This window comes from Triticum urartu, chromosome 2 (assembly GCF_003073215.2).
Source record: "Triticum urartu cultivar G1812 chromosome 2, Tu2.1, whole genome shotgun sequence".
Classification (NCBI taxonomy): Eukaryota; Viridiplantae; Streptophyta; class Magnoliopsida; order Poales; family Poaceae; genus Triticum; species Triticum urartu.
In genome coordinates, this window is record NC_053023.1 from 724947592 (window position 1) to 725008539 (window position 60948).

The following is a 60948-nucleotide window of genomic DNA, read 5'->3' on the forward strand; positions in this document are numbered from 1 at the left end:
CCCCTTTCCTAGTCCTACTAGGAGAAGAAGGAAAGAGGGGGGAAGAGAAGGAAGGAGGGGGCGCCGCCCCTCCCCCTAGTCCAATTCGGACTAGGCCCAGGGGGCGCGCCAGCCCTTGGCAGCCCCTCTCTCTCCCCTAGGCCCAATAAGGCCCATTACTTCTCCAGTGGTTCCGATAACCCTTCCGGCACTCCGATATATACCCAGTGACCCCCGAAACTCATCCGGTGTCCGAATATAGTCATCCAATATATCAATATTTATGTCTCAGACATTTCAAGACTCCTCATCATGTCCATGATCACATCCGGGACTCCAAACAACCTTAGGTACATCAAAACACATAAACTCATAATATCGATCATCATCGAACGTTAAGCGTGCGGACCCTACGGGTTCGAGAACTATGTAGACATGACTGAGACTCATCTCCGGTCAATAAACAACAGCGGAACCTGGATGCTCATATTGGCTCCCGCATATTCTACGAAGATCTTTATCGGTCAAACCGCATAACAACATACGTTGTTCCCTTTGTCCTCGGTATGTTACTTGCCCGAGATTCGATCGTCGGTATCTCAATACCTAGTTCAATCTCGTTACCGGCAAGTCTCTTTACTCGTTCCATAATGCATCATCCCGCAATAACTCATTAGTCACATTGCTTGCCAGGCTTATTGTGATGTGCATTACCGAGAGGGCCCAGAGATACCTCTCCGATACACGGAGTGACAAATCCTAATCTTGATCTATGCCAAATCAATAAACACCATCGGAGACACCTGTAGAGCATCTTTATAGTCACCCAGTTACGTTGTGATGTTTGATAGCACACTAAGTGTTCCTCCGGTATTCGGGAGTTGCATAATCTCATAGTCATAGGAACAGTAATAAGTTATGGAGAAAGCAATAGCAATAAACTAAACGATCATAGTGCTAAGTTAACGGATGGGTCAAGTCAATCACATCATTCTCTAATGATGTGATCCCGTTCATCAAATGACAACTCATGTCTATGGTTAGGAAACTTAACCATCTTTGATTAACGAGCTAGTCAAGTAGAGGCATACTAGTGACACTCTGTTGGTCTATGTATTCACACATGTACTAAGTTTCTGGTTAATACAATTCTAGCATGAATAATAAACATTTATCATGATATAAGAAAATATAAATAACAACTTTATTATTGCCTCTAGGGCATATTTACTTCAAGGGTTGCATGAGCTACTAGACATTGAGATCAGCAATGATGGGGAGTTATTCGGTAAAGATAATATTTGTGCATGTAGTGCAAAGGAATTAGTAGGTCTTAGAGTTAGTTGAGCATGCAACGTTACCTAGATGTGCATATCATTGTGAGAAACAACAAGAGATGTTAAAGATTCTAAAAGGAAGAAAGCAGTCATGCGATTAAGCTGCAACAAGTAGTCGTTGATTAGGAGCATGCAACATTTTCTACTTATTCATTGATGCTTGTTTCTCAGGACCAGAGTCATTGGTTAGGATTTCTCTGGTCAAGAATGACGTGGTGTTGGAACTTAGTTTGTTAGAATGTCTCCCGAACAGGTGCGGTTCTTCCTCCTTTCACTTGTTGATCCTTGCACCTGTTTAACTGCATGTGCATGTGCATTGTGCTCTACATCTTTAGTTTTTATTCCAGTCAGGTTTCCCTTATTCTGTTGTCAGTCGTGCTCTATTTTTTAGTTTTCATAGTCATGTGTGCAATAGGAATACCCCACTAAGCAAAACATTCCCGATTACATGATCATGGAGCAACAAAATGTATTTTATTTCTAGCAGTTTTCAGAATAGATGGATCTGTCTGATTCATAGCAACAGAAATACAGAATAACACTTTCAGAATAACACTTACATAAAGTTAAGGCTATATGTCATCGCATAACTTCATTATTGTTGTGTGTGATTCTTTTCATGACTGGAACACAGATGTGAACCCAACACGTATGAGTTTCTAGATCTCAGAAGCAAGAAAGTAAAAAAAAATGCTTGTGTATGTTGACGTGAAACATTTTTTCTATGTTAACTGGAAAGAAAAGGCCCCATGTTGCTCCCAATGCAAGAGCAATTTCTTAGAAAAGAAGATATGATTATGTGACATGCCACCTCCAAATAGAACAATCACCAGCAAGAATAGATGCTCGGAACATGGGGAAAATAAATTAAATTTGACTTGATGTTTGGAGCACACAGATTCTCCAAACTGACAGATCCCTAAATGGAAATTAAAACTACAATGGACATACCTCGGATGCTCTGAAGCTACAATACCTCCTGATACGTCTCCAACGTATCTATAATTTTTGATTGCTCCATGCTATATTATCTACTGTTTTGGACATTATTGGGCTTTATTATCCACTTTTATATTATTTTTGGGACTAACCTATTAACCGGAGGCCCTGCCCAGAATTGCTGTTTTTTGCCTGTTTTAGGGTTTTGAAGAAAAGGAATATCAAACGGAGTCCAAACGGAATGAAACCTTCGGGAACGTGATTTTTAGGATGATTATGATCCGGGAGACTTGGACCCTACGTCAAGAAAAGAAACAAGAGGCCACGAGGTAGGGGGGCGCGCCCACCCCCACCAGGCGCGCCCTCCACCCTCGTGGGCCCCCTGTTGCTCCACCGACATACTCCTTCCTCCTATATATATCCACGTACCCCCAAACGATCAGATACAGAGACAAAAACCTAATTCCACCGCCGCAACTTTCTGTATCCACGAGATCCCATCTTGGGGCCTGTTCCGGAGCTCCGCCGGAGGGGGCATCGATCACGGAGGGCTTCTACATCAACACCATAGCCTCTTCGATGAAGTGTGAGTAGTTTACTTCAGACCTACGGGTCCATAGTTAGTAGCTAGATGGCTTCTTCTCTCTTTTTGGATCTCAATACAATGTTCTCCCCCTCTCTTGTGGAGAACTATTCGATGTAATCTTCTTTTTTCGGTGTGTTTGTTGAGACCGATGAATTGTGGGTTTATGATCAAGTCTATCTATGAATAATATTTGAATCTTCTCTGAATTCTTTTATGTATGATTGGTTATCTTTGCAAGTCTCTTCGAATTGTCAATTTGGTTTGGCCTACTAGATTGATCTTTCTTGCAATAGGAGAAGTGCTTAGCTTTGGGTTCAATCTTGCGGTGTCCTTTCTCGGTGACAGTAAGGGCAGCAAGGCACGTATTGTATTGTTTCCATCGAGGATAACAAGATGGGGTTTTCTTCATATTGCATGAGTCTATCCCTCTACATCATGTCATCTTGCTTAAGGCGTTGCTCTGTGTTTAACTTAATACTCTAGATGCATGCTGGATAGCGGTCGATGAGTGGAGTAATAGTAGTAGATGCACGCAGGAGTCGGTCTACTTGTCTCGGACGTGATGCCTATATACATGATCATACCTAGATATTCTCATAACTATGCTCAATTATGTCAATTGCTCAACAGTAATGTGTTCACCCACCGTAGAATACTTATGCTCTCGAGAGAAGCCACTAGTGAAACCTATGGCCCCCGAGTCTATCTTTATCATATTGATCTCCTACTGTTTAGTTATTTCCTTTGCTATTTACTTTGCCTTTATTTTACTTTGCATCTTTTATCATAAAAATACCAAAAATATTATCTTATCATATCTATCAGATCTCACTCTCGTAAGTGGCCCTATAGGGATTGACAACCCCTATTTGCGTTGGTTGCGAGGATTTATTTGTTTTGTACAGGTGCGAGGGACTCGCACGTAGCCTCCTACTGGATTGATACCTTGGTTCTCAAAAACTGAGGGAAATACTTATGCTACTTTGTTGCATCATCCCTTCCTCTTCGGGGAAAACCAACGCAGTGCTCAAGAGGTAGCAAGAAGGATTTCTGGCGCCGTTGTCGGGGAGGTCTATGCAAAAGTCAACATACCAAGTACCCATCACATACCCTTATCTCCCGCATTACATTATTTGCCATTTTCCTCTCGTTTTCCTCTCCCCCCCCCCACTTCACCCTTGCCGTTTTATTCGCCCTCTCTCTCTCTATCATCCCTCTCTATTTGCCTCTTTTTGCACGCTTGCTTTTTGTTTGCTTGTGTGTTAGTTTGCTTGCTTGTCACGATGGCTCAAGATAATACTAAATTGTGTGACTTCACCAATACCAACAATAATGATTTTATTAGCACTCCAATTGCTCCTCTTACCAATGCTGAATCTTGTGAAATTAATACTGCTTTGCTGAATCTTGTTATGAAAGATCCGTTTTCCGGCCTTCCTAATAAAGATGCCGCTACCCATATAAATAGCTTCGTTGATTTGTGTGACATGCAAAAGAAGAAAGATGTGGATAATGATATTGTTAAATTGAAGCTATTTCCTTTTTCACTTAGAGATCTTGCTAAAGCTTGGTTTTCGTCTTTGCCTAAAAATAGTATTGATTCATGGAACAAGTGCAAAGATGCTTTTATCTCTAAGTATTTTCCTCCCGCTAAGATCATCTCTCTTAGAAACGATATTATGAATTTTAAGCAACTTGATCATGAACATGTTGCACAAGCTTGGGAGAGAATGAAATTAATGATACATAATTTCCCTACTCATGGTTTAAATTTGTGGATGATTATACAAAAATTTTATGCCGGATTGAATTTTGCTTCTAGAAATCTTTTAGATTCGGCCGCGGTAGGCACTTTTATGGAAATCACTTTAGGAGAAGCTACTAAACTCCTAGATAATATTATGGTTAATTATTCTCAATGGCATACTCAAAGATCTACTAATAAAAAGGTGCATGCGATAGAAGAAATTAATGTTTTGAGTGGAAAGATGGATGAACTTATGAAATTATTTGCTAATAAGAGTGTTTCTTATGATCCTAATGATATGCCCTTGTCTACTTTGATTGAGAATAATAATGAATCTATGGATGTGAATTTTGTTGGTAGGAACAATTTTGGTAACAACGCGTATAGAGGAAATTTCAACTCTAGGCCTTATCCTAGTAATTCTTCTAATAATTATGGTAATTCCTACAAAAATTCTTATGGAAATTATAATAATATGCCCTCTTATTTTGAATCTAATATTAAAGAATTTATTACTTCACAAAAGAATTTTAATGCTATGATTGAAGAAAAATTGCTTAAGATTGATGATTTGGCTAGGAACGTTGATAGAATTGCTCTTGATGTTGATTCTTTGAAACTTAGATCTATTCCACCTAAGCATGATATAATGAGTCTCTCAAATCCATGAGAATTTCCATTTATGAGTGCAAAGAACGAACCGCTAGGATGCGTGCTAAGCAAGATGCCTTTATAAGAGCGTGTTCTTCTAGTTCCTATGAAAATAAAGATGAAGATCTAAAAGTTATTGATGTGTCCCCTATTAAATCTTTGTTTTGCAATATGAATCTTGATAATGATGGGACTGAATATGATCCACCTTTACCTAGAAGGTGTTCCAAGAATTCGGAATTTGTTGATCTTGATGCTAAATTTAATAAAAGTGGGATTGAAGAAATTAAAACCCTAGATGTTGCTAAATCCACTATTATGGATTTAAAGGAATTTAACTATGAAAATTGCTCTTTGATTGATTTTATTTCCTTGTTACAATCCGTGCTAAATTCTCCTCATGCTTATAGTCAAAATAAAGCGTTTACTAAACATATCGTTGATGCCTTGATGCAATCTTATGAAGAAAAACTTGAATTGGAAGTTTCTAGACCTAGAAAACTTTATGATGAGTGGGAACCAACTATTAAAATTTAAATTAAAGATCATGAATGCTATGCTTTATGTGATTTGGGTGCTAGTGTTTCCACGATTCCAAAGACTTTGTGTGATTTGTTAGGTTTCCGTGATTTTGATGATTGCTCTCGAAACTTGCACCTTCCGGATTCCACTATTAAGAAACCTATGGGAAGAATTAATGATGTTCTTATTGTTGCAAATAGGAATTATGTGCCCGTAGATTTTATTGTTCTTGACATAGATTGCAATCCTTCATGTCCTATTATTCTTGGTAGACCTTTCCTTAGAACGATTGGTGCAATTATTGATATGAAGGAAGGAAATATTAGATTCCAATTTCCATTAAGGAAAGGCATGGAACACTTTCCTAGAAAGAAAATTAAATTACCTTATGAATCTATTATGAGAGCCACTTATGGATTGCCTACCAAAGATGGCAATACCTAGATCTATTCTTGCTTGTTATGCCTAGCTAGGGGCGTTAAACGATAGCACTTGTTGGGAGGCAACCCAATTTTATTTTTATTCCTTGATTTTTGCTCCTGTTTAGTAATAAATAATTTATCTAGCCTCTGTTTTGGTTGTGTTTTTTGTATTTAATTAGTGTGTGTGCCAAGTAGAACCGTTGGGAAGACTTGGGGAAAGTCTTGTTGAACTTGCTGTAAAAACATAAACTTTAGCGCTCACGAGAACTTCTGTCATTTTTATTTGGAAAGTGATATTTAGTTAATTATTTTTGCATATTATTAATAGATAAATTCCTCACGTCCAGAAATTTATTTTAGAATTTTTGGGGTTCCAGATCTTGCGCTAGCTATAGATTAATACAGACTGTTCTGTTTTTGACAGATTCTGTTTTTCGTGTGTTGTTTGCTTATTTTGATGAATCTATGGCTAGTAAAATAGTTTATAAACCATAGAGAAGTTGGAATACAGTAGGTATAACACCAATATAAATAAATAATGAGTTCATTACAGTACCTTGAAGTGGTCTTTTATTTTCTTTCGCTAACGGAGCTCACGAGATTTTCTACTTTAAGTTTTGTGTTGTGAAGTTTTCAAGTTTTGGGTAAAGATTTGATGGATTATGGAACAAGGAGTGGCAAGAGCCTAAGCTTGGGGATGCCCATGGCACCCCCAAGATAATCTAAGGACACCTAAAAGCCAAAGCTTGGGGATGCCCCAGAAGGCATCCCCTCTTTCGTCTACTTCAATCGGTAACTTTACTTGGAGCTATATTTTTATTTGCCACATGGTATGTGTTTTGCTTGGAGCGTCTTGTATGATTTGATTCTTTGCTTGTTAGTTTACCACAATCATCCTTGCTGTACACACCTTTTGAGAGAGTCATACATGATTTAGAATTTGTTAGAATACTCTATGTGCTTCGCTTATGTCTTTTGAGTTATATAATTTTGCTCTAGTACTTCACTTATATCTTTTAGAGCACGGTGGTGGATTTGTTTTATAGAAACTATTGATCTCTCGTGCTTCACTTAGATTATTTTGAGAGTCTTAATAGCATGGTAATTTTCTTAAAATCCTAATATGCTAGGTATTCAAGAATAAAAAAATTCTCTTATGAGTGTGTTGAATACTATGATAAGTTTGATACTTGATAATTGTTTTGAGATATAAAGATGGTGATATTAAAGTTGTGCTAGTTGAGTAGTTGTGAATTTGAGAAATACTTGTGTTGAAGTTTGTGATTCCCGTAGCATGCACGTATGGTGAACCGTTTTGTGATGAAGTCGGTGCATGATTTATTTTTTGATTGCCTTCCTTATGAGTGGCGGTCGGGGACGAGTGATGGTCTTTTCCTACCAATCTATGCCCCTAGGAGCATGCGCGTAATAATTTGCTTTGATAACTTGTAGATTTTTGCAATAAGTATATGAGTTCTTTATGACTAATGTTGAGTCCATGGATTATACGCACTCTCACCCTTCCACATTTGCTAGCCTCTCTAATACTGCGCACCTTTCGCCGGTATCATACACCCACCATATACCTTCCTCAAAACATCCACCATACCTACCTATTATGGCATTTCCATAGCCATTCCGAGATATATTGCCATGCAACTTTCCACCGTTCCGCTTATTATGACACACTCCATCATTGTCATATTGCTTAGCATGATCATGTAGTTAACATCGTATTTGTGGCAAAGCCACCATTCATAATTCTTTCATACATGTCACTCATGCATCATTGCATATCCCGGTACACTGTCGGAGTCATTCACATAGAGTCATAATTTGTTCTAAGTATCGAGTTGTAATTGTTGAGTTGTAAGAAAATTAATAGTGTGATGATCATCATTATTAGAGCATTGTCCCAGTGAGGAAAGGATGATGGAGACTATGATTCCCCCAGAAGTCGGGGTGAGACTCCAGAAAAAAAAGAAAAAAAGGAAAGAAAAGAGGCCATAAAAAAAGAGAAAAGGCCCAAATAAAAAAAGAGAAAAAATGAAAGAAAAAAGAGAGAAGGGATAATGTTACTATCCTTTTACCACACTTGTGTTTCAAAGTAGCACCATGATATTCATAGTAGAGAGTCTCTCATGTTATCACTTTCATATACTAGTGGGAATCTTTCATTATAGAAATTGCCTTGTATATTCCAATGATGGGCTTCCTCAAAATGCCCTAGGTCTTCATGAGCAAGCAAGTTGGATGCACACCCACTTAGTTTCCTTTTTGAGCTTTCATATACTTATAGCTCTAGTACATCCGTTGCATGGCAATCCCTACTCACTCACATTGATATCTATTGATGGGCATCTCCATAGTCCGTTGATACGCCTAGTTGATGTGAGACTATCTTCTCCCTTTTTTCTTCTCCACAACCACCACTCTATTCCGCCTATAGTGCTATATCCATGGCTCACGCTCATGTATTGCGTGAAGATTGAAAAAGTTTTGAGAATGTCAAAAGTATGAAACAATTGCTTGGCTTGTCATCGGGGTTGTGCATGATTTAAATATTTTGTGTGATGAAGATAGAGCATAGCCAGACTATATGATTTTGTAGGGATAACTTTCTTTAGCCATGTTATTTTGAGAAGACATAATTGCTTTTTTAGTATGCTTGAAGTATTATTATTTTTATGTCAATATGAACTTTTGTCTAGAATCTTTCGGATCTGAATATTCATACCACAATTGAGAAGAATTACATTAAAATTATGCTAAGTAGCACTCGGCATCAAAAAATCTGTTTTTATCATTTACCTACTCGAGGACAAGCAGGAATTAAGCTTGGGGATGCTTGATACGTCTCCAACGTATCTATAATTTTTGATTGCTCCATGCTATATTATCTACTGTTTTGGACATTATTGGGCTTTATTATCCATATTTATATTATTTTTAGTACTAACCTATTAACCGGAGGCCCAGCCCAGAATTGCTGCTTTTTGCCTGTTTTAGGGTTTCGACAAAAAGGAATATCAAACGGAGTCCAAACGGAATGAAACCTTCGGGAACGTGATTTTTAGGAAGATTATGATCAGGGAGACTTGGACCCTACGTCAAGAAAAGAAACAGGAGGCCACGAGGAAGGGGGGCGCACCCACCCCCACCAGGCGCGCCCTCCACCCTCGTGGCCCCCTGTTGCTCCACCGACGTACTCCTTCCTCCTATATATATTCACGTATCCCCAAACAATCATATAAGGAGCCAAAAACCTAATTCCACCGCCGCAACTTTCTGTATCCACGAGATCCCATCTTGGGCCCTGTTTCGGAGCTCCTCCGGAGGGGGCATCGATCACGGAGGGCTTCTACATCAACACCATAGCCTCTCCGATGAAGTGTGAGTAGTTTACTTCAGACCTACGGGTCCATAGTTAGTAGCTAGATGGCTTCTTCTCTCTTTTTGGATCTCAATACAACGTTATCCCCCTCTCTTGTGGAGAACTATTCGATGTAATCTTCTTTTTGCGGTGTGTTTGTTGAGACCGATGAATTGTGGGTTTATGATCAAGTCTATCTATGAATAATATTTGAATCTTCTCTGAATTCCTTTATGTATGATTGGTTATCTTTGCAAGTCTCTTTGAATTATCAGTTTGGTTTGGCCTACTAGATTGATCTTTCTTGCAATGGGAGAAGTGCTTAGCTTTGGGTTCAATCTTGCGGTGTCCTTTCTCGGTGACAGTAAGGGCAGCAAGGCACGTATTGTATTGTTGCCATCGAGGATAACAAGATGGGGTTTTCTTCATATTGCATGAGTCTATCCCTCTACATCATGTCATCTTGCTTAAGGTGTTACTCTATTTTTAACTTAATACTCTAGATGCATGCTGGATAGCGGTCGATGAGTGGAGTAAAAGTAGTAGATGCAGAATCGTTTCGATCTACTTGTCACGGACGTGAAGCCTATATACATGATCATACCTAGATATTCTAATAACTATGCTCAATTCTGTCAATTGCTCAATAGTAATTTGTTCACCCACCATAGAATACTAATGCTCTCGAGAGAAGCCACTAGTGAAACCTATGGCCCCCGGGTCTATCTTTATCATATGGATCTCCTACTACTTAGTTATTTCCTTTGCTATTTACTTTGCCTTTATTTTACTTTGCATCTTTTATCATAAAAATACCAAAAATATTATCTTATCGTAAGTGGCCCTATAGGGATTGACAACCCCTATTTGCGTTGGTTGCGAGGATTTATTTGTTTTGTGCAGGTGCAAGGGACTCACGCGTAGCCTCCTACTGGATTGATACCTTGGTTCTCAAAAACTGAGGGAAATACTTACGCTACTTTGCTGCATCATCCCTTCCTCTTCGGGGAAAACCAACGCAGTGCTCAAGAGGTAGCACCTCCTAATGGGACTTCTCACGCTCTGGTAGAGCAGGGATGGTGTAGCCCCAACGTGATCACTACACGCTCGACGACTGCGTCGAACCACTGATTCCGTAATTCAAAGCATTCAAGATTTTCACACTAAATGTATGCATTGATACGTCCATTTTGCATCATGCTTTTATATCATATTTATTGCATTATGGGATGTTATTACACATTATGTCACAATACTTATGCCTATTCTCTCTTATTTTACAAGGTTTACATAAAGAGGGAGAATGCCGGCAGCTGGGATTCTGGCTGGAAAAGGAGCAAATATTAGAGACCTATTCTGCACAGCTCCAAAAGTCCTGAAACTTCACGGAAGATGTTTTCCAAATATATAAAAAATACTGAGAGCAAGAACTTCACCAGGGGGGCCACACCCTGCCCACGAGGGTGGGGGGATGCGCCCTACCCCCCAGGGCGCGCCCCCTACCTCGTGGGTCCCCTGGTGGCCCTCCGGTGGCCATCTTCTGCTATATGGAATCTTTCGATGGGAAAAAATCATAAGCCATCTTCTCGGATGAAACTTCGCCGCCACGAGGCGGAACCTTGGCGGAACCAATCTAGGGTTCTGGCGGGGCTATTCTGCCGGGGAAACTTCCCTCTCGGAGGGGGGAAATCATCGCCATCGTCATCACCAACGCTCCTCTCATCGGGAGAGGGCAATCTCCATCAACAACTTCATCAGCATCATCTCATCTCAAAACCCTAGTTCATCTCTTGTATCCAATTCTTGTCTCCAAGTCCGGGATTGGTGCTAGTAGGTTGCTAGTAGTGTTAATTACTCCTTGTAGTTGATGCTAGTTGGTTTAATTGGTGGAAGATCATATGTTCAGATCCTATATGCACATTAATACCCCTCTGATTATGAACATGTTTATGCTTTGTGAGTAGTTACTTTTGTTCCTGAGGACATGGGAGAAGTCTTGCTATTAGTAGTCATGTGAATTTGGTATTCGTTCGATATTTTTGATGAGATGTATGTTGTCTCTCCTCTAGTGGTGTTATCTGAACGTCGACTACATGAAACTTCACCATTGTTTGGGCCTAGAGGAAGGCATTGGGAAGTAATAAGTAGAAGATGGGTTTCTAGAGTGACAGAAGCTTAAACCCTAGTTTATGCGTTGCTTCGTAAGGGGCTGATTTGGATCCATATGTTTCATGCTATGGTTAGGTTTACCTTAATACTTTTGTTGTATTTGCGGATGCTTGTAATAGAGGTTAATCATAAGTGGGATGCTTGTCCAAGTAAGGGCAGCACCCAAGCACCGGTCCACCCACATACCAAATTATCAAAGTACCGAACGCGAATCATATAAACGTGATGAAAACTAGCTTGACAATATTCCCATGTGTCCTCGGGAGCGCTTTACATCATATAAGAGTTTTTCCAGGCTTGTCCTTTGCTACAAAAAGGATTGGGCCACCTTGCTGCACCTTATTTACTTTTGTTACTTGTTGCTCGTTACAAATTATCTTATCACAAAACTATCTGTTACCACTTATTTCAGTACTTGCAGAGAATACCTTGCTGGAAACCGCTTATCATTTCCTTCTGCTCCTCGTTGGGGTCGACACTCTTACTTATTGAAAGGAATACGATAGATCCCCTATACTTGTGGGTCATCAAGACTCTTTTCTGGCACCGTTGCCGGGGAGTGAAGTGCCTTTGGTAGGTGGAATTTGGTAAGGAAAAATTTATATAGTGTGCTGAAATTTACTGTCATTTGTTACTATGGAAAGTAATCCTCTGAGGGGCTTGTTCGGGGTATCTTCAGCCCGACCAGTAGAGCAAAGAGTTGCTCCTCAACCTACTGAACCTACTGAAAATGAAAATGCTTGCTTTGAAATTCCTTTGGGTATGGTAGAAAAACTGCTAGCTAATCCTTTTTTAGGAGATGGAACAAAACATCCTGATGGGCATCTAATATATGTGGATGAAGTTTGTGGATTATTTAAGCTTGCAGGTATACCCGGAGATGTTTTTAAGAAGAAGATCTTCCCTTTATCTTTGAGGGGAGATGCATCGACATGGTATAGGCTATGTGATGATATGGAGTCTTGGAACTACAAACGATTGAAATTGGAATTTCATCAAAAGTTTTATCCTATGCATCTTGTTCATCGTGATCGCAATTACATATATAATTTTTGGCCTCGCGAAGGAGAAAGCATCGCTCAAGCTTGGGGGAGGCTTAAATCAATGTTATATTCATGCCCCAATCATGAGCTCTCAAGAGAAATGATTATTCAAAAAAATTATGCTCGGCTTTCTGGTAACAATCGCACCATGCTTGATACTTCTTGTGCTGGCTCTTTTATGATGAATACTATTGAATTCAAATGGGATTTATTGGAAAGAATTAAACGCAACTCCGAAGATTGGGACCTCGACAATGGTAATAAGTCAGGTATGACACCTAGTTTTGGTTGTGTTAAATCTTTTATGGATACCGATATTTTTCATAAATTTAGCACTAAATATGGACTTGACTCTGAGATAGTAGCTTCTTTCTATGAATCTTTTGCTGCTTATGTTGATCTCCCCAAGGAGAAGTGGTTTAAATATCATCCTCCCATAGAAGTAAAAGTAGCTGCACCTATTAAAGTTGAAGAAAAGGCTATTACTTATAATGATCCTATTGTTCCTACTTCTTATGTTAAGAAACCACCTTTCCCTGTTAGGATAAAGGATCATGCTAAAGCTTCAACTGTGGTTCGTAAAAGCAATACTAAAACATATACACCTCCTGAGCAAGTTAAAGTTGAACCTAATATTGCTATTGTTAAAGATCTCTTGTCTGATAATATAGATGGGCATGTTATTTATTTCTGTAATGAAACTGCTAGAATTGATAAACCCCGTGATACAGATAAACCTAGACCTGTGATAGGCATGCCTCTTATTTCTGTTAAAATAGGAGATCATTGTTATCATGGCTTGTGTGATATGGGTGCTAGTGCTAGTGCAATACCTTATTCTTTATACCAAGAAGTTATGCATGATATTGCACCTGCTGAGATGGAAGATATTGATGTTACAATTAAACTTTCTAATAGAGATACTATTTCACCGATGGGAATTGTTAGACATGTTGAAGTCTTGTGTGGGAAAACTAAATATCCTGCTGATTTTCTTGTTCTTGGTTCCCCACAAGATAGTTTTTGTCCCATTATATTTGGTAGACCCTTCTTAAATACGGTTAATGCTACCATATATTGCAAAAGGGATGTTGTTACTGTCGGTTTAGATGATATGACTCATGAATTTAATTTTTCTAAATTTAGTAGACAACACTGTGAAGAAGAATTACCTAGTAAGGATGAAATTATTGGTATTTCTTCTATTGCCGTACCTCCTAGTGATCCGTTAGAACAATATTTGCTAGACCATGAAAATGACATGTTTATGAATGAAAGAAGGGAATTAGATGAAGTATTCTTTAAACAGGAACCTATTCTGAAAAACAATTTACCTGTTGAAATCCTAGGGGATCCTCCTCCACCCAAGGGTGATTCCGTGTTTGAGCTTAAACCATTACCTGATACTCTTAAATATGCTTATTTTGATGAGAAAAAGATATACCCTGTTATTATTAGTGCTAACCTTTCAGAACATGAAGAAGAGAGATTATTAAAACTCTGAAGAAGCATCGTGCTGCTATTGGGTATACTCTTGATGATCTTAAGGGCATTAGTCCCACTCTATGTCAACATAAAATTAATTTGGAAGAAGATGCTAAACCAGTTCATGATCATCAACGCCGTCTGAATCCTAAAATGAAAGAAGTGGTAAGAAAGGAGATACTAAAGCTCCTTGAGGCAGGTATAATTTATCCCGTTGCTGATAGTAAGTGGGTAAGTCCTGTCCATTGTGTCCCTAAGACGGGAGGTATTACTGTTGTTCCTAATGGTAAAGATGAATTGATTCCTCAAAGAATTATTACTAGTTATAGGATGGTAATTGATTTCCACAAATTAAATAAGGCTACTAAAAAAGATCATTACCCCTTACCTTTTATCGATCAAATGCTAGAAAGATTATCCAAACATACACATTTTTTCTTTCTAGATGGTTATTCTGGTTTCTCTCAAATACCTGTGTCAGCCAAAGATCAATCAAAGACTACTTTTACATGCCCTTTTGGTACTTTTGCTTATAGACGTATGCCTTTTGGTTTATGTAATGCACCTGCTACCTTTCAAAGATGCATGATGGCTATATTCTCTGACTTTTGTGAAAAGATCTGTGAGGTTTTCATGGACGACTTTTCCGTCTATGGATCTTCTTTTGATGATTGCTTGAATTGGGAAAAGTGCCACTTTATGGTTAATGAAGGTATTGTCCTGGGGCATAAAGTTTCTGAAAGAGGTATTGAAGTTGATAAAGCCAAGGTTGATGCTATTAAAAAGATGCCATGTCCCAAGGACATCAAAGGTATAAGAAGTTTCCTTGGTCATGCCGGTTTTTATAGGAGGTTCATCAAGGACTTCTCAAAAATCTCTCGGCCTCTGACTAATTTATTACAAAAAGATATACCATTTGTCTTTGATAATGATTGTGTAGAAGCATTTGAAATACTTAAGAAAGCATTGATCTCTGCACCTATTGTTCAGCCACCTGATTGGAATTTACCCTTTGAAATTATGTGCGATGCTGGCAATTATGTTGTAGGTGCTGTTCTAGGACAAAGAGTTGATAAGAAACTAAATGTTATTCAATATGCTAGTAAAACTCTAGACAATGCTCAAAGAAATTATGCTGCTACTGAAAATGAATTCTTAGCAGTGGTATTTGCTTGTGATAAGTTTAGACCTTATATTGTTGATTCTAAGGTAACTATTCACACTGATCATGCTGCTATTAAATATCTTATGGAAAAGAAAGATGCTAAACCTAGACTTATTAGATGGGTTCTCTTGCTACAAGAATTCGATTTACATATTGTTGATAGAAAGGGAGCTGAGAACCCCGTTGCAGACAACTTGTCTAGGTTAGAAAATGTGCTTGATGACCCACTACCTATTGATGATAGCTTCCCTGATGAGCAATTAAATGTCATAAATACTTCTCATACTGCTCCATGGTATGCTGACTATGCTAATTACATTGTTGCTAAGTTTATACCACCTAGTTTCACATACCAGCAAAAGAAAAAGTTCTTCTATGATTTGAGGCATTACTTTTGGGATGACCCACATCTTTATAAAGAAGGAGTAGATGGTGTTATTAGACGTTGTGTACCTGAGCATGAACATGAACAGATCCTACGCAAGTGTCACTCCGAAGCTTATGGAGGACACCATGCTGGAGATAGAACTGCACATAAGGTACTGCAATCTGGTTTTTATTGGCCTACTCTCTTTAAGGATGCCCGTAAGTTTGTCTTATCTTGTGATGAATGTCAAAGAATTGGTAATATTAGTAGACGTCAAGAAATGCCTATGAATTATTCACTTGTTATTGAACCATTTGACGTTTGGGGATTTGACTATATGGGACCTTTTCCTTCCTCTAATGGTTGTACACATATTTTAGTTGTTGTTGATTACGTTAGTAAGTGGGTAGAAGATATTCCAACTAGTAGTGTTGATCATAACACTTCTATTAAAATGCTTAAATAAGTTATTTTTACAAGGTTTGGAGTCCCTAGATATTTAATGACTGATGGTGGTTCACATTTTATTCATCGTGCTTTCCGTAAAATGCTTGCTAAATATGATGTTAATCATAGAATTGCATCTCCTTATCACCCTCAGTCTAGTGGTCAAGTAGAATTGAGTAATAGAGAACTCAAATTAATTTTGCAAAAGACTGTTAATAGGTCCAGAAAGAATTGGTCCAAGAAACTTGATGATGCATTATGGGCCTATAGAACTGCATATAAAAATCCTATGGGTATGTCTTCGTATAAAATGGTCTATGGAAAAGCATGTCACTTACCTCTCGAACTAGAACACAAGGCTTATTGGGATATTAAAGAACTTACTTATGATTTTAAACTTGCCGGTGAGAAGAGGTTATTTGATATTAGCTCACTTGATGAATGGAGAACCCAGGCCTACGAAAATGCCAAGTTGTTTAAAGAAAAGGTTAAAAGATGGCATGACAAAAGGATACAAAAGCGTGAGTTTAACGTAGGTGATTATGTATAGCTATACAACTCTCGTTTAAGATTTTTTGCAGGAAAACTTCTCTCTAAATGGGAGGGTCCTTACGTTATCGAGGAGGCCTACCGTTCCGGTGCCATAAAAATCAACAACTTTGAAGGCACAAATCCGAAGGTGGTGAACGGTCAAAGAATCAAACACTATATCTCAGGTAATCCCGTAGATGTTGAAACCAATGTTATTGGAACCGTAACCTCGGAGGAATACATAAAGGACACTTTCTGGAACGTTTCAGACTCCGAAAAGGAATAGGTATGTGGTACGGTAAGTAAACCGACTCCAAAACAGTTTTTAAGGCAATATTTCTCCGTTTTGGAATATTTAGAAAAATAGAAAAATAAGCAGCAGTCCGGAAAGGACACGAGGGCTCCACGACGGTGGAGGGCGCGCCCTACCCCCCTGGGCGCGCCCCCTACCTCGTGGGCACCTCGTGTGCTCTCCGGACTCAGTTTTCGTACACGACACGTATTTTGGTCAGTAAAAATTCATTATATAACCTCCCGGGGGTTTTGACTCCCGTATCACGCAAAAATCTCCTGTCTTTGTTTCGAGCTGTTTTTCTGACAGATCTAGATTATCATGACGTCTCCAAGTGCTCCCAAGGACAAGTTCTTTGAGAAGGTCATCAACCCTTACCTCACGGAGGTGCAGTGACACCCTCAAACCATTAAGGTGCGTGATGGGTGGCTGCACATCCGTGATGCTAAGGGACCGAAGGGGAACGGAAGCGTGGAGACGAGGCTCGAAGCAATGGAGCAACAAGTTTTCAAGTGTCAGGGGATGGTGGAGCGTGGACTCAACTCCAACTACATGATGATTGGAGAGTTCACCAACAAACACAAGCTGGATGCCAACAACATCGGGGAGACCATCTTCAAGCTTCATGAGAAAATCGAGCACCTTCAAGCTCAGATCTATGACCTGCAAAACCAAAACTGTGAGTATGAATATAGATTCGAAAGGATGAGTTTGGCTACAGATTTGAGGATCCTGGAAACTCGGTCATCCTTCTATGACGGTGAGCCTATGCCTTGGAAGAAGGACGACAAGCCTACGCCATCAACAAAATCACCATCGTATCCACCAACAAAGAAGACATAATCACCTGGGTATGGGCACTCCACTTGGCAACTACCAAGTGATACGTCTCCAACGTATCTATAATTTTTGATTGCTCCATGCTATATTATCTACTTTTTGGACTATATTGGGCTTTATTTTCCACTTTTATATTATTTTTGGGACTAACCTATTAACCGAAGGCCCAGCCCAGAATTGTTGTTTTTTGCCTATTTCAGTGTTTCGAAGAAACGGAATATCAAACGGAGTCCAAATGGAATAAAATCTTCGGGAACGTGATTTTCTCACCGAACGTGATCCAGCAGACTTGGATCCTGCTCCAAGGAACAAAAGAGGCGGTCACGAGGGTGGGGGGCGCCCCCCCTAGGACGTGCCCCCAGCCTCGTGGGCCCCTCATTGCTCCTCCGGCGTACTTCTTCCTCCTATATATATACATGTACCCCCAAACGATCAGAACAGGAGCCAAAAACCTAATTCCATCGCCGCAACTTTCTGTATCCACAAGATCTCATCTTGGGGCCTATTCCGGAGCTCCGCCGGAAGAGGGCCGTCATCACGGAGGGCTTCTACATCATCCTAGCCCCTCCGATGAAGTGTGAGTAGTTTACCCCAGACCTTCGGGTCCATAGTTAGTAGCTAGATGGCCTCTTCTCTCTCTTTGAATCTCAATACAAAGTTCTCCCCCTCTCTTGTGGAGATCTATTCGATGTAATCTTCTTTTTGCGGTGTGCTTGTTGAGACCGATGAATTGTGGGTTTATGATCAAGTCTATCTATGAATAATATTTGAATCTTCTCTGAATTCTTTTATGTATGATTGGTTATCTTTGCAAGTCTCTTCGAATTATCCGTTTGGTTTGGCCAACTAGATTGGTAGTTCTTGCCATGGGAGAAGTGCTTAGCTTTGGGTTCAATCTTGCGGTGTCCTTACCCAGTGACAGAAGGGGCAGCAAGGCACGTATTGTATCGTTGCCATCGAGGATAACAAGATGGGGTTTATTTCATATTGCATGAATTTATCTCTCTACATCATGTCATCTTACTTAAGGCTTTACTCTGTTTTTAACTTAATACTCTAGATGCATGCTGGATAGCGGTCGATGAGTGAAGTAATAGTAGTAGATGCAGAATCGTTTCAATCTACTTGTCACGGACGTGATGCCTATATACATGATCATGCCTAGATATTCTCATAACTATGCTCAATTCTATCAATTGCTCAACAGTAATTTGTTCACTCACCGTAGAATACTTATGCTTTTGAGAGAAGCCACTAGTGAAACGTATGGCCCCCGGGTCTATTCTCATCATATTAATCTCCATCACTTTAATCTTGTTTTGCTTTTTTATTTTTATTTTACATTTTACTTTGCATCTTCATACCAAAAATACCAAAAATATTATATCTATCAGATCTCACTCTCGTAAGTGACTGTGAAGGGATTGACAACCCCTAATCACGTTGGTTGCGAGTAGCTATTGCTTTGTGCAGGTACGAGGTACTTGAGCGTGGTCTCCTACTGGATTGATACCTTGGTTCTCAAAAACTGAGGGAAATACTTACGCTACTCTGCTGCATCATCCCTTCCTCTTCGGGGAAAACCAACGCAAGCTCAAGACGTAGCACCAAGCTTGGGGGAGTGCCCCGGTATCGTATCACCATCACTTTTATCTTTACCGTTTTTCTTAGTTCGATCCTTTTGGTAATATCTTGATCTAGTAGAATAAAAGTTCTTAATTAGTATGATCTAGTTGTGAGTTTTGCTTTATTATCCTTCTATGTAATCGAGTCCATGAGCTATATATAAAGATTAGTGTTGAGTCAAGGGCTTGATTATTTTGCCATGATCCTAAGGAATAAAAGGAAAGAGAAAGAAATAAAAAGAAACAAAGAGATCATGTGACTCTTATGGAGAGTAATGAGCTCACATAGAAAGAGTATGTTGAATAAAAGTTATTGAGGGTTGACAAACATAGTTTTGGTCATCGTTGCAATTAATAGGAAGTAATAAAGAAAGAGAGGTCTTCACATATAAATATACTATCTTGGACATCTTTTATGATTGTGAGCACTCATTAAAATATGACATGCTAAAAGAGTTGACATCACCCTTGAGGTAAAACGTTGGGAGGCAAAAACTATAAGCCCCTATCTTTCTCTGTGTCCAATTAAAACTCCATACCCATAAGTATTGCGTGAGTGTTAGCAATTGTGAAAGATTATATGATAGTTGAGTATGTGGACTTGCTGAAAATCTCTTATACATTAACTCTTTCCTATGTTATGATAAATTGCAATTGCTTCAATGACTGAGATTATAGTTTGTTAGTTCTCAATGAAGTTTACGATTCATACTTGATATTGTGATTGAATTATTACTCTAGCATAAGAAATCATATGACAAGAATTATATAAGTTGTTGTTCTAAGAATGATCATGATGCCCTTGTGTCCGTATTTTATTTTTATCGACACCTTCATCTCTAAACATGTGGACATATTTTTCGATTTTGGCTTTTCGCTTGAGGACAAGCGAGGTCTAAGCTGGGGGGACTTGATACGTCCATTTTGCATCATGCTTTTATATCAATATTTATTGCATTATGGGCTGTTATTACACATTATGTCACAATACTTATGCCTATTCTCTCTTATTTTACAAGGTTTACATAAAGAGGGAGAATGCCGACAGCTGGGATTCTGGCTGGAAAAGGAGAAAATATTAGAGACCTATTCTGCACAGCTCCAAAAGTCCTGAAACTTCACGGATGATGTTTTCCAAATATATGAAAAACATTGAGCGCAAGAACTTCACCAGGGGGGCCACACCCTGCCCACGAGGGTGGGGGCGCGCCCTACCCCCCTGGGCGCACCCCCTACCTCATGGGCCCCCTGGTGGCCCTCCGGTGACCATCTTCTGCTATATGGACTCTTTCGGTGGGAAAAAATCATAAGCCATCTTCTCAGACGAAACTCCGCCGCCACGAGGCAGAACCTTAGCGGAACCAATCTAGGGCTCTTGTGTGCTGTGTATTCTTCCAAACGAGCGTGTTGTGTATTCTTCCAGCGTGCAGAATGCAGTATAGGAGGTCCTTACTACATGGGCCGGCCCAGGCGGGGGATTCCCCTGTGAAAAATGTTTTTTATCACTTATAGGTGGCAATGGTGGGTAATATTTTGCAACTTTAGAGGCAATTTTCGTGATGTATCACCAGAATCAATAGCCCCTTTATTATTAGATTGGATATAGGTATAGATATATATTATAAAAATTATAGTGGAGCATTACCATACTGTTTTCCTTCAAAAAATACTCCATATTTATAATGGTTTTTCCATGCGATCCTTGGAAAGGATATGGCACCATAATGAAATGATAAAACAACAAAACACTAGGGGCAATCAGCATTCATATTGAAAATTTTAACCAATTTTCATCACATTTTGTAACAACGATTTTGATTTGTATTAGATAAAATTTTGGTATCCACAATTTTTTTGGTGATGTACCATGATGGCATGACAATATATAATTGTCCTTAGATGCATCTTTCACTTTTCTACTTCCTAGCTCGCACCAGTCAATTGTAACCAATACCATTACCATAGGAATATATTTACTTTGCATGTCGGGATTTACACAACATGGACCCATCATTGGATGATGAACAAAAACAATATGTATGTATGCATTAACAGAATATCTCAGTGATTGTTCCGTGTTTTCATGCAGGAAATTCTCGCTCTGTGACACATAAGTAGTTTTCAAACATTTCTTGGTGGACGATGGAGAGATGATGTGCTGGCTTGGTATCTCGAGTGTGCTCATTGGGGCAGGGTGTGTGTGCATGTGTTTATAAGGATAAGTGTATGTGTGTATGTATAAGCCTATGCGCCTGTACTATGTTAAAAAAGATCTTTCATGGAGGTAATTTGGGTCAAACTTCTCGGAAAGCTAGTGGAATGAATATTCAGGTTTTATTTTTTGAGGGGAAAATGAATATTCAGGTTTTTTAGGAAAACTCCAAAGCTTTTTATTGAACCATCACAATTTTTGCAGGGACAAAAGAAAGACCATCAGGCTGGCCAAACCGAACATGGCGACCAGGCCCTAGGGATAAAGCAAGTTTCCCAAGTTTGCGAGCCTCGATATTTGAGCTCCTAAATTCATGAGCTATATTGCAAATATAAAAGGTAGACTTCTGAAGTACGATTTCATGTGTCACTGCCCCATATATAGTTGCACTCTTTTGCTTGATATTGATAATCCACAAGTATAGGGGATCGCAACAGTTTTTGAGGGTAGAGTATTCAACCCAAATTTATAGATTCGACACAAGGGGAGCCAAAGAATATTTGAAGGTATTAGCAGCTGAGTTGTCAATTCAACCACACCTGGAGATTAATTATCTGCAGCAATATGATCAGTAGCAAAGTAGTTTGATAGTTTTGATAGTAGTGAAAGTAGCAACGGTAACAGTAACAGTCATAGCAGTAATTTGTAGCAAGTGTAACAGTGATGATAGCAATAGTAACGCAGCAAGATCAATAAGGATAAATTCGTAGGCATTGGATCGGTGACTTGTTGGATGATATTCATCATGTGACAGTTATAACCTAGGGCGATAGGGCACTAGCTCCAGTTCATCGATATAATGTAGGCATGTATTTCGTAAATAGTCATACATGCTTTATTAAAAGAACTTGCATGACATCTTTTGTCCTACCCTCCCGTGGCAGCGAGGTCCATATTGGAAACTAAGGGATATTATTGCCTCCTTTTAATAGAGAATCGGAACAAAGCATTAACACATAGTGAATACATGAACTCCTCAAACTACGGTCATCACCGAGAGTGGGCCCGATTGTTGCCACTCCGGGGTTGCCGGATCATAACACGTAGTAGGTGACTATAACTTGCAAGATTGGATCTAAAACATGGATATAATGATGAATTCATAAACGGTTCAGATCTGAAATCATGGCACCCGGGCCCAAAGTGATAAGCATTAAGCATGACAAAGTCATAGCAACATCAATCTAAGAAAATAGTGGATACTAGGGATCGGGCCCTAACAAAATTAACTCGATTACATGATGAATCTCATCCAACTCCTCAATGACCAGCGAGCCTACGAAGGAATTACTCACTCCCGGTGGGGAGCATCATGGAATTAGCGATGGAGAAGGGTTGGTGATGACGAAGATCGAAGATCCCCCTCTCCGGAGCCCCAAACGAACTCCAGATCTGCCCTCCCAAGGAAGAACAGGGCTTGGCGGTGGCTCCGTCTCGTGAATCATGATAATTATTTCTTCCTGATTTTTTTGGAATAATGTGAATTTATAGTATCAGGGGGGTCGTCAGTGGGGCCACCAAGTGGGTACAACCCACCTGGGTGCACCAGGAGAGGGGGGCGCGCCCTGGTGGGTTGTGCCCACCAAGGGGCCTGATACGTCCATTTTGCATCTTCTTTTATACCAATATTTATTGCATTATGGGCTGTTATTACACATTATGTCATAATACTTATGCCTATTATCTCTTATTTTACAAGGTTTACATAAAGAGGGAGAATGCCGGCAGCTGGGATTCTGGCTGGAAAAGGAGCAAATATTAGAGACCTATTCTGCACAGCTCCAAAAGTCATGAAACTTCACGGATGATGTTTTCCAAATATATAAAAAAACATTGAGCACAAGAACTTCACCAGGGGGGTCACACCCTGCCCACAAGGGTGGGGGGCACTCCCTACCCCCCTGGGCGCGCCCCCTACCTCGTGGGCCCCCTGCTGGCCCTCCGGTGACCATCTTCTACTATATGGACTCTTTCGATGGGAAAAAAATCATAAGCCATCTTCTTGGACGAAACTCCGCCGCCACGAGGCGGAACCTTGGCAGAACCAATCTAGGGTTCTGGCGGGGCTGTTCTGCCGGGGAAACTTCCCTCCCGAAGGGGGAAATCATCGCCATCGTCATCACCAACGCTCCTCTCATCGGGAGAGGGCAATCTCCATCAACAACTTCATCAGCATCATCTCATCTCAAAACCCTAGTTCATCTCTTGTATCCAATTCTTGTCTCCAAGTCCGGGATTGGTGCTAGTAGGTTGCTAGTAGTGTTAATTACTCCTTGTAGTTGATGCTAGTTGGTTTAATTGGTGGAAGATCATATGTTCAGATCCTATATGCACATTAATACCCCTCTGATTATGAACATGTTTATGCTTTGTGAGTAGTTACTTTTGTTCCTGAGGACATGGGAGAAGTCTTGCTATTAGTAGTCATGTGAATTTGGTATTCGTTCGATATTTTGATGAGATGTATGTTGTCTCTCCTCTAGTGGTGTTATGTGAACGTCGACTACATGACACTTCACCATTGTTTGGGCCTAGAGGAAGGCATTGGGAAGTAATAAGTAGATGATGGGTTGCTAGAGTGACAGAAGCTTAAACCCTAGTTTATGCGTTGCTTCGTAAGGGGCTGATTTGGATCCATATGTTTCATGCTATGGTTAGGTTTACCTTAATACTTTTGTTGTATTTGCGGATGCTTGCAATAGAGGTTAATCATAAGTGGGATGCTTTGTCCAAGTAAGGGAAACACCCAAGCACCGGTCCACCCACATACCAAATTATCAAAGTACCGAACGCGGATCATATGAACGTGATGAGAACTAGCTTGACAATATTCCCATGTGTCCTCGGGAGCGCTTTACATCATATAAGAGTTTGTCCAGGCTTGTCCTTTGCTACAAAAAGGATTGGGCCACCTTGCTGCACCTTATTTACTTTTGTTACTTGTTGCTCGTTACAAATTATCTTGTCACAAAACTATCTATTACCACTTATTTCAGTACTTGCAGAGAATACCTTGCTGGAAACCGCTTATCATTTCCTTCTGCTCCTCGTTGGGTTCGACACTCTTACTTATCGAAAGGACTACGATAGATCCCCTATACTTGTGGGTCATCAGGGACCCTCTCCGGTGGGTCTTGGCTCTGTAAATTCTTATTATTGGTATAAAAAATCCTCAAAAAGTTTCGTTTCATTCCGAGAACTTTTATTTCTACACAAAAACAACACCATGGTAGTTCTGCTGAAAACGGCGTCAGTCTGGGGTTAGTTTCATTCAAATCATGCAAATTAGAGTCCAAAACAAGAGGAAAAGCGTGAGAAAAAGTAGATACGTTGCAGATGTATCAGATATCCTCAACTACCACCCTGTAGTCTGATGCCACCTGGATCCTCCTCTTGTACAGATCGTCTGCTAGAGCTAGGCCCTCTCTGACCGCCAAAGCTTCTAGTGTCACCGGGTTAGATATGTGTGGAAAGACGATTGCTGATGCACCTAAGAACTTCCCACGTTGGTCCCTGCATAAGGCGCCGACAGCACCATCGACCAACAACTGCATGACTGCATCAACATTATTTTTCACCAAGTCTCTGGGGAGGGGCAATCCACCGCTTCTGCCTCCCACGCAGCCGTATCCTCACCTGCTTGCGCTCCTTCGACCGGCTCTTTCGCGCCCAGGACACCGGCCTCACCTCCTTCCACTTCTTCAGCTGTCGCGTTGCCATCTACGGCAACAACGCCAGCCCCAGCCACCGTCAGCTCCGCATTCTCCACCTCCTCATAGGGGAGCGAGCCCACCTGCCTGATTCCCCAAAAGGCTTGGAAGCAATCATCTTTTCCGGCGACCTCATCGTCACCTTCACGCGATGCTGCTATGACCTCTACTATTGTCGTGTTGGGGATGTTCACTGGCGAGCGGCATGGTGCGATCAAGGCCACCTGCTTTACAGTCTGATGTTCGTGAAGGACACACTCTATGTGTTCATTTATCGAAATTACCGTCTCATTGTTGTCGATCTTGACAACAATTCAGTGATATTATTGTTTCTTGGGGCCAAATTCAGCGTGCGGACAGTTCCTTATTCTTCCACGTTCTGGATCACTGAGAGCCATGGTGAGCTGTTGCTCATTGTCAAAACCTGTGTGTACCTTGTTTTTCGGTGGCAATCTGGGGAGTATTAAAGAACAAGCTACAGCCACCAAGGCTAGTGCTCCTCACCCACTTTCTCTCCCCAGATTGCCACAGGAAAACAAGGTACACACAGGCTACAGTTCAGATCATCCGGCAGTTCAGATAGACTGCTTGTACTTTAGTGGAGACTCTCGGAACTGGAGCGAGTATTCTTTGGTTGATGAATCTTTGCATGAAATTGTTACCGACTACGTACCAAGAGCGAGCAGCAAGGAAGGAATGCGTAGCTCTGGCTTGGGTCCTGCCAAGCATTTGCCGATGCAACACAATGCGTATTACAATCGTCCAGAAGTTCTGAATGTATATTTGCTCCCTAGTGACTTGTTAATGGCTTAGTTTTGCATTTTCTGTTTGTTAATCAAAATATTAAAGTGACTCTTTAGCAATAACTGTATATGAACTTGTATATGAATTAATAGACATCCTGCTCACTAAGTTCTTCAAATATTCGATAGTAATGTTCACCAGTCTTGACAATTAGTCTTCGAGTATGGTTTCCAATGCTAGATCTACATACAATTGCTATGTAATTAATCTTACGTGCTGAGGTGGACCAAATTAGTTGGGCCAAGATTAGCGGCTAGGCAACCCCACAGTTAAATGAGAGCTCTTCGTTGACGCCTTAATGCGGCAGTAGATGAAACCAGCGTGAGCGCTATGTCTCGCATTAAGCGAGACAGTAGCCAGCTCTCGCTGAACATTTCTCTTCCCCTCGCGTTGTATTGAGCAGGCCCATTCGCGTGCGCAGAACAAGAAAAAAAGTAAATGAAATGGGAAAAGTAGGAACCAATCTCTGGTCTCCCAGGAGAAACCAGGCGCTGCTAGCCACTCTGCCAGGTCCCGTCCGCGATAAGTAATAGTGGCGCGCCCTAATTAGGGATTCGAGCCAGTTTTCTTTCTTTCTTTTTGTTTTTTCATTTTCTTTTGTTTCTTTTCTTCTCTAATTTTTTTATTTTTTTGCATTTTGTTTCTTTATTTTCTTCTTCTTTTGTTTATGTCATTTCTTTTTTTGATTTTCTTTGTTCTTTTGGCTATTATCCTACATTTTTTGTATATGTCAACAACATTTTTCTAATACACATCTAACATTTTTTAAAACAAATTAAACATTTTTGTAATACATGATTAATATTGTTTCTACACATACTTTAACATTTTCGAACACTTGATTTTTTCTCAAAGACAAGATTAACTATTCTGGAATACATGTTCAAAAAAATTATATACATTTAAAACATTTTTTAAAACGCTTGATTAATAATTTTCAAATAAAAAGATTAAAAAAATTTAAATACATGGTCAACAATTTTTCTATATTTTTTGGAATGCTTCATTAACATTTTTATATACATGACAAAAAATGTCATCATTTTTTTAATACATGGTTCACATTTTTTATACACATTTAACATTACCCAAATGCTTGAATAACAATTTTTAAATACTTGTTCAACATTTTTTTCGAAATGCTTGATTAACATTTTTATATACATGATAAAAAATCATCATTTTTCTAATAAGTGATTAACATTTTTTGTGTACAAGTTCAACACTGTCCGAACACTTGTTCAACATTTTTCAAATACTTGTTCAACAATTTTAATACTTATTCCACATTTTCAAATACTTGTTCAACATTTTTCAAATTCTCATTCAATATGTTTAATACTTATTCAACACTTTTGAAATACTTTTTCAACATTTTTTATATACATGTTCAACATTCTTTAAATACTTGTTCAACATTTTTCATATACATTTTCAATATTTCTTTCTACCCATTTAACATTCTCGAATGAATTTTTAACATTTTTTTAAAACATTATGCAAACTATAGTTTTTTTATATATATGTTTATAATTTTTGGAAGTGTAAAACAAAAAAAAGAAATGAAAAACGAAACAAAGAATGCGAAAGAAAAACAGAAAAAATGAGGATGTGCCCTCCAGCGCACCTGGGCTGGCCCATATAGAGCTGCCCTGACGCGAGGGTTTCGCGAGGTAAAGCGGGACATAGAGGCCCCGAAACCAGCGCCCGCGCGCGCCTGGCTACGTAAGCCAGCCCAAGAACGAGCCGACGAGCTCGCGCACGACGCGCACTTCCCCGGCTTTCCTTGCTCGATCGTTTCATTTACTGAAAAGAAAAAAATGTTCGATCGTTTCGTATAATTGGCAGTGGTAGACCAGTCAACCATAGACCATTGTCTTTTCAGATTTATTTTAGAAATTTCAGAAAAGATAATTCAAAAATAAAATGCTCACGGTTTCTAAAAAAATTCACTGATTTTTAAAAAAAGGTTTACCAAACTTAGAAAAAAAAATCACGAATTTCAAAAAAGTTCACTGATTTTTAAAAATTGCTCATGAATAAAATCATCAATTTTTAAAAAAGTTTCCTTTCAAGAAAAAAGTTCACGAATTTCTTTAGTAAAAAATAGGTTCATGAATTTTAAAAAAGGGACAAAGAAAAAAGAACGATGAAAGAAGAAGAAGAAATGGCAAAACAAACCACTATGTAAGCACACGAGGTTAGTTGGTCGGGTGGTTATGGTGTGTGCGCTCTGTACCAAATGGTCTATATTCGGCGCTACAAGATTTGGCCGGTTAAATTTGATCGATTATGGATGGGCATAGGCCCATATAAAACAATAATCCCTAGTTAATCTCTAAGGCCCATGCATGTGTACGGTAAGTGGTGGGAAGTGTGAAAAGTTTAGTACCATACTGCTATAGTAAAAAGAGTGATACCTCTTTATAAGGGTTGCTCCATCACTTGCTATTGGGGGCTTGGAAATAGGAGCTGTACACGCGCGCTCCTCCTACTCCGTCGTCCGCCTCGCCTCGTCAAAAGCGTGCGCACCGCGGGTTGCGGGAATGAGCCGAGCCAGTGGAGTGAAGCCTAACTCAGTTCACTCACTCCCTCTCGTACAACCCTAGCCGTCATCTACTGTTCCTCTCTCTATGCTGCTTTCGGCGATCCCATCCCGACGACCGCGTGCACGGTTGGTCGGGAGAGTAGGTGCCTCCGGAACCCTGTCGTTCAAGATCACGGTTTTTGGGGAGCGTCTCGACGCGACTGCTCCCGCTCCGTCCCCTTCACCGACCGCTTCTGCTTCCACTACTTCCCCTGCATCGAGTCCATGGCTGACGGCGAAGCCACCAAGAAGAAGGCCTCGGCCGATGCTGAGGCTGCTGCTGCCGCCGTCGCGTTGGCCTGGCCAACCGGAGGGTATGACTCATTCATCCCCTATTTGCTCGTTCATATGCTAGCCGTATATATGTTGTTCATAGATGTTTCAGTTCTATGTACTGTACGTGCTCACATGCTTAGGTATTGGTATGAGATGCATACTGTATTTGCCATGCTTAATGTTTACTCGTGGATTAGATTAGTCGGAAAAATGCTAATATTTCCAACAGAATTCAGGAGGGAGGAGAGAATTTAGGAAGGTTACGTAAGTTGGTTACGAGTAGGTATACCTAGGTATAGAATTTTCGATGGTTTCCTTATTTCTCTATACACTGCTTGATGAGGGCAGCAACTAGTGGAATGGATATTTAGGGAATCAATGAAAACCAATTACTTGGCAATAGAACCACATACATGTAAACCAAGATTGTGTACGCAGTGGCGGAGGCAAGATTGCTGAAATCATAATACGAGGGGGAGTGGCTATAGAAAAAAATCAAAAAAAAAATATTTGTTCATTTGCTTTCAACAAGCACTTTCAGATTCTTGGGGTGGGCCTTGGCCACGGCTGGCCACCCCTGCATGTGGTATGTTCGGACTTTGGAGTATTGTTAAGATGAATTACCCTGCCCTGTCAAGATGGGGATTTATGTGCCTAGACCCTAGGAAGAATGCTTTGCTTCAGTAATATTTACCCTGCAAAACCTAATACTACTACGTACTCCTTCCGTCTGAAAATACTTGTGGTAGAAATGGATACAAATGGATGTATGTAGAACTAAAATACATTTAGATACATCCATTTCTCGGACAAGTATTTCCGGCGTATTATTTAATTATATCCATGACGTTCATGTGTTGTTTTCTTGGACTGCGTCGCAGAAGAGAAATTTACACGCGTTGCTGTTGACGGTGGCATGCAACAGAAAGTCTAATCAACCGAGGATGGGGGAAGGCTGTTTAAATATGCTTTGTGATATGTAAAACATGATAATGAAGAAACTGTGGCTCTTTTGGTTGGCTGGTACTGGTAGTACTAGTGCTTCCTTTGGCTGGGTCGTACTAGTACCTTCTCTCGTTCACCAAGTTATGTATCCCTGATAAGGTTCTGTTCTTACTCTCTCCGTCCGAAAAAACTTGTCACAAGCTTGTCTCTCGAACGGATGTATCTAGCACTAATTTGGTGTTAGATACATCCATTTGAAGGACAAGCTTTTTTGAACGGAGGGAATACCTTGCAGCAATCTGAGTGCTCGGCTGGACATGTTTTTGGCCCTCATGTTTGTGGTACCGTGATGTGAATGTTCTGCATTGTAGTTCAGGCTCTGCTGACGCTTTTTGGTTGTAAAGCTGCAGTTTTTGTTTGACTGTATGATGAGTTGTTTCTCCCTGATGTATTGGGCGCAGTAGCTTATTATTCATAAAAAATAACCACAGTATGACTGTAATCAAATTGTTTTTTTAAGAAAAAATAGGGAGGTGATCCCCCGTTCGATTAGCTCGGAATGAAACCATGAGTATCTCAAACAAGGTTCAAAAACCTAAAGGTAAAGGCAAACTGAAAGCTGCCACACAGATAGTTCAAGCAGTTAAAAGAAAGAAATAGCACACGCAGGCGCCAAAAGATGAAAACGGCTGGTAAAGACCAAAATTTAGCTGTGAAGAGAAGGGCTTCACAGGCGAGCAGCAAGTCTCCAGAACCGATGTTGATTTGTTGGGAACTGTGAGAATAATCCCTCACTCTCACCAATTGCAAAGAAAGAATCACCCAGTTTTTTATTGTCCTTAGAATATTCCCTATCACCTGGTTCACAGACATCCAAATAGTGTTATTAAAGATCACGGAATTTCTGAATTTCCAAATACACCACAAAGTTGTTGCACAGCAGGCTGTATTTAAAGCTGAATTCTACTTATTAGAGACCCAAAACCTAGCAACTGAAAGGTAATCAGTACCAGTGAAATATACTAAAGTCTTCACTGATTACCATCCAAATAACTAGAGACAACACACTCAAACATCAAATGGTTTATCATTTCATCTTGAGAGCAGAAAACACAAACTAAAAGTTTGATTATGTGTCTCTTCTTGAGGTCATCTCTGATCATGAGCTTATTATGAGCAAGTAGCCAGAGAAAGGTACGAGTTTTAGGAGCAACATTCAACATTCGAAAAAGTTTTAGGAGCAACATTTAAGCACCAAACAGGAGGTGTCTAAACAGGTTGCACTCCTCTAAAACTGATGAAATAGCTATTACAGCTTTGGCTTCTCTCATAACACCACCAAACAGGAACTTGTTCTCACAAAATGTGCAGGCTTTGAGAACTCAACAGCGACGAATCAGGATCAATGCATGAAAGCTCACTGATCCATTATGCGCTTGCAAATGTCGCTCGTGTAGAGCCGTATCAATAAGCGTCGGCAGATCCTCAGGCCCATGGATTTCACACACCAAAAAAACTAGATAATGTACAATCAGATTTCAACTTTCAAGCAGGTCACTGACAAACAGCCTTACTTCTGATCTAAATATCCCATGGAGAGTGTAAGTTGTTTTCATATTCATAATGTGCCATGAAGAAAGATAATGTGGTCGACATCATCAGATTTTTTTTTTCATTTGGCGTCATCGGGTTCTCGCCAACAGCTCACTGTATACTGCATACATTTTTTTCTTTGATATTCTCTGCTGTACCTTTTTCTTCAGATTTTTTCATAACATCTCACACCTAAGGTTGGAGGTCAAATGAAACTTTACACTCGATATGATTGATTTTTGGATAACATTCAAAAGAAGCACGGTAGATAATTCACATTCTTTTACTCCCAAGACAACCATTACCGTAACTTTTCATAAGTTCATCGCCTCTAGTAATAATACATGACACTGAACATAGACAAAATTTCAGTCATCCTCCTCTGAAATGGCAGTCAGCCCAGAGCAGAAATCTTAAGACTCCGCTACAGGGGTCTGCCCATCGTGACAGAAGAATGGCCTCGAAGGCAACTGCAGGCCATCCACACCGCCTTCAAGCATCTCTATGACTTCGCTCATCGGCGGCCGATCGTGAGACTGAATCTGGATGCAGCAAAGCCCAACAACACAAAGTTTCCTCTCCAACTCATGCATCTCAGCACGCATCTCACCCAGTTCCTGTTTGCTTAGCCGGTCATACACCCACGACGGGTAGAATGTCTGGCTTGAGTTCGCCGCGCCCGGGTCAGCATTCCTCCCCCTCCGGCCATCTCCAGCAGCAGCATCCCGAAGCTGTAAACGTCAGATTTGGTCGATATGACGCCGAAGCTCCGGGATATCATTTCAGGAGCTATGTACCCAATGGTTCCCCGTAGGGCGCTCAACGGCACAAAACTGTTGTCCCTTGGGTACAGCTTGGCAAGGCCGAAATCGGCAACCTTTGGGACGAAATTGCTGTCAAGAAGGATGTTGTGCGGCTTGATGTCAAAGTGCAGAATCTGCATGTCGCATCCTTGATGCAGGTAGTTGATCCCCCTGGCAATGCCCAAGGCGATTTCATTAAGCTTGTCCCAGGAGAAACTCCTCTCAGCCGAGAAGATGTACTTGTCCAGAGAACCATGGGGCATATACTCGTAGGCTAGCACCCTCCTCATTTCCTCCGAGCAGAACCCGACTAGACGCACCACATTGACGTGGTGGATCCTCCCGATGGTGGAGACCTCACTGATGAAATCTTCTCCATCGCAGCTGGATTTACCATCTAGCATCTTGATGGCCACATAGACATTGCCTGGGAGCAGAACGCCCTTGTACACCGAGCCATAGCCTCCCTGGCCCAGCTTGTCTCTGAAATGGCTTGTTACTGCGACAATATCTGTGTAGGCGTACCTTGTCGGGCCGATCATTTGCTGCATCCGTAGGAACTTCTCGACCGCATCAATTGTGATCCTCGTTTTCCAGTATTTGTGAGCTATGAAGAACAATACCACCAGGGGAGCAACCACGAACCTGCATAGTACTGCACATATAGAACAATTTTACGTGAGATCGCCAAGAAATTACACTTGTAGCTTGTATATGTAATAGTCCTCTATATGTATCGACGTACCAGCAATCAACTTCAGTATCGACGTAGAGTATAGTACTGCAACCTGTAGTGTGCCGAGATGTTCATTGGAAGAAACTGTTGTTCTAAATGCGCAATGCAATACTTCAAAATCGAGTGCCAAAATGATCACAGCCGAACGCGCAACGAGATACACCACTGAATACCCAGGGCCTAGGCTGCAGACATTGGAGAAAACGTGGAAAAGTAAGGAATGTATGTATTTTCCAAAACAGAAGCACAGTGTATAGATATAAACTCACACAAAGCGATCCTTTATGCACCCCTTGAAGCCCTCCAAAGTCCTTTGATATCTGAAAGGAAACCTAACGGCAAATCCTCTCCTCATGGATTCTACCAGAATTTCATGACTTGCATTATCGTATCGCATGCTCCGACCACCCAAAGCAGCCATGGCCAAGTACCCGCAAGAAGGCTCAAGGTCCCCAACAGAAATATAGTCAATCAACACATAGACAAAAGAATACCTCGTGTTCAGGCAAGTGACCGGTATGTAGTCACTATTGTTCGTGACCACCCGCGAACAATTCACAAAGCTAGCCCACGTAACGAAAAAAGGGTCAAATATGATGGAGCCATGTAGATAAGGGCGTTGATCCCAGCGAGGAAGAGGGCAGCTACTGCTCATGTCCAAGTTGGCGTCCACGACCCAGAAGGAAGAATACTTGTAGTCAATCTCAGTGACAAAGTATGTCCCTGTGTTGATCTGAATTGTAGCATTGCTATCGGTGCAGGTAAGCTCGTATGACGGAGAACCACACCACCATGGACCTTGCAGGCGGAAAGGGTACTGGACGTCTTGGAGATGACCCCAATAGAAAGGAGAGCAGGTATACCTGCTATTATCAGTAATATCATGTCGCCCCTGAACATCCACGGCAAGAACTGCGACCATGAAATGCACCAGGAACCACCATGGAGGCATCGATGATAGTCAACTGTTTATCTCTTGTTCTGGCTTTGTTGCGTGCTTTTTTCTCATGTTTAATGGACTGTAAGGAAACAAGGGTGAAAACAAATACGACATATACAAGGGATGATGGAATAAAAGAATCTGTAGAATGACCCGGTCAGAGATGGTTAACATCCACATCACTGCTGCCATATGTCATCATAAAGAGGATGTTGCGATATGTATATGATCCTTGTGATTCCAAGTGAGCCCCGTAACCTCCTCTGGCGCTCCCGCGGGCGGCAGGGGAGGAGCCCTAGCCGCCGGCCGCCTCTCCACCTCTCCTCTCCTCCTCCTCCTCCCGCCGCCGCCAGAGGGCGCGCCCGGGCGAAGCCCGGCCGGCGCCGGCGGCGGCGGGGCGTCTTCATCGCCTCGTTCGGGAGGGCTGGCGCGGGCCGGCCGACCTGGATCTGGTCACGGCGTTCTCGCGGGGCGCCGCGGCGCGGCCCCTCATCGGCGCAGGGCGCGCGGGTGTGCGGGTGGCGTGATGGGCTGCTCCTCGGTGGTGCTCGGCTGGTGTGGTGACGGCGGCGGCTCGATCCAGATCCGGTTGGGGCGGCCTGCGGGCGGTGGCGGCCTCGGCCTTCCCCTCCTCTTGTGGGATGGGCCGGGGGTCGGGGATGGCTGCCGGCGCCCCAGCCAAAGCTGACCTCGCGGCGGCAACGCTTTGGGGTCGGCCGACGGCTCGTGGTTCCGGTGGTGCGTGCCCGGCGGTTTGGCGACCCGTGCACGAGGGATGGAGGTCTTCGATCAAATCTGGGTGAAAACCTGCTATTGGCGATTGCCAAGGCCGGCGATGGCGACGCTTCTGCGTCGTTCCCTTCCTGAAGGCATCGTCGTGGAGAAGTTCAAGGCCACTCTCTGCTACCTCCGGGCGAAACCCTAGATCAGTAGATCGGATGACGGCGGCTCTCTGGTGTCGTTTCCTCCCTGGGGGCGTCATTCTTGGAGGTGCACACGGGCTCGAGGGACTAGAGGACGGTGACTTTGGTGGAGCGGTGCTTCATCTTACACATTGATGGTGGCGGATCTCGGCGGCGTGGCGCTGTGGAGACTCGGCGTCTGATGCGCGGAGATGGACTCGTGCAGGAGGTGGAAGCTGTCTGGCGTCACGGTGGCGTTGATGGCAGATAGGCCTGGCAAGGTCGGTGCAACAGTACAGCTCTGAAGATGGATTGGTGGCAGGCGGCTGCAGCGACCTCATACCCGGCAGGGGTCCTGGTTGAGAAGCACGCCGGACTGGTGGGTGCCCATACCAGGCAGGCGTCCTGGGTGGGACCTCAAATCTTTAGATGTTTAGGTTTGGCTGCGTGGTCTGTTTGGTATTAGGCCCAGACTTTCAGCGCCCCTACATCAACTGGATAGGGATAGCGACAGTTGTTGCTTGTTTTGGTGGCTTTAGACTTAGTGTTGTATGACTCTGTACGGTCTTGTATCAATAATTAATAAAATGGCCGTATGCATCGTCCAGATGCAGAGGCCGGGGGTCGTCCTCCTTTTCTAAAAAAAATGTATATGGTCCTTGTTAACTCCTCCTGGTTAGTATAATCAGGGAGGGATGCTGGTATATGCTTCTGTGACTTGGCAAGGAGTTTGATACATGTCAGTGTCAGGTCTTGGATTCTACTGTAGTGATGCAGTCTACAAAGCTTGATCTACAACGATGCAGTCACCTAGCTACTACAAAACAACATACAGGAGGTTTGCACCGATCCACGAACGGAGGAAGTTCTTACTCAGGCAAGCGCAACTTAGACTACTGACTTTCTTATGTCTTTGTAATTACAATACCTGGCTTACCTTCATCCATCTCGTAGTGCAGAAGCAGAAAGATGAGTATATTCCTTGTCACAGCCCTGGTGGTCTGCCTTGTCAGCCATGGAACCGACATGACCACAGCTTCAGCAGCTTGGGATGACCAAGATTTCTTCAGAAACTGTCCGCCATCCCGGTGCAGCAAAGATGGACCCGAGATCCGGTTCCCACTCCGGCTTGATTCCAGCAATACACCATCATCCTGCGGTGCAACATGTGCGAAGCTAGCATGCTCAGGCCAATCCACTATCATGCTTCACCCACTTCTTGGCCCATGCAATGTCAACTCCATAAATTACACCGGTGCCCTCCTCAACATCACCCCGCTTACCTCCGCGTGCACAATGATTCAGAATCTCATCTCAATAAGTTCACCACCGGCTGCTGACCACCACTGTACTTCACACTACAGCAGAACTGGAATGCTTGTAGGCTGCTCAAGGGAGTTCACGCCAAGCGGAATTACTCAGTATCCTGTCTATGATGACAGAGGTGGTTACTATGCTTCTGCCTCAGCTGCTGATACTATCGCTGGCCCAATCTCCTGCCTTAGCAACAAAACCCACTACTCGTATTTGGTGGCAACTGATGCATTCATGTATGATCTTCCATTGGACTGCAAGGTCATATCAGATGCCGCCCTCCCGATATTTGGCACAGGATATTATGGCTCCAAGCACGATGTTGAAGAAGGAGCCCTCCAATTTTATGACATAGCAGTCGACTGGAGTGAACAGGAGCCGTTATCCATTCCCTCTGAGTGCCAAAAATGCGAACAGAACAGGCAGCGCTGCGCATTCAGCTCACAAAGGAACGAAACATTCTGCTTGTCTCAACCCCATAAAGGTATCATTAATTTCTAACATCGAGAAAACCCATGCCATCCTATATTATCCTGTTAACTCCCAGTTTTGTAGTTTAAAATCATTGAGAATTTCCTATTTAGTGTACTCATATACTGATGTGCGATATTTCCATGAGTTTTGTTGTCAAATTATTTTGCATACCAGTAGAACAAACATCTGGGTAGCAAAAAGATTATAAGCTTGTGTAAATAAATTCTCATCTGAATCCTCTGAAATTTAAGAAACAAAATGGGGTCAAGTATTTTGATGCCAGAGACGTACCACTAAACATTGGAGAGAAACTTCGAGTGTTCCAAAAGTAGAAAAAAAAATCTAAGCAACTCTACCAAATACAGCATGACAATTATGGTAATGACCTGGGTTTATTTGATCAATTAGTGGACGACCATGTCTCACGCGTAACAGTATACTAATATAACTTTTAGCATTTACATGATAGACAGACAAAAACACATTTGAGATAAACACAAGCAATCTCTCAACTGTAATACAGTAACTTCAGAATTCCTAGAACGTATTCCAAGAACTTCAGGTTTCTATGGTTGCTATTGGACGTGAGCCAACATTTTACAGCCATGTTTGTTTCTAATTCCCCCCTGTACCAACTGCATTCCTAAAGTTTTTCGCTTACCAAGACAATCGGGTTGCAACGATTTAGGCCAAACCAAATCCAAAATACATGCTAGTACCTCATCGTAGTTATCTTACTAAATTCCACTAAAAATATGCATTGCTCTCAGGATTGTTCTGGCGAGGTGACATGCCAAATAACTGCATATGACAAAAAGCATTGACTCATGTCAGTAAACCCAAAACATGTATAGTTAGGCAGCTTGAATCCATCACCATCCATTCACTTCCAGGCATTATTATACGGGAAAATGAAGTACCAGAGCCTGATGCTGCATGAGCTGTACTAATATTGATGTAAATGTACTACTGTGCAAAAATAAATAGATCTGTATGGTGAAGAATATAAGATGGATACATATCACACAGAACAGAATAGCTTAAAGAACCACCTGGCTAGGAGAAATATAAGAAGCGAAAACAAGAAATGCATATGCATGATATGCCTGCAGAAAGTTTACCTGGGATCATGTGCGTCGCCATTGTGACATATGGTTGCCAGTAACAGTGCACGGTATATCAGATGGGTTTTGGGGGCATACAAGGGAGTTGGCCATGACAGGTTGAAGACATACAAGAAGGAATTTTCAAAAATAAGAGGTCGTTTCGACGGGTGATGGGGGCAAGATATGTGAGATTGTGACTGTGAGGTGGGATAAAACCCTTAATCCAACCAAGTTACCGAGCAGGGCCTACCCTTATGATTCTCAATCTTTCCCTAATCTTTACCTACTAATAAACCAGCTATTGCTTCTGGTCGTCCGTCGTGGTTGTTTTGCAGAAAACACCCTATAGTTCCCTGAAATCAACCCGCACTACAGGTTTTAATAAGTCAAAAAATGTTTCGAATTTACATAAAGCCCCTTGAGTTTTCTTTCGAAGCAGAGGGGGGCGGGTCGTGTGTTGCTGCCTGCTGGATCGAGGGGAGAAGAAGCACGCGCTATGGCTCTCCTCGGGAGTTCGGAGCGAGAGCTCGTGGACGACGAGCGCGGGGTGCGGCGGCGTACGGGCGTCGCGGGCCCGCAATGGGCTTGGCGGTCCTCGGGGTGCAGAGGATGGACATGGCCATCGGCAGGGCAGTGGCGGCCGAAGGAGGAGGGGCAAAGAGAGCAGCAGAAGGCGGACGCAGGGCTCGCTTGGCGCACGGGAGGCCGTGAAAGGGGTGGAGCTCGCCGGTCGCGTACGGACGCAGGGGCGGCCATGGGCTGCAGCGACCGGGCGCACAAGGTGAAGGCGTCACAACAGCTGCTGTTGCAGGAGACAGTAAGGGGCCCGGCGGAGGACACGGGGAGGGGAGGCAGAATTTGGCAACCGCGGCGGCCAGCAGCAGCGGTGGCGCTATGGCCATCCGGTGAGCAGAGGGCGGGCGCGGCAGCAGCGCACGACCCGTGCGAGAGGAGGGCGGTGGGCCACGACGGGATCAGGAAGGGGCGAAGCTCGGGCATAGCAGGAGGGCGGAGGAGAAGGTCGGGCGAGGCGGCACAAAGGCGAGCAGGCGGCAGGGGTCGAGGAGGAAGGAGGCCAAGGCGGCGGCGCTCCTGTGGCCGGCCGGCAGCAGAGGATCGGGAACCTCTCCCGATCGAGAATAGGATGGAGGTGGGGTTCGAGCAGGTGAGGCTGTGCGTGATGCGTGGGGTCGAGCGAGCGCTCACGAGAGGGGAGGCGGAAGGGGACGGACCATGGCGACAGCGAGGAGTGTTGCTGCTGCAGATCAGCTCACGTTGAAGGTTGTTGCCGCTTCGTGGATGTGTGGACGCGCTCGGGCGCGTGGATCTAATCCAGCTCCCACGCACTTGTGAAGAGGGGCTGCGCTGGGCGTCGGCCGCCTCGCGTGAGCTACACACGCGTCCCCTTGGTCCCACACCACCGCCTAGGCCTATCCCATCTTCTGGTCCAGTAGTTTCTTATCCACACGCGATCTCTCCTTATAGATTCATGCGCCCGTGGTTCCAAGCTTGCTGCACAGCTGGGGAATTAACAACATTTGCTTAGTCACTTGAAAATACAAAAGCTCAGGTTTTATACTCGGTACTGAATGTTTTAACCACCCATGCTGAATAAAATACTCCCGCCTTTTCTAAATATAAGTTTCTAAAGATTCCAGTATGACTATATACCGAGCAAAATGATCAATCTACACTCTAAAATACATTTATATACATTCATATGTAATCCATATTAAAATTTATAAAAAAACTTATATTTAGGAACGGAGAGAGTAGTACCTAGGCACTGAATTAAAATGGATTGGTAGCATATCATCAACGAGAACAGACCAAGGTAAAGACCGATCACACATTTACGTACCCTTTTTTCCTTTTTTTTTCCTCCCTACATCCGGATAGTTCCTAGAGCTGGCCATAGAGATATCATGGTTGTGTCAACTATAACTAAAATGGGATTAAGGCTATGCATAATAATATATTTGTAACTCCCTTGGGATTAAAATATGCACTAACATATTGAATTGCTCCGGCCTAATCTATACCTACTAATAAAAGAAATAGGTATTCTTAATGCGTCATGCTATTTTGTAGGAAACGGCGTCAAGTTTTTGGTAATAAATCTGTAGTACATATTAATCAATTTTTAAAATATCCATAGCTTTTTAACCCTAACTCCAAATTTAACATGTTATATCTGAAATTTGATTACAAAAATATGTAGAATCTGAATACGATATTATATTTAACTGTTATCATCCTATGCCGAAAGGGAGACGTCTTAAGATTGACAATATTCAGACGTGTTGTGATGGTAGACGTGTTGTGATGGTATGAACACTGAGAGCCAGCGTCGACAAGAGTGGGAAGAAGGATAAATAGAAACACAAATGAGATGCCATGTGTTGAAATAAAGGACATGGACCTACGAATTCATGGTTATTAGATTAGTGAGTGTTTTTCCATCCGTTGCAACGCACGAGCTCATTTGCATTGTATGCCGAGGGGGAGACGTCTTAAGATTGACAACATTGAAACGTGTTGTATTGATGTCAACATTGAGGCCAGCGTTGACGAGAGTGAGAAGAAAAATAAATAGAAACACATATGGAATGCCATGTGTTGACATAAATGATATGGACCTACTAAAGTTTGGACTCATGGTTATTAGATTGGGAAATGTTTTTTTTTCACCCGTTGCAACGCACGGGCTCATTTGCTAGTAATAATAAACTAGCGATGGTTTCTGGTCGTCCGTCATCGAGCTTTTTGCAAAAAAGTCCCTACTATTTTTTTATTCAATCCGCGGTCCTCATCATAAGTCAACTCGAACCGGTACAAAGGAAAAAAAAATAACCCAGCCCCGCCTCCGCCTCGCGGCGCTCTGCCCCGCCCCACTGCGCGCCGTCGGCCGCCCCGCTGGCCGCTTCCTGCCTCCCACCCAGAAACGGCGACAGCGTTTGCCAACGGACGGATCTAGGCGTAGGGGGGTTAGAGAGGCGCTCGGAAGGCCAATGAGGCTGGGGGCGCCGGATCCAGAGTTTGGGGTGGCGCCATGGTTGCTCGGTGAGCTCCTGCCAGGAAACATGGCGGGGCGAGATTTAAAGGGAGATAGGAGAGAGAAGGGGAAGGGAGTAGCGACGGAGTCTGCTGCTCACCGGCGAGGGCGACATGTGGGGAATATAGACGTTCCGTCCAGTCCGACTGACGAAGGATTAGGGGAGGGGCGGGCTGTGGAGACTTCGGGGTGGCTGGTGGAGATGCTGGCCTTGCCGGAAGGCCGGAGGAGGCGACTGGTGGCGGCTCGACATGGCTGCACTACACGGGAGCGGAGGCAAGAATTTGGTGGCCAGTCCGTGTGGATGCAGATGAGATCCAGCCGTGATGAGGGGGTGGGGTCTCATTTGACCCGCGCCCGATCCACTCTGGGGCGTAGCATCCGAGGACGCACCTCGCAGCGCCGGCTCGCATCGCGACTCTCCGACGTCGGGTCGCCGGCCGGCTGACATTGCTTTGCGGCTGTCGGAAGCAACGGGCCGGCCTGCATGAGGAAAGGAAACGGGAGGCAGATAGTTGTCACGGCCGCCGTGTGCAAGTCAGCTAGCCCATTGGCGGCGTTGCCGAAGCCCGCGTTGACGGCCACCAGCGCCTCCCCGTCCCCCTCAGCCGATGCCGCCAACAACCCAGGAACAACCCACCGACGCCACCACAGGTCGTAGCGGTGCGCGACTCCAAAGCAACTGTCCCTGCCTTCCCTCCTCAGCTACCAGCCTACCAACACTACTCTAGCACCGCTGCAACGCCGCTCTTGCTCCTGGGTTGTGAATTGTGATGATGGAGCGAGGCAGCCGATGTGCCGGACTCTACAGGCAGGGGAAAAGCAGAGATGTGGTGTTCCGCTGTGTGGTGTGGTGCCGAGAGAGATACAGATGGGGCAGAGATGTGGTGCTGGGGAGATAACGTGTACGACTTTGTCAGCGGAGAGTTGATAAACTGGGGATGGACGTGTATGACGCGTGGAGCCACCAGCACAGCAAGACTGGTTTCTTCTAGCAATCTCTTTTTGTGGATACTTCTAGCAATCGGCCTCTCGAAAAAAGTTTGGGTGATAACGTGTGCACGCATGTCGACAGATAAATGTTTTCCTGTTTTTAGTTACAGTTGATTTAGTTTGGATCCCGCACAGACAGAAAATGGACGAGACTTGTCTGTTCCTCTCCCGTGTGCCCATCCGTGCTCCCGCATACATGGCTTCATTTGATTGAAACAAAATAAAGCCCGGCCCCACCCTCTTAAAATCAGAGGGGAGATGATTAGATTAGAAAGAAAAAAGGAAAAATACAACCGTTGGATGAGGTGGGAACACGGATGGGAGCATGGAAAGGGAACAAGCAAGCCGGATCCACAGAAAATATCCCCAATTCCATCATGCACGCGTGCACGCATGTACTTGTTCTCCGACATTCACACGTTGCCCGATTTGGTGCTAAATATTTTCGTTATTAGGTTGGATACTTATGTTTGTCTCCCTCACAAATTCATACTGACTGAATATCTGGATACGAAAATAGGAAGATAACAAAATATTTATATATAGCATACACGTCAAACGAAAATAAATTCTAAACTTTTGTAGCAATAAATATCAACTTGAACTTCAAGCCAAAATACATGATTCTAATGCTTATGTGCAGTGTAATTAACAAAAAAAATTGAGTTTATGATGCATAATCTAATCAATTTATTTCTTAATTAACACATTCTAGAAAACTCTCACGAGGGCAAAATAATGCACATGAGAAAAAGCAAAGTTATGCAAATATGCAGTCAAAGCAAAAGAAAGCTAGAATAGACCAAATTACGTCTATCTGTGAATTGAGACGCAACAGACTAGGCAAAGACTTAGTCCTACATATATCGCAACAAAATAGCAACTTAAAACATCTATATGACGAGGACTTCACGGTCAACACACATGATAGAAGCATACATGTTTTGACGTTAGACATATACCGCGTTTTTGTTGTCTGATGATGTCACTAAATCAAAATAAGTATTATGTGTGTTTTATTATCGGTATGGTAATCTAAAGATAGAGTTGTTCACCCGATTAGTTAACTAGGATTCATGTCCCATGTTCCGAACTAGCGCCCCAAAGAATCCTATTGTCAATTGAACTATCATTTTTGTCATCATCAAACTTATCCTTTACCTTGCCAGCCTAATTGGGACAATTGGCATTTGCTTCGCAACGAAGCAAGTCAACTTATTTTTCTCCCATTGCAACGCATGGGCATGTTTACTAGTTGACCCTAAAGACTCAATCTGTTACTAGAGTTGGTAACGGAAAAAAAAAAACTCTGATCCTCACCCCATCCTCTCCCACACCCACTGGCCAGTGGCCATATATCAATGTTGGATCTGACTTTTATCGCTTGAGTTAATTAGTAGTTAATTTTCATTTTACGTACTAAACAAACAACCAAATCTTATTCGCATCTTTGATATTTGCAGGTTCACGTGTAAAAATCATTGCAGGTACTACTCCTATCCAAATTTTTATCTTTACTAAAAAAAGATGAAATTGAAGTATATATCTGCTGCACATAAAGTAATTAGCTACCTCTTCCCGCTCTTACATTCTCTCATCCCCATTACAATCGCTAAAGTGGCAATTTCCAACCCTAAGGAATATCCTGATTTCCATGTATTCAGCTACATCATCTTCGGCGGCATTTGTTGTTCTTCTGTTGATGGTGGCCCCTGCTCTCTATCTTCCGCTGAAGACAAGATACAATGAAGAGATACATTTGAAAGTCGAAATGTTTCTCAAGACATATGGTACATCAAAACCCACAAGGTACACTTCCTCCGAAATCAAGAAGATAACCAGACGATTCAAGGATAAATTAGGACGTGGTGGATTTGGGTGTGTGTACAAAGGTGAGCTACCAAATGGAGTTCCTGTGGCGATCAAGATGTTAGAGAAATCTAATGGAGAGGGGCAGGAATTCATCAACGAAGTTGCAACTATCGGGAGAATCCACCATACAAACATTGTCCGCCTCCTTGGCTTTTGCTCTGAAGGGACAAGAAGGGCTCTTATTTATGAATTCATGCCTAAAGATTCATTGGAGAAATATATATTCTCGGGTAATTCTATTGTTTCCCGAGAACTCCTGGCACCAGATAAAATGCTAGATATTGCTTTAGGCATTGCTAGAGGAATAGAATACTTGCATCAAGGATGCAATCAGCGCATCCTCCACTTGGACATCAAGCCTAACAATATCTTACTCGACTACAGCTTTAATCCGAAGATCTCAGACTTCGGCCTTGCAAAGTTGTGTGCACGGGACCAAAGCATCATTACCTTGACTGCAGCAAGAGGCACTATGGGCTACATTGCACCAGAACTATACTCTAGGAACTTTGGAGGGATATCCTACAAGTCAGATGTTTACAGTTTTGGCATGCTGGTGTTAGAAATGGTGAGTGGGAGGAGGAACACAGACCCAAGTATTGGGATCCAGAACCAGGTATATCTCCCAGAGTGGATCTATGAGAAAGTAATGACTGGAGAGGAATTGGTGCTTACTTTGGAAGTGACAGCAGAAGAGCAAGAAAAGACAAGACAGCTGGCTATTGTGGCACTTTGGTGTATTCAGTGGAACCCAAGAAACCGGCAATCGATGACAAAGGTGGTAAACATGTTATTGGGAAATTTGCAGGGTCTGCAGATGCCTCTTTGTCCCATCTGACAATCGCCGCACGCCATAACAAAAGATGAAGATCGTATCACCATAGTGTACTAGGCCTACATGCTTGAGGGATATATTTAATTCATGTACTCCCTCCGTTTCTTTTTACTCCGCATACAAGATATGTTTGAAGTCAAACTACGCAAAGTTTGACCAAATTTATATTAAAAAATGTCAGCACCTACAATACTAAAGTTATATAGTGAAAATTAATTTCATGATGCATCTAATGATATTGTTCCAAATTGTGGATGTTGATTTTTTTTCCTTATAAAGTTGGTCAAACTTTACTAAATTTAACTTCAGAAAAAAATTATATGGAGACTGAAAAGAAATGGAGGGAGTTTTAAATGCTAAACTAGATTAGATGGTAGTGCAATTGGTAGCAGTAGTATGTACAACTTGAAAGATTCGTTGTTTAGTCAGCTTCCTGGTGCATCTTATGAGCCACTATATTGTGATAACTATGAAGTAGAAACATATGTAATTGGATTTGATTTGCAATGAAGTAGTTAAAGAATGAGGAACCTGGTAGTTATTGTTGTGAATTATCTTCTGCACTATTTTTTGATTCTGTAGTACACTAGGCATCCCAGTTCCTCATTCCGAATGCAATTATGAAAAAAACGAAAGATGAGGTTATGTATACCTAAGCAAGCCCAGATTGCGCGGAGGAGCTGAGCTAGCCAATGGGAGAGAGCATGGTGGTGACCGGCGGCGACGCTGCTGCCGTCGTTGGAATTAACCACCAGCGCCGCCACCAATGGTACCGCCCCCCAGGGAAGAAAGGAAGACAGAAGGGGAGGAATAAAGTAAAATAATCTAGCTAACATAAGATACCACGCGAACGCCTCGCCGCACCCGCCGCGGCCGACTGGACGCGCCGCCACCGCCGGGGGCATGGCTTTTTTTTTCTTGAGACAGCCGGGGGCATGGATAAGGATGTCAACCGAACAGGCTCAACTACGCGGCCCATACAAAGTAGTAGTACAAAACGTTCATGACCCAGATCGACCAGCAGGGCCTGTCCACTTCCTAGTGCATGCAATACTCAAGGCCTTCAGATGGTAGTCATTTTTGCCCCTCAAAAAAAAAGATGGTAGTCATTTTTTTTGCGGGTAGATGGTAGTCATTTTGATATAAAAAAAAGGGTGATCCCTATTTCACTCAAATCGTTAGCCCCTTGCAACCACAAAGAAATGGTCACTCCCATCTTCTCACCAACCGTGGAGTTTTTACTTTTTTTTTCATAAATTCGTTTATTCAGAATATTTTATCTCTTGAACCGTGCGTCCAAATCTTGAAGCGATTTCACCATTGTATTTCTCATATGAAGACCTTCAAAACTATATTTCATGTCAATAGATTTCAACAAAAAATTAAAAAAATAAAAAAACATGTGACTGAAAAAAAGAAAAAAATACGCAAAAAAACTAAGAAAACAAAAACCAAAAAGACCGCAAGCCAAAAATAATAATGGTTAAAAATAGAAGAAAAAACCCAGAGCAGTGAAGCCCTTTTTTTCACTTCTTTTCGCTTTTCAAGAAACATAGTTGTGCTTCTTGCGGAAGCAACGATATGCCTCCACACCAGAAACAAAGTAAATCTATGCTTCTTGTGGAAGCAAATATTTTTTGCTTTCTGAAAAGCACAAATGTGCTTCTTGCTGAAACAAATCACAGTTTCTACGTGGATGCACATATATTTTTCTTTCCGAGAAGCACATATGTGCTTCTTGCGGAAGCAAAAAGAAATCGTGATTTTTTTCCAAACCTAGGGAAAATCCAAAAGCTAGAAAACTCAGAAAAAGCCCATCTAGAACCCGAAAGCGCATATAAAAAATAAAAAAATCGAGAGAGTATGTGGCAGCAGCTAGACGCACCACTTGGCATGCTTTATGGGCACCAAAGGTGACCCCTGGAGGTCCCTGCAAGCGGTAACCTCGAGTTAGTTGCTCGCACATAGGTCGTTTCGCATACCCTCCCGCGCGCCTATATGGGCCGGCACATTTCGCTTTTGTCTCCCCACCAGTTTTTGGGAAGATTCTAGAACCTTCACTGAACTAGCTTTTTCTTGTTTCCTTTGTGTTTTCTTTTGGTTTTCCTTTCTTTTTATTTTTTATTTTTTTACCTTTCCATTTTATTTTTTCCCTTATTCATACCCAAGAACTTATTTTAATTAAATTTTAAACTCGTGAACATTTTCAGATTCATGAAGTTTTTATAAATCCATAAATGTTTTTTTCAAATTCAAATTATTTTTGAAAATCATGCAAAAAGAACATAAATTTAACGAACAATTTTTAAATTCCTTAACATTTTTTTCCATGTGTGAACATATATTTGAAATACAGGAACATTTTTTAAATTGTGCATGTTTTTTGAATTTTGAGAATATTTAAAAAAACATGAACATTTTCTGAACTCGGATCATCTTTTGAAAGCATGCACTATTTTTTAATTTATAAACATTTTCGTATTTTGCGAAGATTTTTCAAAATCACAAACAGTTTTTGAATTCACGAAAATGGCGAGAATTGACATGCCCAGGATTTGTCATATTGCTGAAGGAACATTGTGATGCTACATCAACGTAAAATAATGACAATTGCTAACCCCAACATAATTTGCCATCCTGAAAAGTGTTCTCTCAAATTGTGTATTGCCGCCAACTCGTAGTTCCCTAGAGGTGTGTGTGCATGAAAGCGAGCGCTTTGACATTCGTGCAGGGGATTTAGAGGGCGAAACTACTATGCGGACGACTTGGTGTGGACGAACTGTGGACGATGGAGGATCGAACGGTCATACCCAGTTGTCCACTACGCATGGATGGCATGATCTGCTGCATCGTGTAGAAATCGTCCAGATCCTATCGTGTGTGTAGCAGCGTTGTTTAGAGGGCCTCGGCTGCGCCTGCAAGTCACGAGATTTCTGACGTCATTAGAGCAATAGAAGATGCAGATGCAACAAAAAATAACTAACGTTTACATCTTTGAGGCCCAAAAATCCTTAGATGACGTAGATGCAAAAAGGATTTACATCTCCGTCTCCTAGAGATGTATAATACAATACCTCACAATGCAAATATACATCGCCAACCGCCAATTGCCGTTCCATTTGCTTCCCTTCCTTCTTCCTCCTACCCCACGTCGCACCACCACCGCCGCTTCGCGCTAGATCCGGCACCACTGCCGCCCCAGGTGCCAGCTCCCACGTTCCTCCGCCTTCGGCCGCCACTCCACTGCCCGCCGCCACCAAATTCGGCCCTCGTCCATCGCCTCCCCTCGACCAGCCCTCGGCCCTCGTGTCTCCGCTTGTCACCGCCACTCGAGTCGCCTTGCCCCCCACCTCGTTGCCCGCCGCTGCCGCTTCTCTACCCACCTCCGCACGCCGTCGCTCCAACCTTGCCCGACCCCGCCTCCGCCCGACCTCGCCGCCCCCGCGTCGTCTGCCCCGTCGCCGCCGCCTGACCTCGCCGCCCCCGCGTCGTCCGCCCAGTCGCCGCCACTTCGCCGCACGCCACGCCGCTGAAGAAGCTTCCAAAGGGCAAAACAAGGTCCTTTGGCGAGCGAGCGAAGCCATTCGGCAACTTCAGCGTGGAGTTCTCCATCGGCCGACACTTCTTGCTCGACACCTACCCCACCGCCCACGAGGCCGCGCGTGCCTACAATGTGGCAGTGTGGCGTGCCGGAAGGCCGAAGACGCACCTCAACTTTCTGGAGATTGAGATCCGGGCGGATGCGGAGATGCTCGTGCCGCAGGGCATTCAGATGGAGGAGATACCGAAGAAGAAGGCGAAGAAGAGGCCGGCCATTATCGTTGGTCCCGGTGATAGTAACGAGGCGGCGATGGCGAGGTTTGCGCGGAAGAATCCGGAGTATGTTCAGGGCGAGCAGGGGTACTTCTGGAAAGCATTATGCCGAGCAAAAGAAGAAGAATATGGAGGACGAGGCCAGCCCCTTGACAAGTAAAAATAAATTGTAAATGGCCTCCGCACATGACAAATTCCGCGGCAACCTCCGCGCCAACACGAACGCCATCAAATCTAACACTGCCAATCTCGACGATCTGGCTGCATGGTGGCCAGATTTGGAGAAGCAAGTCTTCAAGATCGGCCTGGCTATCGATGCACTCCAACAGGAGCGCACATCATCTTCTGCACCACATGGCGAGGAAGGGCTCGGCCCGCACACTGCTCCTCTTCCCAGGACAACCTGTGGTCACCTCGACCCTGAAAATGGCGCGATCGGGCTTCCTCATGGGTCAAATGACCACGTCGATGATTTTCTTCATCAAGAAATCTCTGTGATGCTCATCCACTATCAAGTTTTTCGGCTATGAGGTTTTCTCTCCGTGGATTAATCTTTCGAAGAGACGCTGCTCTAATAACTTGTAAAATTTCACACGAAGTATCCAACCAACTCAGAAGGCGCGAATATTTATATCCGGAGCTATCCCGAGTGGGAAATGACCATTCAGGACATGACATCCAGCCAATGGCCACCCAACACATAGCTAACAGTCGAATTTCAAACGCACCTGACAACTTTACTTGAGCAACAAGTAAAGTCGACTCATCATTCGAACAATTCTCTCTCAACCCAGAAGGTCATCATCTCTAGCTGACAAGTAAATGCCTCGAAAAACAAAGAGATTTCTCTCACATCTCACTTAGAATATGTTTCGGTGAAGCATCAGATAAACATAAGTTTCGAAAAACTTTGACCGCACTTAGTAGTACGGCGGTCATGTGACTCAAATAAGAGAAAAAGAACTACAAAAGAAAATGCCACGGCTTCTCTTCGTCTTCTTTCTTCTCCGCTGCAGCCAGCAGTCTCGGACCATGCTCTGTAGCAATTGCTTCGCATCGGCATTTTTTTGGGTTCACTTCCATCATGCAATATCTTCTATAGCAATCTTCTTGATTGCCTTAGCATTCTTCTGAGTTTGTAGCAAACTCCTCTAAACACCAGGGACCTAATCTCTCCGTGTGCACTAGCAAACACATTAGTCCCTCACTATTTCTGTCCAACAGTCTCTAAAACTCTCAGGGAACTCAATGGCACCAACATGTGCAATACTGGTGATGGACTTCGGTTCTTCGAGCATGACATGGCTTGCAGGACCAGCCATCAGCATGTTTTATGTGTTTAGAGGACGAGGACAACGTTGAGCATATCATGACCCGGTGCATCTATATGCTTGGGAAGTTTGGCACAATGTTTGGGAACTACTCCGGGTTAATATGCAAGGGCCGCTACCGATGGACACAACCAGAGTGGTGGTTTAGGGAAAGCAGGAATTTCAAGACTGCAAATAGGAGAGGTTTCGACACGTTGATCACGGCCGGCGGTGACTTGGTCCCTTTGAAAGGAATGTAATGCAAGGGTATTCAGTAGGGTACAATACCAAAATGACACCGATGGAGCTATCTGTTCATGTGTTGCAAGAGGTGGCCTAGTGGAGGCAAGTGGGTGTTGGTGTTGGTGGTCTACAACGTTTTATGAGAGATTAGTCTAGATTGATGTTGGTGTAAGGCGATTGTTTCTGGTCTGTCCGAATGTTTGCATCCATGATAGACTTCTTGTAAGTATTTTTTTTCTTTTTATAAAAATATGGTACGTCTTTGGCGTATTTTTGAAGAAAATAGTTCTCAAAACAAAAAGGATGCTATCTGATAGAGCGCAGGTATCGGTGGCTAACATGTAACCTGGATTTTGGATCCGCTGCTGGTACACATCTGCATGGCTCTATGGCCAGTGCGCTAGTAATAATGCTCTGAATGGCTTGTTGTGATTTTTGAGCGGGTACGGAATCTGAATGACTTCGGTGGTCACTTCTGAATCTATATTCTTGAAAACTCTAATTATAGAGAGTACTCAATTATAGGAGTACGCAGCAGATTTGTTTTTGATTTAGCTCTTTTATTATTAAGAAGAAGGGATCGGGCTCGTCATCGACATCCACGTGGTACTCGCCCAGAAAGCCTAGTTGGAGCTGAGTCAGTCGAGCATGTGTTCAACATGCGCGTTCAGCATTCGGAGGAGCCTTTACAGCGAAGAGCAAAAATGATTGATTTTGTAAGCAGAGTGGTCTAAGTGCCTAGCGAAACCAAGACGACCGGCAGTGCGTGGTAGGAAGCAGAATTTAGCAACCCGGCCATCGATGGCGTCGTCACGGCCGGAGACGGCGGGGGGAGCTCTATGGAGTAAGCTGCAGGGGCAGGTGGTGCTGGTGACGGGCGCCTCCTCCGGCATTGGCCGCGAGTTCTGCCTCGACCTGGCGCGCGGGGGCTGCCGGGTCGTCGCCGCCGCTCGCCGCGCCGACCGTCTCTGCTCCCTCTGCGACGAGATCAACGCGGCCGCTGAAGCCCCCCTGGCGGTGGCCGTCGAGCTCGACGTCGCTGCCGGCGAGTCGTTCGTCGAGGCCGCGGTGCAGAAGGCGTGGGACGCCTTCGGCCGCGTCGATGTCTTGATCAACAACGCAGGTGTACGAGGTACATATTTTGCATGCTCTAGTGATCACTGATCAGTGCTTCTTTTCTAATCTTGCTCTCTTAAATTTACAATTGAAAACAACTTGGTCGTCATTTTGTTCGGGTTAATGCTTCTTCTTTGCATGCATGTTTGTACAAATATTCCAGCAAAAAATCACGCAAATATACGCATGTTATGCAAGTCAAAATAAATTGTGTTCACAAATAAATTGTGAAATGAGGAGGTAAGAGGACCATGTTAAAACTGTACAAAGAACAATGAAATTCACGCAAGTACAAAAGGACGAGAAGATTTCAATCGGGTGGCTATTAATGTTTCCTAGAGTTTGCTAACATTGGAAACCCTTCCAAATTAGAACTCAACAGTATGCTTTTTGTAGTACAACATTTATATTATTCTAGTTAAATCCGTAATCAACATTTATATTAATACCCACTCCGAGGAAGTAAGTGTGTATGCCATGCCATCAAGCTCCGGGGGTGAAGGAAAAAAAGAACTTATAAGTATGTGCTTTGCGTAATTCAGGAGGTGTGCATTCGGCGTTGGATTGGCCGGAGGACGAGTGGGATAAACTCATGAAGACCAACCTTCGGGGAGTATGGCTCGTGGCCAAGCATGTGTGCAGACGCATGCGTGATGCCAAGCTCAAGGGTTCGGTGATAAACATTTCGTCTACTTCCGGTCTTGATGGTGGGATCACACATGGCTCCTTGGCATACTCAGCCTCCAAGTCTGCCGTGCACTCTGTCACAAAGGTACATAACTACATATATATACTGTACTAGCTTGAGCAATGAATATGTATTGTGTTGCTTTCCGATCATAATAATGCTGTAATAAGCATTTGAATATGATTTTTTGCAGCTAATGGCTTTGGAATTAGGAGCACATGGCATTAGGGTGAACACGATTGCGCCAGGAATCTTCAAGTCGGAGATAACTGCTCCCTTATTGCAAAAGAGGTGGCTGAACGATGTCCTGTCAAAGATTGTGCCACTTAAGAAAATTGGTACTCCTGATCCAGCGTTGACGTCGCTGGTTCGTTTCCTGATCCATGAAACTTCGTCGTATATAAGTGGCAACATATTTGTTGTAGACTCAGGCCTCGTCCTGCCTGGTGTCCCAATATTCTCTTCTCTGTAATTTGATTGCTCGACCTTCTCTCTACTGCCGGTTTGTGGTATTCCATCAATTATTGTCCTTTCTTTGTTATTATACCATTCGCTAATCCGACATATGTATCATGCAAGCGTACGTGCTTGCTTAAAATAAGGTTGATGTTTTCCGTTGTCTGGATGATGTCGCTCTCGTCGTGATCATGCATGTGTTTTAAGTGCAGAGTGCGAAAGAAACATAATCATTAATCAACCAGCGTCATTACAATCTTGTTCACAAAGAGTGTCAATCTCATCAGGAACACACTGCAACCACACAGCAGTTTTGGACAGCGAACAGCCCGTCATATATAGCAAGAGCATGGCTAGCTTTATTCTGCTCGTGTTTGATGAAGGTCATTTATCATGCTGGCGGGTCTGCCCAGTTTTGTGCATCCGTAATGTCATTAGGGTATTGCGTTGTTGCAGATGCCGGATGTAATTGGTATCTTCGTGATATTAATATATTTTCTTTATCGAGAATCATGCTGGTGGGTCAGCCCAGTTTTGTTATTTCCTTTCGGGGGACTTGCTGGAGCTAGGAGCAGTTTCGTCGCGCTTTTTATTTTATTTTTATCCTTGTAGCTCCGAACTTTATGGTTTTCATTAATAAAAATCGGAAGTGTGTGAAGCCCTTCTTTTATCAACAAAAAAAATCATGCTGGCAGGTAGCTAGCTGTTGCTTCGTGTCTCCCAGAATTGCAGGAGTCCGCGATCTATTGGCCTCTACTAGTTCCTTGATCATATGCACCGACGTGTTGCAGTCCATGCGAACTACTCCCTTCATTTTTGTATACAGGTATTAGGATAAACATTAATGTCGGTTTAAGCCAATGTTAAAAGTTAGTTTTCCTCCTTGTTTGACATGTCAATTAATGCGTATTTTCTTCTCATTGGTTTATTAATACAGTGTATGCAAACGAACATTCTCACTTTCGCATGCATGCAAGGGTTACTAATGTCTTTAGTTGCTAGCACGAGGCAAACCCCATCAATTTTGTCTCTATTACTATTAGTGGCCTTATATAGCTGTAAATTGTAATTTTGATAGTGGTCTTGTATACAAAAATAGGGGAGTATAAGCTTGTCCTTGCAATGATATTGTGGTTGGTAACTATAACTTTCAGTTTCCAGAATGCTGAGACCAGAGTCAAACTCATGCCATATCTCAATCACAATGGGGCGTGGGTTTATTCTACCCTTTGGGCGTTTTGAGTCGGTGGCAAAATCTACTGGTATTTCGAAGTAACAAAAACAGAAAACAAGACATAAAATGGTACAACAGGCAGAGCCAGGCAGGGCAACCCAATGTGGTCGTCGACCGAAACACCTCGACCTAACCTGTCCCTTCCCCAACACCACGGCCGATTCGACTATACCATAGGGCAGAGCTGAAGTTGGTTGCTATAAGGGCAACTCCAAACCATAGGGCAGAGCTGAAGTTGGTTGCTATAAGGGCAACTCCAAGGGTGCATCAAAACACCCCTAAACATCTGACGTCGTCCAAATATTTTTAGGAAACGTTTGAGGTCGGGGCACCGGCTGAACCTGTGCGATCCCCTTCCATCGGCTCACAAATCGCTCGCCATTAACGCCCCACGCAGCTGCGCTGCTTCCTCTCTCTCTATTTTATCTCGCCGGTCCCTACCTCAGTTGGCCGTCGCCGTTCGCCGCCCCCGCCGGCCGTCCTCATCGCCGGTGGCCACCAGCATCGGCCATCCCCGTCGCCGTTCGCCGTCCTCGCTCGCCGGCCCCGGCAGAAGCTGGAACCGCGTTGTGGCCTGCTACAACCGGTGCCCAGGAGAGCTGCCATCATGGATGGCGAGCATGGTGACGGCGAGCTGTGAGGACGGCGGCGCTCGTGCTGCAGACATGGCGGAGGCATTGCAGAACCTGCCGCACGCCCTCATGCTACAACCGTTAACCAAAATGCTTCAAACCAAGATGAAAAAAGCTTCAACCAGATACATCAAACGCTGCAAGCAGTCATTGCCATGGCGGAGTGCTACAATCATCGACATAAAATGCTACAACCCTTGATGAAAAAGCTTCAACCCGAAACGATAGAGAAAGCATTAACCAAGGCTGCTACAAAGAAAAAAGCTGCAACCATTGATAGAAAAGCTTCGACCGTAGATGAAAAAAGCTACAACCATTGAAAAAGAAAACTACAACCATACACTGCATAACCAGAAAAGTTGCATCCGTTGTAGAGAAATCTTCAATCGTATGTGCGAAATGCTTCAACCTGCGCGTGTCGCCACCGAGCCGCAATCACAGTGGATGGCTGGCGGCCGCCGTTGACGCAATTTCGTGCAGCGATGAGCATCAACGGTGAGGGGTGGCAGCGGAGCTAGAACCGCGGAGAGCTACAAGCGTAGCCGCTGCAAGCTGCAACCGCAGATATAGTTGTTTCATCTGTCGCGGCGGCGATAAGGACGGCCGGTGAGGGTTGGAAGCGGCGACAGGGACGGACAGCGAGGGTTGGAAGCGGCGACGGAGACGGGTGGCGAAGGTGTGGACGGGCGGCGAGGGTGTGGATGGGCGGCGAGGGATAGGAGGCGCGGCACGGCGCAGCCCGGGCGAGGGGATCGAGCCGAGAAAGAAGAAGTTGGGTATGAGTTTTTTCTTTTGCTCCAGAACCAACCGCGTGCGGCTCGCATCGAATGGCGAAGGCTGAACCATCCCAAACTATTCGGCCGGTGCGCCGGCGCCTAGCATCCCCCACTATTTTTTGCCATCCAAGCCAGGTAATTCGTGCACGAGGGCGACGGCGGTAGTGAGTACCAAACCCAGTCATTCTACTCGTCCCAGGAGCGCCTGCCCTCGTAGACGAGCGCCTGGGCCGCCCTGGGAGGTCGTGCGTCAGCTCCGCCTCCATGACGTACACACTGCCCTCGTCCTCGGCGCCGATGCCATCTACGGCGAGGACGACGGAGCAGCGGTGAGGCCTGCTGTTGGCGAGGGGGGCGGAGGAGGTCGGAGGCCCGGCTGGAGGGGCGAAGCTGGACGTGGCGCATACCTGGGGTGGGGGTGGGACGCGACAGCGGCGCTGGGGAATTCCTCTGCACCCATGCCATCGGACCACTATACATAGGCCACTCGAAGCTCGCGGTCGTTCAACATTCATGTAACAGGATTCACATACTGAAATTATTTTTCAGCGTTTGACATTGAACACAAGTCATCATACTCCCTAGGCAGAGTGTGGCGCTGCAAAGACCGGGCTACATGGAGCTCGTTTTGCAAAAATATATATGCATATTATTTGAGCATGTATAAAATTTCATGAACTAATTTGATTCTTTGCATGCTAGACAAAAAAGACAAATATCTGATACAAATACTACAAATAAAAAACCTCTTAATCTGTGTATTTCTTTTTTTGTATATCACATATGAATAAATATGTTCATGAAATTTTATACATGTATACTACAAGTATCTATGTACATGAAAACATTTTTTCAGATTTTTTTTTGAGATGTGGAAAAGGTACTTTTGGCTGGAAGAAAAATAAAGAGCTCAATAGAGCTCGGTCTCTGTAGGCACTTTTCGCCTACGGCACTCCTACTTGGCCAAGAAACCAACTGCGTGCTCAGAGCAACTTTAACGGGCCGACCCAAACGGATGGTGATTTTGTCCGTTTGGGTCGGCCAGACAGACACAGATGCCCACTTCGGCATTTGGGTCGGCGCCTGCGCCCAACGCTGGCCGATACCCATTTTGGCGGCGCCAAAAAAATAAACGCATGCATATTAAAAAAAAGAAACATCATTAATTAAACATTAAAGCCGGCCACGAAGGCCGGCAAAAGTCCACGCGTCCACACATTTGCATTAAAAAAACAGCCTAAAGTACAAGGCGGTGCGTTGCCTTAGGCGTCGTCGTCGTCGTTGTCGTCCTCGGGGTCCGTGAGGTCGATGAGCATCGTCGCCGGCCCGGTCCAGGCAAATTTCGTGTTCCAGAGCGCCACCATGTCGGGCTGTGCCGGCGCAGGCAGTGCCGGGGCGGGGGGGGGGGGGGGGGGGGGGGGGGGGGGGGGGGGGGGGGGGGGGGGATGTGCGGCCGCCTGTGCAGCCGCGGCCTGGCGCGCCTCCTCCTCGGCCTCGCGCTGCTCCTTCTCGAGGCCGCGCTCGAGCATCTCCTTGTACTCGCCGCGACGGCGCTGGCGCCACATCTCGACACTAGTGCAAAACCGGGCAATAGCACCGGTTCGTAAGGCCCTTTAGTGCCGGTTCCATAACCGGCACTAAAGTGTGGGCACTAAAGCCCCCCCCCCCTTAGTACCGGTTCAGCACGAACCAGTGCTAAAGGGAAACCACGTGGCACGAGCCAGCTCCGGGGGCCGGGAGCCCTTTAGTACCGGTTGGTAACACCAACCGGTACTAAATGTTTGTGGGTTTTGTTTTATTTTGTATTTTTCAATTAAATTTGTGTTATCAATTTAATTTAGGATTGTTTTATGTTATAATGAGTTGTAGTCGTCGTCGTCATCATCATCATCATCGCATATTAATAAATAAATAAACTCTAGCTAGCTAAAAATCATCGTAGTCGTCTAATTACCACTATTTAATCATCGTAGTCATTACCGCTAGCTATCTAATCATCACCAACACTGGCTAGCTTAAAGAGGAAACATTCACTTTGTAACAGAAGCAAAGATATCATCGAGTTCAACATAATCATCACCAACATCGAAGTTCAGGACACGGACATGAGACACTAATTAAGAGCATGAACTAGTGCTGCTTCCTCTCAGGTAGAATAGCATAGAACATGTATAGCTCTCCTGATTCATCATACTGGAGCATGCAGATGAATCTGTCTCCTAATCTTGGGTTGCGCTTCTCCTTGCTGCCCCCTAGTACTTCTCTGCGATCGTTAACAATTTTGCTCTAATCTTTCACTATTAAGCATTCTTCGCTTTCAGAAATCCTGAATGCACTCATGTGCAATGTAGGATATCTTGGCCGTAAGCTAACCATTGACATGTCACCTTTAGTCTCGATCTACTGAGGCACAACTGTCATCGGAAGTCCCTGTTGAAGAACATCGTATAATAATTAATATACTAAGCAATGAAAGTTTAGCTTCAAAAATAATGTATGCAAAAGATGCACTAATTAAGGACAAATAGTTAAAATCTTACCATCTTTCGATTATAGATGTGACCGTAGTTCAATACGATCACCATTGGTCGCATGTTTTGAGTACTAACATTTTTAAGTTCAGGAAAAAAAATTGTCTTGACAGTATTAAGATCCTCAAGTCATGAAACATAATGACTTATCTCCTCGCAGTTTACTTGAGCCTCGGGGCAGTAGTAGGTCCTGTCTACCAAGCGCCGGACCTGTTTGCTTGAACCGAAATAAGCTGACAATACAAATTAGTTGTCAACTATTTTTGAATAAACTGTATCAAAGACATAAACATATGCATGCATGGTTGAGAAAAACTCACATAATGGTAGAACTGGAGGCGTTTGCACATCGACCCAGATGTCTATATTACCTTCAACATCATCTTCCGGACGAATATCAAAGGTGACAACCATAAGCCTTGCATAGTGCTTGCCAAGGTTTGCATTCAAAATGGGTGTATGTGTCTCCATTATATAATTTGACTTTGAAAGTATACCCATGCTCCGTCTTCAAGTAAACTCTCTTTACCTCCATATCATCTATAGCACTAAAACATATCTTATCCAAGACAAAAATTCTTGCATGGCAGGGGATGCGCTAGTAGAATAGTGAAAAATTAAAATTATAAGTTGAAGCAAATGAAGCATAAGTTTTGCATTCAAATAATAATTGACAAAGTGACTTACTGTATCAACTTCGAATGTCTCATCCAGCTTGATGCTAAAGCGCCTACCATCAACAAGGAAATTTCTGTCGCACAGGCCACGCTGGTCTTCACAGTGTTCGCACATAATGAAATATTTTTCGTCGTCAGATGACATTTCCTATGTTCATATAGGTGAAACATTAAACACCTATTACTATCTAAAATTAATTAATATCTAGCCAAATATATATTCATCTAACATTTGACATTAATATATCTAACTATATTCATCTCTAACAATTGACATTACTATATATTTAACTTTTCTATCTAATTCATCTAACATTCGACATTAATCTAACATTTATATAAATTCAAAATATATAAAAAATTAAATAAACATAAAAACTCATTAACAATTAATATTTTAATTAGATCATCAAATCTTAGATACCTAAATTTTCTTACTAAAAATAAACTAGTTATATTAATTATTGAACTAGTTCAAATCTCATATAACTAAATAAACTAGTTATATTAATTATTGAACTAGTTCAAATCTCATATACCTAAATAAACTAGTTCGACAATTTTCTTATTAAAAATAAACTAGTTATATTAATTATTGAACTAGTTCAAATCTCATATACCTAAATAAACTAGTTCGATAATTTTCTTACTAAAAATAAACTAGTTATATTAATTATTCAACTAGTTCAAATCTCTAGTTCGACAATTTTCTATCTAGCTAATTATCTAACATTCGACATTAATCAAACATTCGATCATCTAATTAACTTTTCTAAAAAATAGAAAATAAGTAAAAAAATGTGTGTGTGTGTATGTGTGTGTGTAGTGTGTACGTATATATGCATGTGTGTGTATGTGTGCGGCCCCGTACGCCGCCGCCCCGTACGTACGAGCGGGGGCGCCGGCGTACGGGGCGGGGGCGGCGGCGTATGTACGGGCAGGGGCGCCGCCATACGGGCCGGGTGCGACGACGACGGACGGCGGCGCGGCGGGTATACGCGAGAGCGAGAGACGTACGGGACCGTGGCGGGACGACGACGGACGGCGGCACGCGGCGATCGGGGCGGCGGCGCGAGACGGCGACGACGACGGGCGGCGGCGGGGACAGCGACGACGATGACGGACGACGGGCGACGGGCGGCGAGAACGGGTTCGAGCGGCGCGCGAGAGGTTGGAGATGAAAGAAGTGGGAGATCTAACTGAATTTTCGTAAGTGTTGTATATATAGGAGAGGCCTTTAGTACCGGTTGGAGCCACCAACCGGTACTAAGAGGCGGGAAGAGCAGGCCTTTAGTACCGGTTGGTGGTTCCAACCGGTACTAAAGGGTGGTCTTTAGTACCGGTTGGAGCCACCAACCGGTACTAAAGGCCTCGCGCTGCCATCCCAAAGTTTAGTCCCACCTCGCCGGGCGAAGGGCAGCCGCACTGGTTTATAAACCCAGCCGCGGCTACCTCTTCGAACTCCTCTATATAGCAGGCTTCTGGGCCTAATTAATTAGGGCGCGCTGCCCTGTGAGCCTGCTGGCCCTTCTGGGCCTGCATTTGCACACCCTAGGTCTGGCAGGCCCACTGGGCAGCGCGCCAACAAATTTTTTATATAGTTTTTCTTTTCTGCATTATTTATTTTCTTCTATTTATTTTTGAGTAGTTTTTTATATAGTTTTTTCTTTTCTGCATTATTTATTTTCTTCTATTTATTTTTGAGTAATTTTTTGTATAGTTTTTTTATTTTCTGCATTATTTCTTTTCTTCTATTTATTTTCTTCTGAAAATTGAATGTTGCATACTGAACAATTAGGTAAATGACCGAAAAACAATAAATGATGTCAGAACATGTTGGAAATTGATGACGTCGCTTTGAATGCTGCATACTGAACACAAAAGAAGTCCGGAGTTCAAATAAGTTTAAAAAAGATTGAAGTGGCCGTGTAACAGATGAGTTCTCGTCCGAAACCCTGATACTCCGAAAGAGTATGTCCAGTTTGTACACGAAGTGCGTCCAGTTTTTGCCGTGACCCTCTCTACTCTTTCGCGCATGCTATGCGGGTGATATGATGATACCATGTCAAGTTTCAACATTTTCAGAATTCATTTTGTAGTGATTTTCAATTTCACGGTCATTTAGCTCTCTAAACAATTAGGTAAATGACCGAAAAACAACAAATGATGTCAGAACATGTTGGAAATTGATGACGTCGCTTTGAATGCTGCATACTGAACACAAAAGAAGTCTGGAGTTCAAATAAGTTTAAAAAACATTGAAGTGGCCATGTAACAGATGAGTTCTCGTCCGAAACCCTGATACTCCGAAAGAGTATGTCCAGTTTGTACACGAAGTGCGTCCAGTTTTTGCCGTGACTCTCTCTACTCTTTCGCGCATGCTATGCGGGTGATATGATGATACCATGCCAAGTTTCAACATTTTCAGAATTCATTTTATAGTGATTTTCAATTTCACGGTCATTTAGCTCTCTAAACAATTAGGTAAATGACCGAAAAACAACAAATGATGTCAGAACATGTTGGAAATTGATGACGTCGCTTTGAATGCTGCATACTAAACACAAAAGAAGTCCGGAGTTCAAATAAGTTTAAAAAACATTGAAGTGGCCATGTAACAGATGAGTTCTCGTCCGAAACCCTGATACTCTGAATGAGTTTGTCCAGTTTTTACACGAAGTGCGTCCAGTTTTTGCCGTGACCCTCTCTACTCTTTCGCGCATGCTATGCGGGTGATATGATGATACCATGCCAAGTTTCAACATTTTCAGGATTCATTTTGTAGTGATTTTAAA

The 60948-nt window shown here is 43.1% G+C and overlaps 3 protein-coding genes across 3 annotated transcripts; 2 read left to right on the forward strand and 1 right to left on the reverse strand.

The window, feature by feature from the left end:
• Positions 1 to 31864: 31864 nt before the first annotated feature.
• Positions 31865 to 34337, reverse strand: LOC125540159 (rust resistance kinase Lr10-like). Its single transcript, XM_048703747.1, has 3 exons — positions 33456 to 34337; positions 33196 to 33371; positions 31865 to 33105 (listed from the first exon to the last, which is right to left on the reverse strand). The coding sequence occupies exons 1-3, from the start codon at positions 34136 to 34138 to the stop codon at positions 32273 to 32275; spliced, it is 1692 nt and encodes a 563-aa protein (XP_048559704.1). The 5' UTR covers positions 34139 to 34337; the 3' UTR covers positions 31865 to 32272.
• Positions 34338 to 35831: 1494 nt separating this feature from the next.
• LOC125540158 (rust resistance kinase Lr10-like) lies at positions 35832 to 44680 on the forward strand. The gene is made up of 3 exons (XM_048703745.1): positions 35832 to 36826; positions 43434 to 43457; positions 43635 to 44680. The coding sequence occupies exons 1-3, from the start codon at positions 35998 to 36000 to the stop codon at positions 44678 to 44680; spliced, it is 1899 nt and encodes a 632-aa protein (XP_048559702.1). The 5' UTR covers positions 35832 to 35997.
• Positions 44681 to 50759: 6079 nt separating this feature from the next.
• Positions 50760 to 52518, forward strand: LOC125534382 (3-oxoacyl-[acyl-carrier-protein] reductase FabG-like). Its single transcript, XM_048697632.1, has 3 exons — positions 50760 to 51175; positions 51702 to 51931; positions 52041 to 52518. The coding sequence occupies exons 1-3, from the start codon at positions 50845 to 50847 to the stop codon at positions 52317 to 52319; spliced, it is 840 nt and encodes a 279-aa protein (XP_048553589.1). The 5' UTR covers positions 50760 to 50844; the 3' UTR covers positions 52320 to 52518.
• Positions 52519 to 60948: the final 8430 nt, after the last annotated feature.

Coding starts and splice junctions, on each gene's coding strand:
- LOC125540159 (XM_048703747.1), bottom strand. CDS start 34,138: ATGCCTCCATGGTGGTTCCTGGTGCATTTCATGGTCGCAGTTCTTGCC. Junction 33,372..33,455: donor TGCATAAAGGATCGCTTTGT/GTGAGTTTATAT, acceptor CAATGTCTGCAG/CCTAGGCCCTGGGTATTCAG. Junction 33,106..33,195: donor GATACTGAAGTTGATTGCTG/GTACGTCGATAC, acceptor CTATATGTGCAG/TACTATGCAGGTTCGTGGTT.
- LOC125540158 (XM_048703745.1), top strand. CDS start 35,998: ATGAGTATATTCCTTGTCACAGCCCTGGTGGTCTGCCTTGTCAGCCAT. Junction 36,827..43,433: donor CTTGTCTCAACCCCATAAAG/GTATCATTAATT, acceptor TGATATTTGCAG/GTTCACGTGTAAAAATCATT. Junction 43,458..43,634: donor ACGTGTAAAAATCATTGCAG/GTACTACTCCTA, acceptor CCATGTATTCAG/CTACATCATCTTCGGCGGCA.
- LOC125534382 (XM_048697632.1), top strand. CDS start 50,845: ATGGCGTCGTCACGGCCGGAGACGGCGGGGGGAGCTCTATGGAGTAAG. Junction 51,176..51,701: donor CAACAACGCAGGTGTACGAG/GTACATATTTTG, acceptor TGCGTAATTCAG/GAGGTGTGCATTCGGCGTTG. Junction 51,932..52,040: donor CCGTGCACTCTGTCACAAAG/GTACATAACTAC, acceptor GATTTTTTGCAG/CTAATGGCTTTGGAATTAGG.